This window comes from Tetrao urogallus, assembly GCF_951394365.1.
Source record: "Tetrao urogallus genome assembly, chromosome: 3".
Lineage (NCBI taxonomy): Eukaryota > Metazoa > Chordata > Aves > Galliformes > Phasianidae > Tetrao > Tetrao urogallus.
Genome location: NC_136815.1, coordinates 33,513,592 through 33,565,838, shown reverse-complemented (window position 1 = coordinate 33,565,838; position 52,247 = coordinate 33,513,592). Strand labels below are relative to the sequence as shown.

General features: G+C 44.0%; 1 protein-coding gene across 1 annotated transcript; it reads left to right on the top strand.

Moving 5' to 3' along the window:
* Nucleotides 1-13,436: 13,436 nt before the first annotated feature.
* DNAJC5B (DnaJ heat shock protein family (Hsp40) member C5 beta) lies at nt 13,437-47,069 on the top strand (the record flags this gene model as incomplete). Its single annotated transcript, XM_079534033.1, has 4 exons — nt 13,437-13,543; nt 37,375-37,588; nt 41,478-41,652; nt 46,975-47,069. 4 exons carry the CDS (start codon nt 13,437-13,439, stop codon nt 47,067-47,069), a joined length of 591 nt encoding a protein of 196 aa, XP_079390159.1.
* Nucleotides 47,070-52,247: the final 5,178 nt, after the last annotated feature.

Here is a 52,247-nt window from a genome sequence, read left to right as displayed (position 1 = left end):
ATTAATGACATTATCCCTCTGGTGTATGAAGCAAATCAGAAAAGAGAGTTAAAACAATTTGCACCATTTGCACATCTGATAACTCGGATGACTGCATGCAGGAACACAGTAGTCTTCTTACACTCACCTTCCTCCAGCAGTTTGACTTTTTTACCATTCATTCTTATTTTCGCATGCCATTTTGTGCTCTTAGTTCCTCATGAAAAGCGTTAGGTTGAGATAAATGTGATTAGAATTAACAAATACATTCAGAGGATCACGTTAGATGTAAAAAAAAGATGTATATTAATTAGTATTCTGATTAGTCGTCTTTCTATCTCAAGTAATTATTATTTTCTCTTTCTTCTCAAAAGATGGCGAAATGTACTGCTTTGGTTTCTCCATTAGTTTTGAGATTGCATTAAAAATTCATCAGGCATTCCATCTCATTATGCTTCCATTTCAGCTCTTTGATGGGACAGCGCTACCAAAACCCACAGAAGCAGAAGGTAACTCGATTCAGACGAGCAGAAGTCAGAGCATTCAGTATTTTCAGATTTTCCACTCGCAGCGTCCTGACATTGCCCTGAGAAGTAAAGAATGTGTCAGAGTTGGCTTCAGCCTGACTTCCCCCTGAAAGCCTGGAAAAACAGCTGTCATTCTTCTCGTCCCCCCATGGACTGCCTGAGTAAAAGCAGCGAGCACATTTCATTACTTTCAGGAGACTAGTTCTGGTTTTATTTAGTTTTATTCTTTATTAGACCTTTTGTATTTAACAATAGCAGAAAGGTACCTGGAATCCTGTCTGATTTTCAACTCACTAAATTCCTATGTGCTTAATCCAATTTAAACTGGAAGGAATGTTGCCAATATGTCAACAAAATGCAACAAAGAGAGGGGAGGGTTAGTTTACAGAAACTCCTGAATTCCTTTGTCTTGACCAAATGAAAGAAAATTGTTCTGGTAAGACAAGTGCATACTAAAAGGATTAACTCTGATAAAGTGACTTTTATGTTCAGATAAAAGCTACTCCAAGTGCTAGGAGTACATTTTTCAATCAATTTCTTAAAAGCAGCTTTGCATTTAATTAGAGTGTCTTGTTTAAAAGCTGGTGGAGGGGTTTTGAACACTGAAACGCAGAGGCTGGTGGTGCAGAGTGTACTGAAGTGTGGGTTTAACATAAGGTGTGCAGTACTCGGTGCTGATGTGAGGGCCAAAGTGCTGCATCCCACCTCCCCCATGCTGCTACATCACACACCTCCAGCTGTGTGCTCCTGCTGCTGCAATGTAGAGTGCTATGCTGGCAGAAAGTGAACCTTTCCCCCTTAAATACATAAATAAGCAAAGAGAGAGTGGGACCAGATGAGCAGCACAGCTGGAAAAGGTGCAGGTATGTAGCTAGGGACAGAGCGCACCTTTTGGTGTCAGCCCTCAGCTCCACCACATCTTCTGTGTCAGGGAAACCCACACAGACGCTCTCAGACAGGATTCCATAAGGGATTTCTCAGCTACTCAAAGAAGTAATTCATTTTAGAGAACCTAGCTTAAAACCCCACATACTCCTTGGGATGTGTGTATGATGTGTATGGTAAAAAAAAGGCATAGCAGAATTTGCAGTGAAAATCTGAGTTGACTGGGATGAAGTACTAGCGGTAGAAAGTATATGCCTAATGCTATGCATGTTCTTACATGCTTTGCTGAGTTGGAATTATGGAGAACACCCTCTAGTCATGTGTCAGAACATGGGTTGAATCTACATAAATCAATACCACGTCAGCATTTTTCTAGGTTAAATTACACAACTAGAAGTCTGCACACTACTAAAGTATAGGCCTAAGAGAATAAGTGACTTTTATAATATTTAATCTCACCTCAGACTCTAAATATTTAATATAATTTTATTAAGCAATTTAATTCTAAAATATATTAACTGAGTAATTATACTAATCCAAGTGTAGCAGAGGAGTATGTTTCACAGAATAACCAAAAACAGGGAAAGCCATGGTGTCTGCTCAGGCATATGCAGGTTTTACTTAGATGAAGAACTCACGATTACACAAAATTAGTAGAAAAAAACATACTCTGAAATACCTGTAATTGTTCTAAAAGGAAAAATAGTGTCTCTAAAGAAAGATCCCAGTGCTTCATTGCAAAGCACAAAGACTTAAGAACCAATAGATCCAAATAGCTTTATTTGCTAAAGCACTGGTTGTGTTAGTGCTGACCTTGAACTGGATGATCTGTGGGCAAGCTGTATATCATTGCATCTGTAGCTGAGATAATCAATTCTCAGACAGTGGGAGAATTGTCTTTAAAGAAGTCATAAGCAATACTAATACACTGCGAGTCAATATTATTTGCATTAGAAGGCAATTGTTTATTGCAAGGTATGAGAACAATCCATGGAGCGTGAAGTGCTGCTCCTAAATGTGACTTGCTTTGTAAGTCAGTTTTCAGATATATTTTTATTTTCTTGTCACTTCATCCTGTCCACATGCGTGAATGTCCATCTGAGGAAGTATTTTATGAAATACATCATTCTAAACACAACCAGGAAAAAAAACACATTTGTCATGCAAACTTATTGATAATCGCCACTTATCAAATGTGGAAATAAGCATTGTTTTGTGTGCAGTGTGTAATGATACATTAATTTAAATTGCTTGTTACTTTAAAATACTGTGCAGATAGGAAGAGTTAGTGAAATCCATTATTGCAAGTTGTATATTTTGAATTGTGAAGCAATTTATGAAGGAAAGCAACAAAGTTGGGTGTCTAGCACCAGCAGAGGAGATTGTGGCATGAAAAATCATGAAAAACAAAGACTGAGTATTATTACTATTAGCAGTACTCTTTTCATACACCATACATACTCTGCTCATACTCTTTCCACAAAGTCCTGGGCACTTTTTGACATAATAAATGTCTTTTAATTACTTTGCCTGAACTAAGTAATATGAGTTACGCTAAGGCCTGTGAATATTTACTGCCCAGGTTTGTTTTCTGGTAAAGCGTAATACTTCATTTATGGATAGCAATTACCATGGAGTTCTGCAGCCTGAATTGTCTATTGCCATCCATAGCCAAGTTGTGACATTGCAAAGAGCAGGATGTTCTAGAGCAGAGAACAAATGCCAGCATTCTGTACCTGCCTGGTTATGCTGACATTATGACAAGTAAGCCACCAGGCTGGGAAAGAAGTAACTGTGGTTCTGGCACTATTTTCTTGTCCCATGGGAGAGATGGGGGTGCCATGTGACCTCGCTGCATGGCCCATAGTGTGGTCCAGTAGTAGGATCCAGCAGTGAGACCCAGGTGTGCAACCTTACAGTAAGATCCAGCTGTTTGATCCAATGGTGTGACCCAGCTGTGGGACACCAGCATGGCCTAGCTGTGCAACATGGTGGTGGGATTCAGCTTTGGGACCCAGATGTGTGATCCAGTGGTGTGGCCCATCAGTGGGATCCGTGCTCTTGTCCAGCTGTGGGGACTCAGCTTTGGGACCCAGCTGCGTGATGCAGTGGTGTATCAGTGATGTGACACAGCTGTGGTCCTGCCAGCCCTATGCTCACAACTGCCCTGCAGCCGCAGCTGCTCGCCCCACTACACTCATCTTTTGTTTCTCAATCATAACCCAATTAAAACCAGCAGCTGCAAAATAATCGATGGGTTAATTTCATTAGCTTTTCTCTCTGTGAAATAAACAGGCAAATGAAATTCTCCTTGGTCTTAATTAGTTCGTATAAATGTTGGCAGGATAACAAAGACACTTGTACACTCCTTTATTTTTATAGAGACTTGCCTGAAAGAAAAACCTCATAATTTCCATTTTTTTTTTTTCCCTTGCCTGGCACTGTCAGTTGGAGGCCAACCCTGAACCTCCGAGGGCACAAAGGAAGGCGGTTTGGCAGCGCTGGGCACAGTGCTGCCCCACAGATCAGGGCACATCCCAGAGAGACTCCGCAGAGCAATAGGCTGCAGCCAGCATACACCTCCCTCCTGTGCAAGGAATTCACCTGCCCCAGCAGCCCCAGCTGAACGCTGCGGTTCCGCAATCATTACCGCTGGAGCTGTGCCATGCCACATCACCCAGCAGTACAAATTTGATCTGGATCAGGCGTGGGCACATGATTATGCTTTTGTCAAATTAGCAGAGCGCTCCGTGAAGGTTTCGAGCTGCCTGCGTGCTCTGCTGGCTGCAGAGGAAGCGGCAGTGCCTGCGCCATGACGGGTTAGAGCCGCGCGGGCAGAGGCATGTCCTCACAGCCATCCCTGTGCAGCCAAGCCACACAACTGAAGCTTCTTCTGGGCCAACTGAACCAATAGAAGGTGGTGGCAACCTAAACTTGGCAGCCCTGAAAATATCTCATACACAGTCAAACTTTGTCTTACACTAAAGCCACAAACACTGTCAAACATCTGCTATGGCCACAGGCTATAGTCAAATACTGACATATTTATAGCCACAAGAGTGTCCATCCTCTCAGCTTTTGCATGGCATCTACTTGTGCTTCATTCTTGTAAGGCATCCTGGCCTGTGTGTAAGTTTTATGGTGGAGTTTTGGGGTGAGCTGGAGACAACATAAAGCTCGACTGCTGCCGAAAGGAGTGAAGTCACCCCTTTTGTTGCATTAGCTCTAGCAGTGATGCCAGCCATGGAATAAACCAGATTAGAAAGAGAAAAAATAATAATAATTTAAAAAAAAAAATCAGTGCAATTTTGGACCATTCCTTTGTTGGCAGCTCAGGTTGACTTATGCCAGCTGTAAGCCCACAGCTTCAAACTCTTGAGTTTTGGGTCAGACTATTTTCCAGCTGAAGGGTGTCATAATGAGGACAAAAACTCGAAGAACAGTTATGATAAACTATTGACAATTATATTCCTGATTTACTGAAATGTGAGTTTGTGGGCATATTGCTTTTATTCTTTGCTTTTTTAACTCAACCACTGAAAAATCATTCTTTTCCGGATGCAGATAGCAGGATTTTAAGATAGTTACTCATCAGCACTTTAAAAATATATTTTTTTTTCCTCAGCTATGAGTTAAGTGAGTATTTCCATGACAGTGTAATAAATCCTCTGTATGGATTATTGAAGCTTCAGAATGATGACTACTGATTGCCATCTCCCCCACTGGATCCCCTCCTCCTGGGAACTATTTAGATGAGGAGCTGGCGTGGGGGAACTTGGGAGAGAGCAGAGAGCAGAGGCAGGGACAGAGCCAAGAACTATGCTAGGGATTTCAGGAAAGAATTTGTGTAAACATACTACAGAAGGTGTCAAAAGATGGTTCATTAAGAGAATTGTGTGAAGGATTAAGAAGTGGAGAGAACATAATTTGCAGCTTGGAAGGCTGATGGTATCCTGAGCTCCATCAGAAGAGGGGTGGCTAGCAGGGACAGGGAGGTGATTGTCTCTCTCTGCCCTCATGAGGCCCCATGTGGAATACTGCATCCAAGCCTGGGGTCCACAATACAGGAAACATGTGGAGCTATTAGAGAGAGTCTAGAGGAGAGCCATGAAGATGATCAGAGAGCTGGAGCCTACAAAGACAGGCTGAGGGAACTGGGCTTGTTCAGCCTGGAGAAGGCTGCTAGGAGACCTCATTGCAGCCTGCCAGTATAATTATTTAAGGGAGGGGAGTCAACTTGTTACTCAGGTAGATAGTGATAGGACAAAGGGGAATGGTTTTAAGCTCAAGGAAGGAATGTTTAGATTGGACGTCAGGGGGAAGTTCTTCACAGAAAGAATGTTGAGGTGCGGGAACAGGCTGCCTAGAGAGGTTGTGAATGCCCCATCACTGGAGGTGTTTAAGGCCAGGTTGGATCGGGGCCTGGGCAGCCTGGTCTAGTACCATATCTGGAGATTGGTGGCCCTGCCTGTGGCAAGGAGTTGGGTATCAGTACAGAAAGGGTTGTTAAGCACTGGAATAACATGCAATTATAACCACCCCAGGGAGGTGATTGAGTCACCATCCTTGGATGTGATGCTCAGGGACATGATTTATTGGAGGATTGTTAGAGTTAGGGTAGTATGGTTAGGTTGTGGTTGGACTCGATGATCTTTAAGGTCTTTTCCAATCTGAGTGATTCTATGATTCTATGATTCTAAGATGATCCTTGAGGTCCCTTCCAACACAGGCCATTCTATGATTCTATGATTGGGTACTGGAGAAAGGTTGTGCTTAGTGGAGAGGACTGAGAGCAGCTGTGGATTCTTAAGGAACAGGTACTGAGTTGTGTTCCTAGAGCTTCCTAATCAGTTCCTGGTAAAATAAGTTCAAAAGTAGGTCAAAGCACTCACTCACGCTGCTCAAGTTAATCTTCCTGATTCCTAGCTGTAGCTAATTAGGCTGTGCTAAAATGCATTCATTTTCCTTGTTACCAAACTGTGGGATTGTAAATTTACAGTACATAGTGATAGAATAATGCCTTGAATTGCTACAGTGAAGAAAAATAAATAAATTACTGAGACTCTGCCTAAAGACAGCAGTAGAAGACTCGTTTCACTTTTGCTTGAAGTCACAGATAAATCACCTCTGAGTTACCAAAGTTGTATAAACTAGGAACTTCCTGTCTTTGAGAAAGAAATTTAACTTCATGTTACACAGGTTTATATGACTTACATCTTATTTACTCATTTCTTTAGCAAAAAACGATAATGACTTTGATGGTTATGGCTACCAAGCTTTAAATGGGTTCAAATTTAGTCTCCTAAACTGCAGATAAAAATAAAATTTCTGGTGCTCCACTGAATATCTTATTGAAAATCTTAAATGTATTATCATTACTTAAAGCTTAATTGCCTATAATTTTATGAAAGAAGTGTTTATATATATGTCACTTAGGTAGTCCACCAAGCCTTCAAACTGGTTTTATTTGCATGAGCTAGGAAGTTACGGTTCTGGATTACTTCTCTGGGTCAAACTGACCAGGTAAAGGCATGAGCAATTTGCATATGCAACAGACTGTTCATTTGAGGTTTGTATTTCTTTGGTTTGCTACTTTTTCAAATAGTACAGTTGTTGAGAGATATTAAAAACCCAAAATACATTCAAATTGAGATACTCTATGTGAATAGTAACAGAAGGTCACAATATGTTCAGAGAATTCAAATATATGGTTGTTCTCTTATGAATACTCCTTGAATAGATGGAGTTACAGATGGCTAACCAGATGGAATACCTTACTTCCAATATAGCTATATGTATTTAAAAATGGGTGCAATGCAATCATATTATTTAAATCTGTTCTGTATTTCTTTTGAAACCATAATGACAGTGACTATTCAGTAACACAGGAATGTGACAAGAATGTAATTTATTGCCACAGAATTGTTGGGCTTGTCTGAGATCTTACAAGACTCACTCCTAAGAAAGGCACTTAAAACAATTCTCTCTTTTTTAGAAGATTTTTTGAATACCTATCAGGTAGAGCATGTGATTCAGAACTAACTGAGAAGAAACGATAAGAAGAACATTGGAGGAGGTAGCTGCCTCAGAAGCACTCTTTTCTTGCTAACAAAAATCAGTCCTCAGTCCTGAACCAGAGACCCAGCACATCTTGGCAGAAGCATCCTCTTCCACTTACTCAATCTGTTGCCCTTTGATTAGGTTGTTCAGTTGGGTACTATAAAAATTGACATCAACACAGCAAAATATTCAAATACAGAATGAAAGATAGATCATGCTCAACGACTGAAAAAATGGTACACATTACCACTGTAAATGCCCATTATTGGGATACATACTCTCCCTCATCTTATTAACCTATCATACTTCACTCACATCTTCATGCTTTACTTGTCCGGGGTCGTTTTTTCTAGTTGCCATTCATTTACCTGAGAAAAGTCATCAGCTAGCAAGAGTTCTTGTTTCAGACTCCTCATCTTCTTTCTTTATCTTCTCACTTCTTGTCAGTTTCCAATATAAATGCCAGTATCATGTTAATGTTCTTACCATTCTTTTGGCAGAGTAAGTCAGAGAAATGAGTTATAAAAGTAATCAGATTAGGAAAGTTTTGGTGAAAGGAAGCATTTACATGCTTGCATCAGGGCTGGAAACTAAGTAAGTGAAATCATTCTAGAAATTACTGATGACATAAAACTTTTATTGAATGCAATAAAACACCCAAATTAACATAATGGTTGAGAAAGGATGGGACCTCTGTGTCCATCTGGTCCAAACCCTTGGACACAAGTGGTCCAAGTAGGGACACCAGAGCAGAGTATCCAGGTCTTTGTCCAGATGGCTTCTGAAGAACTTGGAGGAGACTCCACATCCTCTGGGCAGCCTGTGCCAGTGGCTCCATCACCCACACAGCACAGAACTGCTTCCTGGTGTTCAGAGTGAACCACCATAGGGAATCATAGAATCATAGAATGGAGTGGATTGAAAAGGTCCTTAAAGATCATTTAGTTTCAATCCCCCTGCTGTGGGCAGGGTTGCCAACCACTAAACCAGGGAAACTCCAGTTTGTGCCTGCTGCCTCTTGTCCTGGCACTGGTCACCACTGAACAAAGCCTGGCTCCATTCTCTTTTCACTCTCCTTTTATACATGCTGATGAGATCCCCACTGAACCTCCCATCTTCTAGGCTCAGTGCTCCCAACTCTCTCATCTTTTCTTCATAGGAATGGTGCTTCATTTTCTTGGCCCTCTCATCAGTATTCCAAGGTGTCTCTTGTTCCAGGCAGCCCAGAACTGGACACAACACTCCAGGTGTGGCTTCACCAGCGCTCAGCAGATAGGAAGGAGCACCTTCCTTAACCTACTGACTATACTAAAGCAGATCAGTAACATAATATATTTCACTTTCCAAATTTCTCTGAGTAAAATCAGAGGTTTTCTTTCCTTGTTCACATTAGAATCAAGAATCAGTAGGTTCTTCTAAGAGGTTGGGAGTGACCTGTCTAATCACTTATATCTCTTACATGCTTTGGTGATGTCAATATTAACAACACCTGATTCAACAAACTAAAAAAAAAAAAAAAAAATCAGCTTTCAAAAATCATCTTTCCTTATCTTGGAAGCTGAAAATTCACACCATTGTTGAGCAATGATGCCAGTCCTTTCATGCAGGTGTGTGTACCTACTTGTCTTTCAGCTCCAGGCTCTTAGCTTCTGAACTTACTGTGAGCCAGGAAAAGGAGGGAACGGTGGGGGGAAGGACCGGAGTGACTCAGAGTTCTTCAACCCCTACCTCTGTGCAGCTGCAAGCTTCTGAAGAAACTCTGGACCTCCTTCTCATTCTGGGCCAACTTTCAAACTTTTATAGGCTGATACACAGCTCCGTGTTTCCAGACATGTTGAGATTTGTTTGTTTTGAAATGCTTGTAGCATACAAGTGGAACGTAAAACGTAGGTAAGACTTACTTAGGTATGAGGTCCTTTGGGCTAAGGAATGTCTTGGTTTTGCATTGACTGCTAAGGTGGGGTCGTGGTATACTATTAGGTAACTACGTGTTATGATCCAAAAAGCAAAAGTGAAAAAAGAGGGGATAAATATTAAGCAATATGTTTTGTTCTTCTAATCATACAGATGATTTGAAGAAAGAGTTAGGACAACTCACGAAAGTTTGAATCCTTTAAAGATTCATTGGAATGTACCTAGACTATATGATTCCCAACGGAAAAAAAAAACACCTAGGTGTGCAGATACAGCGTTCATTTTCTTCAAACAAACCAAGAACTCTTATGAAAAAACATTATAGGGTACAAAGCAATGTTAACACACCAGAGGGAGCTGTATTCACACAGAACGGCCCATGAGACAAGAATGCAGAATGCTGGTTTCTTTTTGCTAATAGGATGTACGTAAGTACAGAGAATTTGGGTAAAAGGTCATTTTATTTTCTTCTTTTTTTTTTTTTCTTTTTTTCCCCCTTTTTCAATAATGATAAAGTTATCTCAAAGTTTGAGGTCAGGCATGATGATTGAACAATCTGTTTTATTGTGTTCATTCAACATAATAAAATTAGCTGTGCTTACTCCATTTTTTATGTCCTGGAAACAAGCCCATCAACTATGCTGGTGGTACTGTGGGAAAAATGTTAAATAGTAAAATACTGTAAGTCAACGAGGACTGGCAGGGGAAAAAAAGTGAAAAACAGCCCTACAAACTCAGACTTCAGACAAAGCAGAGCAAGAGCCAGAGCAGGTGTTTTCCTGCAACCCATGGTGGACACCACAGTAGAAAAGAGATTTTCTCTCCTGCAGTACCCTTTGAGTACCACAGTGAAGAAGGCTTTTCCATTCAGCCTGTGAAGGGGACTGCACACAAGCAAATATCCACACTGTGGCCCATGGAAAGTCCCATTCCAGAGAAGGTGGATATTTCCTGAAGGAACTATGCCTTATGGAAAGGAACCTACAAAGAAGTGTGTTCTTCTGATAGAAACTGTGCACTAAGGAGGACTTACAATGCAGCCCACAGGAAGAATCCATGCTGGAGCAGGGGAGAAGTGTGAGGAGGAAGCAGAGAGGAGCTGTTATGAACTCATAACATCCTTCCCCATCCCTTCTGCACTACTTAGGAGTAAATGAACTGGTTTAGTTTCAAGGGTGAACTTGTTTGGTTGCAGAGATGTCATCCCAAGAGCTATCCTGTTAAGTCTCTGGCATTAACAGTCTTCTCAATTTCAAATGGAAAGAAATGGCTCTCTAGACTTTTCAGTGATATGTCAGAGGAAAAGCTATATTAGAATAAAAGAAGGCACCCCATAACTGCTTTGATATAAATATTACAAGAATTTAGGAGGAGTCTAAAGGATCTTCTTCACTTAGTCTTACTCCTGAAGAGACTGTGTAGTAAACTGAAGCCATTGCTGGTCTCAAAGAAGTGAAATTTAGAGCTGTTGTATCATTAAAAAAACACATTCACACTAAAAAAGAAAAAAAAAATTATAAATTCAAGATTCCATCAAGAGTAAAGCACAAATAAAGAACAGCTACCTAAATACATGTATGTGCTATACTTTTTTGTGTCAATAACTCTAAGATATACCAGCCTCTAGGTTCATGAATGTTTTATTCATTCTTTTATAGGTCTTCCTGAGAGATAACCAATCGGATACTGGACAAACGAACAAAAAGAGTAATCAGACTCCACTGACCTGTTTAACCTTGAATGTGAAGGATGAAAAGCAGCAGCTGTTTTCAGTGGAACGGGGCTTCTGCTGGCACTTACTTCTTTCCCTTTGGATTATATTTGCCTAGAGACACGAAGATAGCAAACTGATGATGTTGTGACTTTATACACACCAGACTGTTCCATCACTATTTGAAGCAGGTATGTTATTTGAATCACCTTGCCTTATTTTTCATTGCAAATCCAGATGAGTTAGGGTTGTGGTTAAAAAAAGAAAAGGGTTGTTATTAGAACCCTCGTGTAAGATACTTAATCCTGGATAGTATAAGATTTGCACAGAAAAAGTTTATGTTAGCTAATGTTACCATTCTCCCAGGGGATGTGGGATTGTTACTGGAATTTTATTTATTGTCAGTCAAGGAAGTAAACAGTATCTTCTTGTCACTTTTCTATTGGAACAAAAATACATAGCCTGAAAATAGGATTCCAACATAATTTTAGCTATCAGGAATCGTAACCATTTTATCTTCCTTAATTTACAGAGCATAACTTTTTCTAGAAAACTGTCATCTCCTCGTTCTTTTAGTATTTTATAGCACTGCTTTAAATAAGTAAGCAATAACTTTGAGTAGCTAGACCTTCAAGGCTATTAATCAGTAGAAGCCTGATTAAGCTAGTGAGTTTAAATTTCCATAGCTGACTGGCCATTAAAATTATTTTATGAGAAAGTACAAATTACAGTGTTCTTCAGAATAAAATCCATCATGACTTCAATTTTGTTTTATGTTCTGGGATTGCCATATAGATAATCATAATTATGTAATGGAATTTTTAAATGATCTTGTATAGCTGCGACTTTACATGGTTGCCAAGCATTGCCTTTTGCATTATCAGGTTCAGTGTGCTTTGCAAGATTCCTGTGTGACCAGGGTAGATCCCAAGATTATGTCAGATATATTATGTACATATTATCAACAAGTAGCATTGTAACTACTGCAGTTGATCAAGTAGTGTTTATAAGCTTGAACATAATTTCATTATTAATTTAAAAAATTTAAAATTAAAATTTTGTCTATTCAGTTGGTAGCTTATGTATGAAACTTAAACATAGGAAGGGTTTTTTCTCAGCTGCTCACAAGACCCTGAGTTGTATTAGATTAGTAGCAAAAGAAAACTTCCTTCAAAGTGAATACTGCTTAGTGTAAGTTGCTTAGTAAATCATATGCTGTGTACCAGTATTACTGGCTATATTATACATCTCTGTGTATTTACATGGTATTTGCTTTTCTTTTTAGTACTGAACAAAGCTGAGGAGCTTAAAAGTGTTACATGACTGATTCTGAACCAAAATGTGGACTAGTAAATAATATATGAATAACAGCAAGATAGTATTTCTAGCTCAGCAGTGAGAGGGGTGAAAGATCAGAGTGGGTAGTCTTACTGAACAGAGCAGGTTCTTAGAAGTTCTTCTTATATCTGGAGTTATAGCTCACCTTTAGACTTTTTCTGTCATCACTTGTCAACATTTAGAGAAAGGTGCAACATCCAAAGAAATGAAGAGGTTGCAGTGAGAGTTTTGCTGTAGCAAGTCTGCCAACAGAGAGTTGCAGCTTTCTCTTTATGAACCATAGTTTTCTACATCTGGTGTTTTAAATTATGTTATACATAATTTACATACATATTCAAGTTTCTTCATGTCATTACCTAGCATTAGCTAGGTTTGCTTTAAGAAATTTGGTTCCTCAAATCCAGAAGGATAAATTATGAACGGCAAGCAAGTAGTAGAGCCTATTTGGTGCAGAATCATTTGTTTGTCTGCTTCACCTCTGAGACACCTGAAGAAAGGAATGATAGATCTGAAGAGGACTAAATCTGTTGGCTTGTGCTAAGCTTTCACTTGCACTGTACATTAAGGTTACCATGGTAGATATATAAGCAGCTCATGAATTCTGACCAAATTCTTGTATTGTAAACCATACTTCAAATTGGATTGGATTCTAGTTGACTTCAGTATTTCCCATACATAAGATTGCAATAAATAAAACAATATACTCTGTAAAACTGAGATCACTCTCCTATGTGTCTAAATCCAGATTCACCTATCCTCAGGCACATAAGTTGGCACTGCAGTTATTCTGAGCATCCTGTAGAGGTATTCCCACCTGGGGAGGTATTCCCCATATGGGGAATACTTTGAAATCTCTTAAGGAATGGAGAGCAATTTAAAGGGAGTTTCATTTTAGTTTTACTATCCTGTAAATTGTATAAGTGATTTTAACTTTTTCTAAGAAATATTATCCATATATACTTGCAATCCCTGCTATTTTAAATTCTGTTCCTCATTAGCAGCTTTGGTAATGCACTGCTAATATGGCTGAACAAAGGCAACGTGCTTTGTCAACATCAGGGGAAGCATTGTATGGAATCCTGGCCCTAGAGAAGGGAGCAACACATGATGAGATTAAGAAGTCCTACAGGTATGCAAGATGTGTTTTGAAATGTGTCTAAAACACAAGCAACTTTTTTTGTTATGGCAATTGAGGCAGTGTTCTGCACACACTGGGAGTATTCTCCCATAGAAGTTACAGAGCTAAAACACTGAATGTTTTTGCTAACATTTTTATATTTAGCATCTTGTAGTGGAAAACAAAATTATTCTTAAGATGATGCTTTATTTCTTTTCTTACTGCTTATTTTACTTTGGATGCATACGTGTGTGTGTTCATGCTTCTTCCTGAAATTTTTCCTTTTTGAACTTAGCTTCTGCTTTTGTGGGATTTAATGCTTGCCATCCTTCAAAATGCTAAAATTATCAGCAGTTGAAAAGCTAATGTTGATTTTAATATGTCATCATTAAGTTGAGACTGAAGTTGCCAACCAATTAGAGCAATGGCAAACAGAAGTGCTTGCTTCTGAGTCATTGTCTGAAACTGCAAAATAAGAAATTATCCACACTCAGCAAAGTTCCTTCTTAAATTAATCCAACATACTCTTCAACACTGTATTGTTATACAAGTTATTACCATGGAGTAGTTCATTTTTACGAAGGAAGAAAAAAAAATACTGATGGTAGGAACCAGTACAACAATTTACATTTATTTGCCACAACGCTTGGCAAAGAAAGTTTATGCATCTGACACACGTATAATGGTAAACCCTTTTGAGTAACTTGCACTTCAGAATTTGTTGTTACAAGTTCCTTCTCCTCTGTGAGATTGAAAAGATTCAGAGGTGATTCTCTTTGAAGCCACCGATTTCCTCCCAAAATCAACCTGTGCACTTTATCTTAATTGTTTGAATCCAGACAAATGAGAGGTCAGACTGTTACTGTTGAAGAAAGCAAACCATATTTGTAAAGCACAACCCTAGAATAGCACATCCAGTTCTTGTGTTAACACCTTTTCCTGAAGTATGTTGAAAACTGAAGCCTATGTGCAAAAGTGTGTGATGATTCAAGGACAACACTAAAAGACAGAACAAGTACAATCAGTTTATCTCATCAGTAAGCAACAAATAAAAAAAAAAAAGCTGGTAACATATTTGATTACAGTAAAGACTTTGAAAAGGAATAATGTTAGGTGCAAGGGGCTTCTTCAGTTTAGAAGAGAGACATAACCAAAACCAGCTGGATGGACTCTAAAACCAATTAAGCAATAAACCAAAATGAGGTATTTGATTAAGTGAGTGTAACCAGCAGCCGAAAGAAACTGGCAAAAGAATTTCTCTTTTGAAAAAGAAGGGAGGACTTTAAATAAGTCTCACTCAAGCAGAAGTTATTGATATGATGAAATGTATTTTATTGCTGAAATTTAACAAGGCTTAGAAGTAAGTCCAGAAGATTTTATGGGTCTTTTTGCTCTTAAATCTGCTCTGCTGCTACTAAAAGAGAAAGAACATTAAATGTCATCAGTGAAATAGATGTTCTTGACATCAAAATATGCCAGACCTGTATTTAGAGGCTTAATAAATATAATAAAATGTCTATTATACCACTGTAAAGGACATTATTCGTTGCAGTGTATTAGTGACCCAGCTTCAACACACTGTCAAATGTAAGAATATATTTGAACTGAAAAAGAGGTTATGATATAGATCTTTTTGCTTTATTGTTTAGCTTGAATTTTGCTAGGACTCATTTTGAACAAATTGTATCTCTCTGTTTCCTAAAAAGCACGTGTTCAACAGGAGCAGGAACAGTAATGAACAGCCAAACTATGTGTACAGCGGAAACAAAACTATATCATGGTTCTGTTGTCTTGCTTAACTATACCACTAGGGGATAAACTTACTACAGTATCAAATTCACTCATGACTTGCACCTCCTGTGTCCCAGTAGTACAGCCTAGCTGCAGAAACCATCTTCTGTATCAAACTTTGTGCTTTCTCGTTGCTTTTCTCGTTTAATATTCTGGAAAGGAGGCCTTCTTTAGTCCCCAAAGAAGAGAGTTGTCATGGAAGAATGTAGAATGAAATTAACTTTGTTTCATGCTGAACATGAATACGAATGATTTACACAACGATGTGTGGTAAAACTGACAGTAGTGCTTTATCCATCTTTATTAGTAATTATAGCAAAAAAAGGACTGCTTCTCACTAAAGTGGAAATGTCAAAGGGATTCACTTTTAATGAAGTAGCTGTAAATATTTGCAAGATAAAATGATGAGTCAGTCTCACAGATTTGCTTTAATTATAGATTAATTTATGCTAATCCAAAAATCTGCTGCTGAACTGGTATTCTTTAGTATAAGGTATGAAACCAGCAATACCTGATTTTGAGTTTCTTGCCATTATTAATTAAGTCAGTATTAATCATACTACCACAGCCCAGGGCAAAATTTACTTTTTAATAAACATGACAGAATTACCTCTCTGTGCTTTTATTTGGAGTTTGGCACAATCTAATTTCTCAAGCAGATAATGCTAACGGGCTTTTAATCAGCAGAATTTTAAAGGAGATCTGTTTAAATTCAGTTCTCTACCAAAAAAAAATTAAAAAAAAAACTCTAGAAAAAAAAAAAAGGGCATAATAACTTAAACTGTCCATTGACTTCTGCTTTCCAGTCTGGCAGTGAAGCAGTATGCAGAAAGACGGTATTTCCTGTTTTCTTCAGAAGCTTGAAAAGACCCAGTTTTGAAAAGTGAAAGCATAAACTGATCACAAGTTCCACTCAAACAATAGGCACAGTACATATTGTTGAAGTAAAACTTTAGATATCACAGGTTTTTCTATTTTTAATAATCTTCAGGCAGTTTCCCAAAGTGACAAAAATTCTGCATTTGCAGGGAAGAAATGCAGAAATCCTAGACCTTTCTTACATAGCCAGAGTATTGAGAAAAATACATTATCTAATACTAAAGCACTCAAGATTTTTGTAATGTATGAAAAATTATAAAGTAATTTTTTTCCTACAAGATTAATATATCCATGTATAATACTATTAGAATAAATTAAAAAGGGAAGGATAAAATGAACACAATGCAAACTGAACTGCACTGAATATCACAAGAACTTTAAGACATAGAAAACTAAGCCTACAGAGTAGCTTAAAGATAGACGTATTCAAAATGTTGATAAAGAAAAATAAAATATATTACTATTAGTAAACAAAGCAAAAACTATTCAGAAATTAAATTAATTTCAATATTTCCAAGATAAGGACTTCTTGGATGAAGTAGTAATAGGAAAGAAGAAGGCAAAAAAAAAAAAAAAAGTGTGATTCATGTGCTATGACCACATAGCAAAAGGTTTTATTATTTTTGCTGCTACTAAACTCCAAAATAAAAACCACATAAAAACCTCCTTCTGTTGTTAAGCCACAAAAAATAGAATAACTATATCCCTTCAGTAATAATCATGCCCCATTCTATTTCATCTTCCTGCTAATCAGAACTCAATGGACTTGGAAATATCCTTTCTATAACCACCGTAAAATTAGAAGGGACCAGCACAAGGTAAGTCCCCAGACAACCCTCTCTTCAGACTGGAAAAGGACACACCCCTGATGAGATAAGTAGTACAAGTTCATCTTTCAAGCAGATATTATTACAAATTAATTATCTCTCACAAATAGATTCCATCATCAGGAAAGGTCAAGTCAAAGACTAGTATCACAGAACGCATACAATACAAAATCAAGAAAAAAGGGAGGTGCTTTTGGGCGCACCTGCCCTACTTCACTGAGGTGTACCACTCTTCCTACAATTAACAGACTAACAGTAATTTCATAATGGATAGAGAATGTTTCAATAAGTGGACTCAGGCAGGGATTCTCCTTTGCTCCACGCAAAACCTTTATATCTCCACATTCAGAAAATTTCTGCAGCCATTGAGGTTGTCTCTCAGGGGAAGGGCTACTACCCACATAAACATCATTCTGGCATGCTCCTCATCTTACTGCCCATCCTCATTGTCACTGTACAGTAATGCCAGAAAGTAGGCATAGTTGTCTTCCCACCATTGCACAAGTGATGAGGAATTGCAGCGAAACAATTGCTTTGTTACAGACCCCATTCTGTACTTCAACAAGATCCTTCCTCCATCTCTCTTGTTCTTCTGTAATCTAGACATGAAGAAGTCTCCCAGCAGCAAACCAGAGGCCAGCGTGTCCCCTTATGATAAGAGTGCAGGCAAGAGGATGAAAAGCATTGGAGAATGCGGGCATCGATCCCGCTGCCTCTCACATGCTAAGCGAGCGCTCTACCACTTGAGCTAATTCCCCAGCACACAGCCTGCACATCACCTCCCCTCAGCTCTCATACAGCAACCTCTCAGCCACATGGCCCTGCACACAACTCTTGACCACCCAGCACCCTTCTTCACAAACCCAACAACCACTCCCAATTTCCAGGTGCTGGTGCAGCTCCCTCCAAACACACAGGTGCTCAAGGCCAACACCACCTGCCCTGTCTTCTACAGAATCCACCACAGAGCAACGTCCTCCTCTCCACAGCCCGCCAGAGCTCCAGCTTCCGATCCCATCAAAAGCAAGATGCGTGGCCAGCATTCCAAAGGCACCAGTGCTGCAGACTCAGTCGGGGCAAGAGCCAAAAGAGCACTCCTTCGAGCCGGAGTTGAACCAGCGACCTAAGGATGGCCGTGCAAGGGAGCCTACAGTCCTCCGCTCTACCAGCTGAGCTATCGAAGGAATCACAGGGACCTGCCCTGCACCACACCCTTCACGCTCCCATCCGCATTATTCCTATGGCCATAACGCAGCACAACCACGCCTCTGCTCCCACTCCACACCCAGACACACTCATCTCCGACAGCACTGCACCTTCAACGGGAGTTCATGTACTCACTTCTCTAGTAGCACCAACCGAAAAACAGCACAGCCTTCCATTTCACTCTTCATGTTGCCAGAACCTCAGGAAACTCAGCCCCAAGAAACTATTCTCCACCCAATCACACTCCAATCACTTTTGACCTCTGCTCAGCCACCTCATCATCATTCATCCACTCACCTGCCTCCTCTGCGGTCGCAGAACTACTGCAACAATCCTGCACAAAATCCCCTTTTTTGCACGCTCCGCACTCCATGCTGTGCTGCGATCCTTGTATAGACAAACTCCACCTGTAAGAAGGTTTGGGTATCCAGGAGAGGGCTTTAGCTGCATTTGTAGCCGAAGTTGAAGCCAGCCAGCAAACAGAGAGTGCTCAGCCCCCTTGGACACATTTCTCCTACTTTGTTCTCTCAATGATAGAATCTGAATATCACCATTTCTTGTTAACAGCTCTATGCTCCAGCGAGGTTCGCAGTGGTTTCTTCCTCACACAAATTCCAGAGTAAAATCCAAAATACTATTTGCAGGAAACATTCCAGTCTGTGCTCACAATAAGGAGTTCTGGTTCTCTCTCAAAAAAAAAAAAACACAAAAGAAAACGACTGATATTTCCATGTCGTGGATAAGCCCACATTGATAGATCTGTCCTTGCACGTAAGTGCTACTGCCCCAAAAACATCCTGCTGGCATGCTTCCTCAACTTTCAAATCTAACAAGTCGTCTTTGTAAACGGAAGCCCCAAAGCGGGCATGGTGCTCTTGCTGACATTGCCCAAGTGATGAGATCATGCTGAGAAGCACTTTCTTCGCTCCAGACCCCATTACGTCCTTCAACAAGTTGCCTCCTGGACCTCTCTTTGTCTTCTGAAGTACGGGCACACAGATGTCTCAGGACAGAACCCCAGAGGCCAGCGTGTCCCCTCATGAGAAGAGCACAGGCAAGAGGATGAAAAGCATTGGAGAATGCGGGCATCGATCCCGCTGCCTCTCACATGCTAAGCGAGCGCTCTACCACTTGAGCTAATTCCCCAGCACACAGCCTGCACATCACCTCCCCTCAGCTCTCATACAGCAACCTCTCAGCCACATGGCCCTGCACACAACTCTTGACCACCCAGCACCCTTCTTCACAAACCCAACAACCACTCCCAATTTCCAGGTGCTGGTGCAGCTCCCTCCAAACACACAGGTGCTCAAGGCCAACACCACCTGCCCTGTCTTCTACAGAATCCACCACAGAGCAACGTCCTCTTCTCCACGGCCCGCCAGAGCTCCAGCTTCCGATCCCATCAAAAGCAAGATGCGTGGCCAGCGTTCCAAAGGCACCAGTGCTGCAGACTCAGTCGGGGCAAGAGCCAAAAGAGCACTCCTTCGAGCCGGAGTTGAACCAGCGACCTAAGGATGGCCGTGCAAGGGAGCCTACAGTCCTCCGCTCTACCAGCTGAGCTATCGAAGGAATCACAGGGACCTGCCCTGCACCACACCCTTCACGCTCCCATCCGCATTATTCCCACGGCCATAACACAGCACAACAATGCCACTGCTCCCACTCCACACCCAGACACGCTCACCTCCGACAGCACTGCACCTTTCTGAGTACTTCATGCACTCCCCTCACTAGCAGCACTTCCTGAAAACCAACACAGCCTTCCATTTCACTCTCCTCCTTGCCAGAAACACAGGACGCACATCCCTGAGATACTCCGCCCTGTTACACTCCACTCACTTTTGTCATCTGCTCAGGCACCTCATCATCATTCATCCACTCATCCGACTCCTCTACAGTCTCAGAACAACTGGAAACACCCTGCACAGTATCCCCATCCCCTTTTTTTCAAGCTCCATGCTACATGTTGTGCTGAGATCATTCTAAGACAGCCTCCACTTGTAAGAAGACTTGGCTATTACTTAGAGGTTTTCCAGGGCTTTTGCTGCCAAAGCTCAAGTCAGCCTGCAGACAGCCCTTCTAGACACAATTGCACTGGTCTATTCTCCTGAAAGAAGGAAGCCAGTTTCTCCTCAAATTTTTAGCAGCTCACTGCCTTAGTGAGGTTCATTGTTCCTTATTCTTCTCAGAAATTCAAGGGAAAAATGCAGAATCCTATTGGTCAGGAACAATTCCAGTCTGTGCTCGCAATAAGAGGCTGCTTTACTCCAGAGAAAAATCTCATGTTGCCATGCTGTGGATAAGCCCATACTGATGGATCCTTTCTTGCACGTGAGTGCTATTGCCTGATAAAAATCCTGCTAGCATGCTAGCGTTCTCCATTTTCAGAGCTACCAAGTTGGTTTTCAACACAAAGGCTCCAAATGGGCATGGTATTCCTGCCACCATTGCAGAAGCGATGAGGAACTGCAGGGAGACAATTACTTTGCTCCAGACCCCATTACGTCCTTCAACAAGTTGCTTTCAGGAGCTCTATCCTTCCTCTGTAGCCCAGCACACAGAGGTCTCCCGATACAGCTCCAGAGGCCAGCGTGTCAATTCTACCAAGAATGCAGGCATGGGGCTGAAAAGCATTGGAGAATGCGGGCATCGATCCCGCTGCCTCTCACATGCTAAGCGAGCGCTCTACCACTTGAGCTAATTCCCCAGCACACAGCCTGCACATCACCTCCCCTCAGCTCTCATACAGCAACCTCTCAGCCACATGGCCCTGCACACAGCTCTTGACCACCCAGCACCCCTCTTCACAAACCCAACAATCACTCCCAATTTCCAGGTGCTGGTGCAGCTCCCTCCAAACACACAGGTGCTCAAGGCCAACACCACCTGCCCTGTCTTCTACAGAAACCACCACAGAGCAACGTCCTCTTCTCCACGGCCCGCCAGAGCTCCAGCCTCTGATCCCTTCACATACAAGATGCTGGTTCAAGCCAGCCAGTAAATACAGAGGACACAGCACCCGCGCACACAATTCCACTGCTTTGTTACCCTAATGAGACAAAGTCAGTTTCTGCATATCTTTTTAACAGCTCAACGATTCAGTGACATCCACCATTCTTTCTTCTTCTCACAAATTCCAGAGTAAAGTGCAGAGTCCTGTTTGGCAGGAAACACGCTAGTGCGTGTTTGCAATAAGGGATTCTGCTTCTCTCCAGAAAAAAAGAACTCCTTTTGCCATGCCTTGGATAGTCCAATATTGAATGCTATTTCTTCCAGGGAAAGCGCGAGAGCCCCATAAACAGCCTGCTGGCCAGTTCCACTTCTCAGCTGTCTTACCTAACTAATTTTAATTGCACACTATGGCTCCAAATGGGCATGGTACCCTGGACAACACTGCCCAAGTAATGAGATGATGCTGAGAAGCAATTTCTTTGCTAAAGATCCCATTCTGTACTTCGTCAAGTGGCTTTCAGGAGCTCTTCCCTGCAGCGCAGCAGAGAGGTCTCCCGATACAGCTCCAGAGGCCAGCCTGTCCCCTTATGATAAGAGCGCAGGCAAGAGGATGAAAAGCATTGGAGAATGCGGGCATCGATCCCGCTGCCTCTCACATGCTAAGCGAGCGCTCTACCACTTGAGCTAATTCCCCAGCACACAGCCTGCACATCACCTCCCCTCAGCTCTCATACAGCAACCTCTCAGCAACATGGCCCTGCACACAGCTCTTGACCACCCAGCACCCCTCTTCACAAAGCCAACAACCACTCCCAATTTCCAGGTGCTGGTGCAGCTCCCTCCAAACACACAGGTGCTCAAGGCCAACACCACCTGCCCTGTCTTCTACAGAAACCACCACAGAGCAACGTCCTCTTCTCCACGGCCCGCCAGAGCTCCAGCTTCCGATCCCATCAAAAGCAAGATGCGTGGCCAGCGTTCCAAATGCACCAGAGCTGCAGACTCAGTCGGGGCAAGAGCCAAAAGAGCACTCCTTCGAGCCGGAGTTGAACCAGCGACCTAAGGATGGCCGTGCAAGGGAGCCTACAGTCCTCCGCTCTACCAGCTGAGCTATCGAAGGAATCACAGGGACCTGCCCTGCACCACACCCTTCACGCTCCCATCCGCATTATTCCTATGGCCATAACGCAGCACAACCACGCCTCTGCTCCCACTCCACACCCAGACACGCTCACCTCCGACTGCACTGCACCTTCAACGGGACTTCATATACTCACTTCTCTAGTAGCACCAACCGAAAAACAGCACAGCCTTCCATTTCACTCTTCATGTTGCCAGAACCTCAGGAAACTCAGCCCCAAGAAACTATTTTCCACCCAATCACATTCCAATCACTTTTGACCTCTGCTCAGCCACCTCATCATCATTCATCCACTCACCTGCCTCCTCTGCGGTCGCAGAACTACTGGAACAATCCTGCACAAAATCCCCTTTTTTGCACGCTCCGCACTCCATGCTGTGCTGCGATCCTTGTGTAGACAAACTCTACCTGTAAGAAGGTTTGGGTATCCAGGAGAGGGCTTTAGCTGCATTTGTAGCCGAAGTTGAAGCCAGCCAGCAAACAGAGAGTGCTCAGCCCCCTTGGACACATTTCTCCTACTTTGTTCTCTCAATGATAGAATCTTAATATCACCATTTCTTGTTAACAGCTCTACGCTCCAGCGAGGTTTACAGTGGTTTCTTCCTCACACAAATTCCAGAGTAAAATCCAAAATACTATTTGCAGGAAACATTCCAGTCTGTGCTCACAATAAGGAGTTCTGGTTCTCTCTCAAAAAAAAAAAAACACAAAAGAAAACGACTGATATTTCCATGTCGTGGATAAGCCCACATTGATAGATCTGTCCTTGCACATAAGTGCTACTGCCCCAAAAACATCCTGCTGGCATGCTTCCTCAACTTTCAAATCTAACAAGTCGTCTTTGTAAACGGAAGCCCCAAAGCGGGCATGGTGCTCTTGCTGACATTGCCCAAGTGATGAGATCATGCTGAGAAGCACTTTCTTCGCTCCAGACCCCATTACGTCCTTCAACAAGTTGCCTCCTGGACCTCTCTTTGTCTTCTGAAGTACGGGCACACAGATGTCTCAGGACAGAACCCCAGAGGCCAGCGTGTCCCCTCATGAAAAGAGCACAGGCAAGAGGATGAAAAGCATTGGAGAATGCGGGCATCGATCCCGCTGCCTCTCACATGCTAAGCGAGCGCTCTACCACTTGAGCTAATTCCCCAGCACACAGCCTGCACATCACCTCCCCTCAGCTCTCATACAGCAACCTCTCAGCCACATGGCCCTGCACACAACTCTTGACCACCCAGCACCCTTCTTCACAAACCCAACAACCACTCCCAATTTCCAGGTGCTGGTGCAGCTCCCTCCAAACACACAGGTGCTCAAGGTCAACACCACCTGCCCTGTCTTCTACAGAATCCACCACAGAGCAACGTCCTCTTCTCCACGGCCCGCCAGAGCTCCAGCTTCCGATCCCATCAAACGCAAGATGCGTGGCCAGCGTTCCAAATGCACCAGAGCTGCAGACTCAGTCGGGGCAAGAGCCAAAAGAGCACTCCTTCGAGCCGGAGTTGAACCAGCGACCTAAGGATGGCCGTGCAAGGGAGCCTACAGTCCTCCGCTCTACCAGCTGAGCTATCGAAGGAATCACAGGGACCTGCCCTGCACCACACCCTTCACGCTCCCATCTGCATTATTCCCACGGCCATAACACAGCACAACAATGCCACTGCTCCCACTCCACACCCAGACACGCTCACCTCCGACAGCACTGCACCTTTCTGAGTACTTCATGCACTCCCCTCACTAGCAGCACTTCCTGAAAACCAACACAGCCTTCCATTTCACTCTCCTCCTTGCCAGAAACACAGGACGCACATCCCTGAGATACTCCGCCCTGTTACACTCCACTCACTTTTGTCATCTGCTCAGGCACCTCATCATCATTCATCCACTCATCCGACTCCTCTACAGTCTCAGAACAACTGGAAACACCCTGCACAGTATCCCCATCCCCTTTTTTTCAAGCTCCATGCTACATGTTGTGCTGAGATCATTCTAAGACAGCCTCCACTTGTAAGAAGACTTGGCTATTACTTAGAGGTTTTCCAGGGCTTTTGCTGCCAAAGCTCAAGTCAGCCTGCAGACAGCCCTTCTAGACACAATTGCACTGGTCTATTCTCCTGAAAGAAGGAAGCCAGTTTCTCCTCAAATTTTTAGCAGCTCACTGCCTTAGTGAGGTTCATTGTTCCTTATTCTTCTCAGAAATTCAAGGGAAAAATGCAGAATCCTATTGGTCAGGAACAATTCCAGTCTGTGCTCGCAATAAGAGGCTGCTTTACTCCAGAGAAAAATCTCATGTTGCCATGCTGTGGATAAGCCCATACTGATGGATCCTTTCTTGCACGTGAGTGCTATTGCCTGATAAAAATCCTGCTAGCATGCTAGCGTTCTCCATTTTCAGAGCTACCAAGTTGGTTTTCAACACAAAGGCTCCAAATGGGCATGGTATTCCTGCCACCATTGCAGAAGCGATGAGGAACTGCAGGGAGACAATTACTTTGCTCCAGACCCCATTACGTCCTTCAACAAGTTGCTTTCAGGAGCTCTATCCTTCCTCTGTAGCCCAGCACACAGAGGTCTCCCGATACAGCTCCAGAGGCCATACTGTCAATTCTACCAAGAATGCAGGCATGGGGCTGAAAAGCATTGGAGAATGCGGGCATCGATCCCGCTGCCTCTCACATGCTAAGCGAGCGCTCTACCACTTGAGCTAATTCCCCAGCACACAGCCTGCACATCACCTCCCCTCAGCTCTCATACAGCAACCTCTCAGCCACATGGCCCTGCACACAGCTCTTGACCACCCAGCACCCTTCTTCACAAACCCAACAATCACTCCCAATTTCCAGGTGCTGGTGCAGCTCCCTCCAAACACACAGGTGCTCAAGGCCAACACCACCTGCCCTGTCTTCTACAGAAACCACCACAGAGCAACGTCCTCTTCTCCACGGCCCGCCAGAGCTCCAGCCTCTGATCCCTTCACATACAAGATGCTGGTTCAAGCCAGCCAGTAAATACAGAGGACACAGCACCCGCGCACACAATTCCACTGCTTTGTTACCCTAATGAGACAAAGTCAGTTTCTGCATATCTTTTTAACAGCTCAACGATTCAGTGACATCCACCATTCTTTCTTCTTCTCACAAATTCCAGAGTAAAGTGCAGAGTCCTGTTTGGCAGGAAACACGCTAGTGCGTGTTTGCAATAAGGGATTCTGCTTCTCTCCAGAAAAAAAGAACTCCTTTTGCCATGCCTTGGATAGTCCAATATTGAATGCTATTTCTTCCAGGGAAAGCGCGAGAGCCCCATAAACAGCCTGCTGGCCAGTTCCACTTCTCAGCTGTCTTACCTAACTAATTTTAATTGCACACTATGGCTCCAAATGGGCATGGTACCCTGGACAACACTGCCCAAGTAATGAGATGATGCTGAGAAGCAATTTCTTTGCTAAAGATCCCATTCTGTACTTCGTCAAGTGGCTTTCAGGAGCTCTTCCCTGCAGCGCAGCAGAGAGGTCTCCCGATACAGCTCCAGAGGCCAGCCTGTCCCCTTATGATAAGAGCGCAGGCAAGAGGATGAAAAGCATTGGAGAATGCGGGCATCGATCCCGCTGCCTCTCACATGCTAAGCGAGCGCTCTACCACTTGAGCTAATTCCCCAGCACACAGCCTGCACATCACCTCCCCTCAGCTCTCATACAGCAACCTCTCAGCCACATGGCCCTGCACACAACTCTTGACCACCCAGCACCCTTCTTCACAAACCCAACAACCACTCCCAATTTCCAGGTGCTGGTGCAGCTCCCTCCAAACACACAGGTGCTCAAGGCCAACACCACCTGCCCTGTCTTCTACAGAAACCACCACAGAGCAACGTCCTCTTCTCCACGGCCCGCCAGAGCTCCAGCTTCCGATCCCATCAAAAGCAAGATGCGTGGCCAGCGTTCCAAATGCACCAGAGCTGCAGACTCAGTCGGGGCAAGAGCCAAAAGAGCACTCCTTCGAGCCGGAGTTGAACCAGCGACCTAAGGATGGCCGTGCAAGGGAGCCTACAGTCCTCCGCTCTACCAGCTGAGCTATCGAAGGAATCACAGGGACCTGCCCTGCACCACACCCTTCACGCTCCCATCCGCATTATTCCTATGGCCATAACGCAGCACAACCACGCCTCTGCTCCCACTCCACACCCAGACACGCTCATCTCCGACAGCACTGCACCTTCAACGGGAGTTCATGTACTCACTTCTCTAGTAGCACCAACCGAAAAACAGCACAGCCTTCCATTTCACTCTTCATGTTGCCAGAACCTCAGGAAACTCAGCCCCAAGAAACTATTCTCCACCCAATCACACTCCAATCACTTTTGACCTCTGCTCAGCCACCTCATCATCATTCATCCACTCACCTGCCTCCTCTGCGGTCGCAGAACTACTGCAACAATCCTGCACAAAATCCCCTTTTTTGCACGCTCCGCACTCCATGCTGTGCTGCGATCCTTGTGTAGACAAACTCCACCTGTAAGAAGGTTTGGGTATCCAGGAGAGGGCTTTAGCTGCATTTGTAGCCGAAGTTGAAGCCAGCCAGCAAACAGAGAGTGCTCAGCCCCCTTGGACACATTTCTCCTACTTTGTTCTCTCAATGATAGAATCTGAATATCACCATTTCTTGTTAACAGCTCTACGCTCCAGCGAGGTTTACAGTGGTTTCTTCCTCACACAAATTCCAGAGTAAAATCCAAAATACTATTTGCAGGAAACATTCCAGTCTGTGCTCACAATAAGGAGTTCTGGTTCTCTCTCAAAAAAAAAAAAAAACAAAAGAAAACAACTGATATTTCCATGTCGTGGATAAGCCCACATTGATAGATCTGTCCTTGCACGTAAGTGCTACTGCCCCAAAAACATCCTGCTGGCATGCTTCCTCAACTTTCAAATCTAACAAGTCGTCTTTGTAAACGGAAGCCCCAAAGCGGGCATGGTGCTCTTGCTGACATTGCCCAAGTGATGAGATCATGCTGAGAAGCACTTTCTTCGCTCCAGACCCCATTACGTCCTTCAACAAGTTGCCTCCTGGACCTCTCTTTGTCTTCTGAAGTACGGGCACACAGATGTCTCAGGACAGAACCCCAGAGGCCAGCGTGTCCCCTCATGAAAAGAGCACAAGCAAGAGGATGAAAAGCATTGGAGAATGCGCGCATCGATCCCGCTGCCTCTCACATGCTAAGCGAGCGCTCTACCACTTGAGCTAATTCCCCAGCACACAGCCTGCACATCACCTCCCCTCAGCTCTCATACAGCAACCTCTCAGCCACATGGCCCTGCACACAGCTCTTGACCACCCAGCACCCCTCTTCACAAACCCAACAATCACTCCCAATTTCCAGGTGCTGGTGCAGCTCCCTCCAAACACACAGGTGCTCAAGGCCAACACCACCTGCCCTGTCTTCTACAGAAACCACCACAGAGCAACGTCCTCTTCTCCACGGCCCGCCAGAGCTCCAGCTTCCGATCCCATCAAAAGCAAGATGCGTGGCCAGCGTTCCAAATGCACCAGAGCTGCAGACTCAGTCGGGGCAAGAGCCAAAAGAGCACTCCTTCGAGCCGGAGTTGAACCAGCGACCTAAGGATGGCCGTGCAAGGGAGCCTACAGTCCTCCGCTCTACCAGCTGAGCTATCGAAGGAATCACAGGGACCTGCCCTGCACCACACCCTTCATGCTCCCATCTGCATTATTCCCACGGCCATAACACAGCACAACAATGCCACTGCTCCCACTCCACACCCAGACACGCTCACCTCCGACAGCACTGCACCTTTCTGAGTACTTCATGCACTCCCCTCACTAGCAGCACTTCCTGAAAACCAACACAGCCTTCCATTTCACTCTCCTCCTTGCCAGAAACACAGGACGCACATCCCTGAGATACTCCGCCCTGTTACACTCCACTCACTTTTGTCATCTGCTCAGGCACCTCATCATCATTCATCCACTCATCCGACTCCTCTACAGTCTCAGAACAACTGGAAACACCCTGCACAGTATCCCCATCCCCTTTTTTTCAAGCTCCATGCTACATGTTGTGCTGAGATCATTCTAAGACAGCCTCCACTTGTAAGAAGACTTGGCTATTACTTAGAGGTTTTCCAGGGCTTTTGCTGCCAAAGCTCAAGTCAGCCTGCAGACAGCCCTTCTAGACACAATTGCACTGGTCTATTCTCCTGAAAGAAGGAAGCCAGTTTCTCCTCAAATTTTTAGCAGCTCACTGCCTTAGTGAGGTTCATTGTTCCTTATTCTTCTCAGAAATTCAAGGGAAAAATGCAGAATCCTATTGGTCAGGAACAATTCCAGTCTGTGCTCGCAATAAGAGGCTGCTTTACTCCAGAGAAAAATCTCATGTTGCCATGCTGTGGATAAGCCCATACTGATGGATCCTTTCTTGCACGTGAGTGCTATTGCCTGATAAAAATCCTGCTAGCATGCTAGCGTTCTCCATTTTCAGAGCTACCAAGTTGGTTTTCAACACAAAGGCTCCAAATGGGCATGGTATTCCTGCCACCATTGCAGAAGCGATGAGGAACTGCAGGGAGACAATTACTTTGCTCCAGACCCCATTACGTCCTTCAACAAGTTGCTTTCAGGAGCTCTATCCTTCCTCTGTAGCCCAGCACACAGAGGTCTCCCGATACAGCTCCAGAGGCCATACTGTCAATTCTACCAAGAATGCAGGCATGGGGCTGAAAAGCATTGGAGAATGCGGGCATCGATCCCGCTGCCTCTCACATGCTAAGCGAGCGCTCTACCACTTGAGCTAATTCCCCAGCACACAGCCTGCACATCACCTCCCCTCAGCTCTCATACAGCAACCTCTCAGCCACATGGCCCTGCACACAGCTCTTGACCACCCAGCACCCTTCTTCACAAACCCAACAACCACTCCCAATTTCCAGGTGCTGGTGCAGCTCCCTTCAAACACACAGGTGCTCAAGGCCAACACCACCTGCCCTGTCTTCTACAGAAACCACCACAGAGCAACGTCCTCTTCTCCACGGCCCGCCAGAGCTCCAGCCTCTGATCCCTTCACATACAAGATGCTGGTTCAAGCCAGCCAGTAAATACAGAGGACACAGCACCCGCGCACACAATTCCACTGCTTTGTTACCCTAATGAGACAAAGTCAGTTTCTGCATATCTTTTTAACAGCTCAACGATTCAGTGACATCCACCATTCTTTCTTCTTCTCACAAATTCCAGAGTAAAGTGCAGAGTCCTGTTTGGCAGGAAACACGCTAGTGCGTGTTTGCAATAAGGGATTCTGCTTCTCTCCAGAAAAAAAGAACTCCTTTTGCCATGCCTTGGATAGTCCAATATTGAATGCTATTTCTTCCAGGGAAAGCGCGAGAGCCCCATAAACAGCCTGCTGGCCAGTTCCACTTCTCAGCTGTCTTACCTAACTAATTTTAATTGCACACTATGGCTCCAAATGGGCATGGTACCCTGGACAACACTGCCCAAGTAATGAGATGATGCTGAGAAGCAATTTCTTTGCTAAAGATCCCATTCTGTACTTCGTCAAGTGGCTTTCAGGAGCTCTTCCCTGCAGCGCAGCAGAGAGGTCTCCCGATACAGCTCCAGAGGCCAGCGTGTCCCCTTATGATAAGAGCGCAGGCAAGAGGATGAAAAGCATTGGAGAATGCGGGCATCGATCCCTCTGCCTCTCACATGCTAAGCGAGCGCTCTACCACTTGAGCTAATTCCCCAGCACACAGCCTGCACATCACCTCCCCTCAGCTCTCATACAGCAACCTCTCAGCCACATGGCCCTGCACACAACTCTTGACCACCCAGCACCCTTCTTCACAAACCCAACAACCACTCCCAATTTCCAGGTGCTGGTGCAGCTCCCTCCAAACACACAGGTGCTCAAGGCCAACACCACCTGCCCTGTCTTCTACAGAATCCACCACAGAGCAACGTCCTCTTCTCCACGGCCCGCCAGAGCTCCAGCTTCCGATCCCATCAAAAGCAAGATGCGTGGCCAGCGTTCCAAATGCACCAGAGCTGCAGACTCAGTCGGGGCAAGAGCCAAAAGAGCACTCCTTCGAGCCGGAGTTGAACCAGCGACCTAAGGATGGCCGTGCAAGGGAGCCTACAGTCCTCCGCTCTACCAGCTGAGCTATCGAAGGAATCACAGGGACCTGCCCTGCACCACACCCTTCATGCTCCCATCTGCATTATTCCCACGGCCATAACACAGCACAACAATGCCACTGCTCCCACTCCACACCCAGACACGCTCACCTCCGACAGCACTGCACCTTTCTGAGTACTTCATGCACTCCCCTCACTAGCAGCACTTCCTGAAAACCAACACAGCCTTCCATTTCACTCTCCTCCTTGCCAGAAACACAGGACGCACATCCCTGAGATACTCCGCCCTGTTACACTCCACTCACTTTTGTCATCTGCTCAGGCACCTCATCATCATTCATCCACTCATCCGACTCCTCTACAGTCTCAGAACAACTGGAAACACCCTGCACAGTATCCCCATCCCCTTTTTTTCAAGCTCCATGCTACATGTTGTGCTGAGATCATTCTAAGACAGCCTCCACTTGTAAGAAGACTTGGCTATTACTTAGAGGTTTTCCAGGGCTTTTGCTGCCAAAGCTCAAGTCAGCCTGCAGGCAGCCCTTCTAGACACAATTGCACTGGTCTATTCTCCTGAAAGAAGGAAGCCAGTTTCTCCTCAAATTTTTAGCAGCTCACTGCCTTAGTGAGGTTCATTGTTCCTTATTCTTCTCAGAAATTCAAGGGAAAAATGCAGAATCCTATTGGTCAGGAACAATTCCAGTCTGTGCTCGCAATAAGAGGCTGCTTTACTCCAGAGAAAAATCTCATGTTGCCATGCTGTGGATAAGCCCATACTGATGGATCCTTTCTTGCACGTGAGTGCTATTGCCTGATAAAAATCCTGCTAGCATGCTAGCGTTCTCCATTTTCAGAGCTACCAAGTTGGTTTTCAACACAAAGGCTCCAAATGGGCATGGTATTCCTGCCACCATTGCAGAAGCGATGAGGAACTGCAGGGAGACAATTACTTTGCTCCAGACCCCATTACGTCCTTCAACAAGTTGCTTTCAGGAGCTCTATCCTTCCTCTGTAGCCCAGCACACAGAGGTCTCCCGATACAGCTCCAGAGGCCATACTGTCAATTCTGCCAAGAATGCAGGCATGGGGCTGAAAAGCATTGGAGAATGCGGGCATCGATCCCGCTGCCTCTCACATGCTAAGCGAGCGCTCTACCACTTGAGCTAATTCCCCAGCACACAGCCTGCACATCACCTCCCCTCAGCTCTCATACAGCAACCTCTCAGCCACATGGCCCTGCACACAACTCTTGACCACCCAGCACCCTTCTTCACAAACCCAACAACCACTCCCAATTTCCAGGTGCTGGTGCAGCTCCCTTCAAACACACAGGTGCTCAAGGCCAACACCACCTGCCCTGTCTTCTACAGAATCCACCACAGAGCAACGTCCTCTTCTCCACGGCCCGCCAGAGCTCCAGCTTCCGATCCCATCAAAAGCAAGATGCGTGGCCAGCGTTCCAAATGCACCAGAGCTGCAGACTCAGTCGGGGCAAGAGCCAAAAGAGCACTCCTTCGAGCCGGAGTTGAACCAGCGACCTAAGGATGGCCGTGCAAGGGAGCCTACAGTCCTCCGCTCTACCAGCTGAGCTATCGAAGGAATCACAGGGACCTGCCCTGCACCACACCCTTCACGCTCCCATCCGCATTATTCCTATGGCCATAACGCAGCACAACCACGCCTCTGCTCCCACTCCACACCCAGACACGCTCATCTCCGACAGCACTGCACCTTCAACGGGAGTTCATGTACTCACTTCTCTAGTAGCACCAACCGAAAAACAGCACAGCCTTCCATTTCACTCTTCATGTTGCCAGAACCTCAGGAAACTCAGCCCCAAGAAACTATTCTCCACCCAATCACACTCCAATCACTTTTGACCTCTGCTCAGCCACCTCATCATCATTCATCCACTCACCTGCCTCCTCTGCGGTCGCAGAACTACTGCAACAATCCTGCACAAAATCCCCTTTTTTGCACGCTCCGCACTCCATGCTGTGCTGCGATCCTTGTATAGACAAACTCCACCTGTAAGAAGGTTTGGGTATCCAGGAGAGGGCTTTAGCTGCATTTGTAGCCGAAGTTGAAGCCAGCCAGCAAACAGAGAGTGCTCAGCCCCCTTGGACACATTTCTCCTACTTTGTTCTCTCAATGATAGAATCTGAATATCACCATTTCTTGTTAACAGCTCTATGCTCCAGCGAGGTTCGCAGTGGTTTCTTCCTCACACAAATTCCAGAGTAAAATCCAAAATACTATTTGCAGGAAACATTCCAGTCTGTGCTCACAATAAGGAGTTCTGGTTCTCTCTCAAAAAAAAAAAAAACACAAAAGAAAACGACTGATATTTCCATGTCGTGGATAAGCCCACATTGATAGATCTGTCCTTGCACGTAAGTGCTACTGCCCCAAAAACATCCTGCTGGCATGCTTCCTCAACTTTCAAATCTAACAAGTCGTCTTTGTAAACGGAAGCCCCAAAGCGGGCATGGTGCTCTTGCTGACATTGCCCAAGTGATGAGATCATGCTGAGAAGCACTTTCTTCGCTCCAGACCCCATTACGTCCTTCAACAAGTTGCCTCCTGGACCTCTCTTTGTCTTCTGAAGTACGGGCACACAGATGTCTCAGGACAGAACCCCAGAGGCCAGCGTGTCCCCTCATGAGAAGAGCACAGGCAAGAGGATGAAAAGCATTGGAGAATGCGGGCATCGATCCCGCTGCCTCTCACATGCTAAGCGAGCGCTCTACCACTTGAGCTAATTCCCCAGCACACAGCCTGCACATCACCTCCCCTCAGCTCTCATACAGCAACCTCTCAGCCACATGGCCCTGCACACAGCTCTTGACCACCCAGCACCCCTCTTCACAAACCCAACAATCACTCCCAATTTCCAGGTGCTGGTGCAGCTCCCTCCAAATACACAGGTGCTCAAGGCCAACACCACCTGCCCTGCCTTCTACAGAAACCACCACAGAGCAACGTCCTCTTCTCCACGGCCCGCCAGAGCTCCAGCTTCCGATCCCATCAAAAGCAAGATGCGTGGCCAGCGTTCCAAATGCAGCAGAGCTGCAGACTCAGTCGGGGCAAGAGCCAAAAGAGCACTCCTTCGAGCCGGAGTTGAACCAGCGACCTAAGGATGGCCGTGCAAGGGAGCCTACAGTCCTCCGCTCTACCAGCTGAGCTATCGAAGGAATCACAGGGACCTGCCCTGCACCACACCCTTCATGCTCCCATCTGCATTATTCCCACGGCCATAACACAGCACAACAATGCCACTGCTCCCACTCCACACCCAGACACGCTCACCTCCGACAGCACTGCACCTTTCTGAGTACTTCATGCACTCCCCTCACTAGCAGCACTTCCTGAAAACCAACACAGCCTTCCATTTCACTCTCCTCCTTGCCAGAAACACAGGACGCACATCCCTGAGATACTCCGCCCTGTTACACTCCACTCACTTTTGTCATCTGCTCAGGCACCTCATCATCATTCATCCACTCATCCGACTCCTCTACAGTCTCAGAACAACTGGAAACACCCTGCACAGTATCCCCATCCCCTTTTTTTCAAGCTCCATGCTACATGTTGTGCTGAGATCATTCTAAGACAGCCTCCACTTGTAAGAAGACTTGGCTATTACTTAGAGGTTTTCCAGGGCTTTTGCTGCCAAAGCTCAAGTCAGCCTGCAGACAGCCCTTCTAGACACAATTGCACTGGTCTATTCTCCTGAAAGAAGGAAGCCAGTTTCTCCTCAAATTTTTAGCAGCTCACTGCCTTAGTGAGGTTCATTGTTCCTTATTCTTCTCAGAAATTCAAGGGAAAAATGCAGAATCCTATTGGTCAGGAACAATTCCAGTCTGTGCTCGCAATAAGAGGCTGCTTTACTCCAGAGAAAAATCTCATGTTGCCATGCTGTGGATAAGCCCATACTGATGGATCCTTTCTTGCACGTGAGTGCTATTGCCTGATAAAAATCCTGCTAGCATGCTAGCGTTCTCCATTTTCAGAGCTACCAAGTTGGTTTTCAACACAAAGGCTCCAAATGGGCATGGTATTCCTGCCTCCATTGCAGAAGGAATGAGATGATGCTGAGAAGCACTTTCTTTGCTAAAGATCCCATTCAGTGCTTCATCAAATTGCTTTCAGGAGTTCTCTCCATTCTCTGTAGCCAGAGTTGTAGCTCACACAACATCACTTTTTTTTTCCAAGCTCTACACTCCTTGCTGTGCTGTGATCATTTTAAGACAACCTCCACCTGTATGAAGACGTGAGTATTACTTAGAAATTTTCCATGGCTTTTGCAGCTAATGTTCAAGTCCGCCTGCACACAGGCCCTGTGGACACAATTCCACTTCTTTGTTCTCTTGAGAGAACGTGAGGCTCTCCATACTCTATGCTTTTCTGACAATCACTATTCTTTCTTCTTCTCACAAATTCCCATGTAAAATGCAGAATCCCATTTGTCGGGAAACATTCCAGTGTGTTCGCAATAAGGGATTCTGCTTCTCTCCAGTAAAAAATAACTCATTTTGCCATTCCATGGACAGTCTCATTTTGATCAATCGTTGATCCTTGCTGTCCAACCAATTCCTTTTCCAGAAAATGGTCTTTCCATCAAATTTTGTTTCTCTGATTTGGAGGCTTAGATGTGGTGTGGGACACTGTCAGATGTTTTTCACAAGTCCAAGTAGATGATGTGAGTTTCTCCTCCCACATCCATCAGCACTGTAACCCTGTCATAGAAGACAATTCTGTCTTGTAGTTCTTGTCCTCACTCGTTTTTTGGGCTGAACTTAATGGAGTTCTTTCTCTCATTCATAAGAATTACACGTGCAGCATATAGATCTCTGTCCCACTACTAAATTATCACTGATTATTTTAGGTTATCTTCATGTGTGGAGAGTTGTTTCGTTATTGTAATATTTTTAGTGAGTTTTCCCAAAACTGAAGAATATGTCTCCTGTTTTATTAACAGCACTTTGTTGAATGCTGTTAACATTATAAAGCAGTCCTAAGCTATAGCAGCATGCAACTAGCATATTTTTCACTCTTTGAAATTACATAGAGTTCAAATTATTATTTTTATGAGATCTGAGGGGATATGAAGAGGGCAGAAGAGGTCTTTGGGTCTGTTAGTTTTTTGGAGAATGGCCAGAGATTGATTGTCTGATCCTTCTAGCCAATCATGAGTTTTGAGAGCAATGTTTCTCCTATTTTTCATTATAATTGCTAGGTTTTGTTTTCAGCTAAGAAAAGGAATAGATTGCATAAGCTACTTGAATACTTGGATGGTACATTATGTCATCAGTCATGCAAGAATTAACTTGTTTCTCCAGTTTTCCTATTTCATTTTTTATAACGTTTAAGGTACCGTATGCACAGTATATTAAATCTGGCTGAACATGAACTTATTTATTTTATTAGAGATATGTTTAAGGCATTGTTATGATCTATGAGAAGATTATTTGAGTTCAGTGTACAGAACTGGAAAGACTGTTGGCAGAGGCTAATCCCAGGTTTATATCAGTCCTGATATCGCCAAAATGTCTCTAAGACATGAACTTGCATCAAGAGCAAAGCAGTAGCATTTTACCAGGTGAATAATGTGTACTGAGACTTCAGTAGAAAGTCAAGCAGTACCCCTCTCAGAGGATAGATTTATTAAAGTAAATGTGGGCACACAGCCTTCGTATCACAATTTATTTACTTATTTACTTTCTCATTAATTCGTTGATTTGTTTGTTTGCTTTGGCATAATGGGCAGGAAGCACTCAGAAAGGACGTTCACAAAATATCCCATAACTGGGTTTAGGGGAGGATGGCGGAAGGGAACACACTACTCAATCGCTTTTAATGCCACTAGAGGTCAGCACTAGTCATTAAATAAAGGTCCTGGGAAAATCTTATTGCCACTGTTTCAAAGGGAGCGAGATTTTCGACGAGATACACGTCTGTGCTTGTTCTGCAGGTACATGTGAGCTCACACTGCTCCAGCGTGCTTGGAAGCCAACCTTCCTTTGTCCAAAGCTGCATGTCCCCAGTGTTATTTGTGAACCTGTGGTCCTGTGCTGCTGCTTACAAGTTGAAGCTGTACGTAGATGCCATAGCAATGAGAGCAGTCAGAGAAAAGTGACAGCACTGAGCTCTGTCCCAGCAAAGGCCTAAGCAGCACAGACAGCCCAAAGCAGTCAGCAGTCAGCTTCTGCTGTAATAAGACTGTTTCTGAAATGGGGCACTGGCAAATTAGGCCCAAAGGCAGGCATCAGAAATTGGGGCTAATTCACTATGCCTTTCCATCATGTACTTCAGAAAGATGCTCTTTCAACTCCTTCATTTGTTCTTCCTCATCACTGTCTAAGCTCCTGCAAACACAGATGTTGTTTACAAAATTTTAATATAGTTACTGTTGATAAACAATCAGACACTTACTATAAAGATAATTTTGATGGGATAAACAATGTTTTTTTAAAAAAAACTTTCACAAAATATTTACCTTTGTTGAAACCTGCTAATGGATGCAAATCACCAGATAAATGTAGTGCAGTGTAGCGCAACAAATGCTTGTGATTTATTATTATGCTAAAATCTATGCTTTCAGCATCTCTTCCTCAATGACCTTGGGAGCTGACTAAGTATCAAGGCACAACTGTCATGCTTAGTGTAAGCAGAACAATTCTTAAACAAATAAACAAAAAAACACCTTTCATTTGCAGTGGCATTTTCCTTTCACTGAATGCTCTGCATGCATTAGATCTGGAAATAAGAAGGCCCAGGGTGAACACCGTGTTCAAAATAATTGAGTCTATTTGCAATGCTTTATTTGTATCTTTGTAAATAAACATATATGTACACACTACAGATTTTTTTTTCCTTGTGTTTTTTTTTTTTCCCCTGTTTAAGAAAATTGGCCCTGAAATATCATCCTGACAAGAACCCTGACAATCCAGAGGCTGCCGAAAAATTTAAAGAGATTAACAATGCTCATGCAACACTGACTGATCTCTCCAAGAGAAACATATATGACAAGTATGGATCCTTGGGGCTCTACGTGGCAGAACAGTTCGGGGAGGAAAATGTTAACACATATTTCATGCTCTCTAGCTGGTGGGCAAAGGTAAGCTGCTATTTTCTGTTGAAAAGTACTGCTATGCACACAGGTGCTTACATATACAAGGAACCCTTTGAAAAACATGGTATTTGATAGAGTAGGATCAGGATTTAAAATGCTAATAAAAGTGTAATTAAGCAATAATAAATATTGGAAAATTAAGAGTGGCAGATATACCATCAATTCAGAAGAGAGCTAATATAAAATATCTTTTTCTTTCTAACTTGGTAAATAGTTGAATGCACATTTTGTAACACTTTCAGACATTAATTAGATTTGAATCTGGTGCTTCAGGATAACTTTGACTTTCTTTTCTGTAATGACTAAATGAAAGTGACTCATTGTTCAAAAATGAGAAGGCCCACTTATGTGACAACCAGTTAATAAGTTATTACAGTACAAATATAGCTGTGTTCTTTGCTATATATAGCAGTCGGCATAAGTAAGCAATAATAATACATAACACTGTGGGATTATGGTGCCATATATGTGCCCTGTCAGTCTGTGGTGAGGGGGTGAGAGAAGGGATGTGGAAGAAGTGAGAACTGAGGAATGGAATAAGAGATCAGGAAAAGAAGAGCATGATGCATCAAATGCTGATATATTGTTCAAGGGAAAACACATCACGGAGTGCTCTAGTGATAAGAGTTGCGTTTGTGTGCTCTATTATGTCACTGTTGTCCCCCAGTGTTTCTATATGTCAAATTCTGGTGTTTCAGCAGAAATGAGATGTTACAGAAATGTAACAAACCAGCATGCAAAATTCATGCTCTCCCTACCAGTTCCCAGAAACAAAACGACCAGAAAGCAAGGGCTCTGCTGGAACAAATGAAAAATGGTCTGAACTGCACGAAGCAAGCATGCTATGACAGCTCTGAGATCGGTGGAACACGCACTGTGTTCATGATGGATCAGGCCAGTGCTTCACCACTCTTTGCAACAGGGAGATCACTTTGCGCAGTTCTGTGGGTCTGGGAAGCCATAATTTGTACGTTGGATCATATGGAAATGTTTCAAATGCAAAAAATTCCCAACGTTGAAATGACAGCCATACAGCTGGAGTGGCCTCCTCAGAAGCTGCCTGGAGGCTGCCTACCTGCAGTTGCTGCAGCTAAATCCTTCTGCAGGCTGGACTCCCTCACTGCTGCTTTCTGTCACTGATGGATCCTTCCCTCTTCCCTTTGCTGTCCTTTCATACTCTTCTTCAACCTCTTTGTCACGGCTCTGGTGCCAGGAAGCATTCCCTCAGAGCTGAGAGAACAGCTGTATTGACTCCTCAAGCAGTCTTGATAAACAAGTTTTTCTTCACATCTAGATTTTATTTCCTCTTCTGCTTGCTGACTGTTAACAGATTTTATAAAGTGCAAGATCCTCTGTGGTTACCATATCAGGAACAGAAATAACTGCTTTGGCTTTGATTCATAAGAAGAGCAACAGAAACTGGAGAGAAACTAGTAAATCTCTAAGAGCTAAAGGAGTGTGTGGATAGATTGAAGGGAGCTATATCCTACAGATGAGAAGAGATACACTGAATATTCCAGAAAAATTTGTCATCGCTTCCTGGGTTTTAAGAATTCTGTGCAGAATACCCAGGAGAAATCCAAAATATGCAACACCTGAGAATTGTTACCAGCAGTCTCTCTGCCCCTCCTCCATCCCAAAAACTTGCCACCTCTAAAGCACAGACAGGTCACCAAATGTTTTTTTTTTCTTTTTTTTCCAAACTGAGGTCACTATTCCTCATCTCTTTTTTTCTCATGTACAAATGCTGGGTCAGTTTCAGATTTTTGTAAGATCTATCAGAATATTATTGAAGTCTGACTGTAGATGATTTCTGTACTTCTAATTTCTTCCATTCTGGTCTGAAGAAGGTAGAGGCAACATCTTTTGCTCCTTATCTTTTTCAACTACCAAAATTCCTGGTAAATCCTCTTCCCTATCACACTCACACTCAGAAAATCAGACAATCACAAGGAGGTGCATCATTAGAAGTAAAAAAAAATCAAATGAAAAGAGAAATGCAAAGTGAAAATTACTTTTTTGGAAGTGTCGGTCTTCTTAGCAGTCATATTAATCTTGGAACATACTAACATGAATAATGGGTACTTGAACTGCTCATCCACTGGCAGGCAAAGGAGTTGTTCATTGTGAAGACAGCTTATTGATCACATTAGAGTTCCTGATTTACCAACTATGATATTTTAAATTAAAAAAAAATTGAACATTTGAAGTACTGTTAATAAATTCAAGTATATATTTGGCTTTATACACATTCTTTTTTTCATTCTGTCAGTTGTGCTGATTTTTTTCTCCATTATGCCATAAATGATAAACAGGTGTTTAACTTCTGTCAGGGATTCTGAGATTTCTAACAGTTTCAGATGTCAGATGGAAGGAAAACATTTTAAAACAGTATGTCTGAGTCCTTCTTGTCTTTTAAAGACATCTTGACCACTCTTCGTATATCTGTGAATGGAATGGATTATCATTGGCCGTGAGCCTGCAAACATATTAATAGTAAATATTATGCATGTAATGATCTTACTACCTTCAAAGCCCAAGTTAATGCTGCCTGAGACATAACTGTTAGTTACACAGCTTCATTGTCAATACTCTGGAATCTGGGCTTTATTTCTTCTTCACCAGCATATTTATTTATGAACATAAGTGCAAGAGCATGTAAGTCAAACTGTATGTAGAAAAGGACAGCCTGGATACCTATAACACTAAAGCTCAGATATATCTTCAAGCTAACTCATGCATATCTGGTGTCCACAAAGGTGTTCTGTCTTTATACAAGCATATTCCACATATCAGCTGTAATTCCCCTTTCAGGAATGTCACTGGCTCTGCTTTTCTCTTATAATACTATGTCCATGAAGACATGTGGAGGCTTCCTCTTAACCACAAACACCTTGCTCAGGTCTGGGCACATGCATAAGAACACCAGAAGTCAGTGCCATCCTACAGACTCCCCTCCTGCAGCCCCTGTCCCACCATCACCATGTGGCACTCAGTGGAGTTGTGGAGCACAAGTATTTGTGGAATTGTGCTGGAAACCCAGACAGTGACCTGATCTGCAGGAAGAAAACTGGCTGAGAGGTCTGGCTGAGATCACTGCTCTCAGCTCTAGGAGCCATGCTGGCTCTGCTAAAGCCTTCACACTTTGTGCACCAGGGACAACAGTGATCCAGTCGATGCTGGTGAGAGCTTCTTGTTACCAAAGTTCCCAGATCAAGAACCCACAGCCCAAAAAGTCTAATTTAGGAGCTGTCACCTCTGCTCCTGCGCAGGCTAAATAGAAGAAAGAAATACCTCCAATGGGCAACTCAAGTCCTCCCAGGGCTGAATCACCCTCTGGAAGAGCTTTTAACTTTCCATCACCTAGGTGGGAAGCTCATGGAGACTACAGTCCTAATTTAGATGCCTTAGTTTAGTGCCTAAAGTTATGTGGGATGCATCTGGGTCTTTGCTTCTTTTTCTCTTGGCTTTGTTATTGACAAGAACCTGCCAGTAAATAAGCATTTGAGAAAAAGAGCTTGGGCAAATGAGTCATTTTTAAGATGGAAATGAGTCATTTTAAGGTGGGTGTGGTTTTGCATACTGCCTGGAGGTGTTTTCCGAGGGCCGCCAGCTGAAGACAGACTTTGAAGAGTTGGGCGTGCAGGGACCTGTTGGTTGGTGGTAGATGTGATCCTGAGCATCATATAGGAGCTGGTGGGTGAGGAGGGCTCTGGAAGGTCTGGTCCTTACTTAGGCCCCTGTCCAGCCTGCACTACTCTGAGTACCAAGCATGTGGGAGCCTGAGTTCCTTCGATGAGCCTCTTTGCAGAGGCTGCCACAAGTTTCAGGAAGGTCATTGCTCATGGAGTTTTCCTTTCTGTCCTTAACCCAGGGTCTGTTTGCAGTCTGTGGCCTCCTGACGGGCTGCTACCTCTGCTGCTGCCTCTGCTGCTGCTTCAACTGCTGCTGTGGAAAGTGCAAACCCAAAGCACCCGAAGGGGAAGAACAGGAGTTCTTCGTGTCTCCAGAAGACTTGGAAGAGCAAATTAAGAACGACATGGAAAGAGGTGTGTGGCTTACTGTGCAACAAAGCTGTTCAGAACCTGTAGGCCAGATGTTCTGCTTGTGATGTTCAGGCTGGCTCCAGACCTGGATGGAGATATGCCAGTTCTCTCCAGCTAACACCATGACCAGATGAACTTCTCAAGTTGCGTGTTCATGAAAACCTAAATGTGGCACCAATAACTAAATATATCCTTTAACTCCCATTAGACACAAACATTATAAGTCTCAGGGCTCATCTGAAGAGTTGTTCACCCTCTAACCCACATACCCCTGTTGTTTCATATCCTAGATCCTGCATGTATGCATCAGGCTCTGCCTGGGCGAGTGCTTGCCACATCTCACCTGCCTGAATTAGCACATCCACTTTTCATTCAGGTAAAATCCACTGCTTACTGACATGGGCCAACCCATTCAAGAAAAGGCTAAAGAAAAGAAGCAGAGCTTCCATCAGTGAGGTTGTGCAGCAGCCTAAGAATGGCTGAATGGGAACTGCCCCCTCTACCCCAAGCTGCTCTCTGTTTTCTGCACTGGTAGTAGCAATTATGCTGTCACCAAGAGCCAAATCTTGGATACAATCCAGATAAAAACTAATCCTCTCTAAGAAGTGTGTTGCTCTCACCAATTTAACTCCCTGCTATGCCTGACACTAACAAAAACTCCAAAGCACGGGCTTGAGGCAGCAGGACGCCTTCACTGCTTGTAGCTCTCTTTGCTTGGCTTCGATGCACACCCCAATCTACACCTGCAGGTTTTGGCTTTACCAAAAAATGGTGATGGTGATTTCCTATTTGGCACTAGTCATGTATTTTGATCCAAGAGCCCTATTCTCATCTGTTGAAACAAGACAGAGTTTTGTCTGGCCAGTTTTTCCTTTGCTCAGTTGCAAACTTATATTAAGTATGATTAATGTTTTGTTTTGTTTTGTTTTGTTTTGTTTTGTTTTGTTTTGTTTTGTTTTGTTTTGAGGAAAGACCTAAGCAGTCAGCTCATCCTTGTTTGCTTCCGTTGTTGTGGAAGGCCTTATGCTGTTATATTCTTACGTTTATTATGCTTAAATTAGCACAGTGCAACTGCAAATGTCGCATTTCCTTAACAGGAAGAGTTTTTTCCTCCCTTTTCACACTAATTTACCCTTCTATAAATATGTCACAAAACCCTTATTGAAACAAATGCTATTTATATAGCCAATATGACAGTGAATATTGTTTTTAGATTGGTTTTGCCTACAGGCATATCACAATAAATATAGTCAGCTTAAAAATTGATCATACTTGGCCACTCACTGCAAAGGCCCCCTAGAAAATGAGTGGAACATTTATAAACACAATGCATTACTTTAAATAAATATAATATACTGTAAGACATTAAGAGAGACACATTCAAAGCCAGGCTGGATGGGGCTCTGAGCAACCTTATTTAGCTGTAGATGCCCCTGTTCATTGCATGGAAGTTGGACTAGATGACCATTAAAGATCCCTTCTAACCCAAACAATTCTGTGATTTTGTGATCTCACCTGAGAACTGCAAACATAAACTTAGCCTTGATACTTGTGAATCTATTATGAATCTATGACACCATAATCAAGTCTGAAATAAGAAGGTAAAACTTGTAAGGATAACATTTTTTAGTTCTGCATGCCTCTCTCTTTTTTATTTTTATTTTTTTTAAAATTTGGCAGGCATTTTGATGGCCCCCAAAAATCCAAAAATCCAGGACCAATTTCCCCAGAGTCAGGAAAAAACGTTGTCTTTCCTTTTGGTACTGGTGATGTCTATTGACACAAGTTCTGCAATCTTAGGCCATCATCCTATCCCTTTACTCCCACCAAGTCTCATCAAAATAGCAATTTAAAAAAAAAAAGAGTGTATGTTTAGCAAAGTGCCAGTATGTATTAAGTACTTTGAAGACAATATTAAGTGTATAGGTAGGGCCTGAAGAAATTGAGTTATTTCTGTCTTTCCTAGACTTCTCTTCAGTCTTGCTGTATTTTCTTGCCCATCAAAACCAGCTTGCTTAATTAGAGTAGAATTCTACGCATTTTAGAGTTAGATAAAAAATAAAACAACAAATCAAGAATAAAAGTTAAAACTTCATGACAGAGGATGATGTGAGCATCTTTTCTGCAACCGATAGGAAAATAGATGGGGAGAACTCATTGTGGCCTTCTAATATTTGAAAGGAGCATATAAACAGCAGGGGGTACATCTGTTTACTAGTGTGTATAGTGATAGGACAAGGGGGAATGGTTTTAAAACTGAGACAGGGGAGGTTTAGGTTAGATATTAGAAGGAAGTTTTTCACACAGGGGGTAGTGACACACTGGAACGGGTTGCCCAAGGAGGCTGTGGATGCCCCATCCCTGGAGGCATTCAAGGCCAGGCTGGATGTGGCTCTGGGCAGCCTGGGCTGGTGGTTGGTGACCCTGCACATAGCAGGGGGTTAAAACTCGATGATCATTGTGGTCCTTTTCAACTCAGGCCAATCTAAGATAATATGATTCTGTGATCTAGAAAGATGAAGGATAATCAGTTTTAACTGGCTTTAACTGCACTTCCTTTCTCTCTTCCCCCAGCCAGAACTTAGGGATTCTGGTCAAAAGGATTCAGGTGACTTAGAATGGTGCACATTGGGCTTTTTCAGTAGACATCTTCAAATTTAGAGCCAGAGAAATGAATACATCTTTTATGTAATGATTAGAAATGTTCCCATAGGTAACTGAGAAGCAAATGTAATCAGTCCTGCAGCAGATTTCATTTTGGAGGAGGAAACGATACAAGAATCCAAATTCTTCACATGCCCTCTGCCCACAGACTGAACACTCTGGCTAGTGATTAATTTGCTTCCCGCTGTACCCAGTGTACATATTATCACTAGCCAGAACTTTTCTTACTGAGGTCAAAATGTGGATTCTGAAACTAAGGCTATACTTTGTTACATCCAAATATTTGATAGTCATTCTTTGCTTTTCTGAGGAACGCAACAGAAGTAAGACATCACAATTCCTGATTCTAAAATCCTCTGAGAGCAACTCCACCAGTTCTTGTTGTGCTCAGTGGGAGCTGCTTGGAGCTGGCTATTCTGCTCAGAAAAAGCAGTATGCATGTTCTGGGAGTGGAGGTTTAGACATGACATTAAAAAAGCATTAAATGCAGTAATCTGTATCACACCACAGTTTTACAGATGACCCGAGACCCTCTGACACTGGCACGGGGAAGCATCATGCACATGTCTGCAGTGTGGGCGTGTGATGTTTATTTATTTTCAGATGCACGCACACACTGCAGGTTGCCAGATTTTGCTCCTGTTGAAGGCAACCCTTTTGCTGATTTTTGTGGCCCCAAGTGAGAGGATGTTTGAATTTGGATTGCCTTGGTGCTTCAATGATGCACTCAAACGGTTTGTCAGCTTTGCTGTCTTCTCTTGTTTTGTTATCACCACACAACATTTCTAGACCAACTTTCACTTTACAGAAAATGAAATCCAAAAGAAAAGAAGAAAAAAGGAAAAAGAACTTGAGTAACAAAATAATTTCACAACTCAGAAGCAATCAGTTTTTAGCACTTCATTGTCTCCTCCGCACTCCATATGATACCAATGTAGGCGAACAGTGAGCAAGAGCTATCTATAGAAAGCAGTTTAAACTGTGAATTCTGTTGCACCTCCACTCTGCAGCTCTCCATTAACAAGCTATATTTGTTCAGTTTATTATGCCAGAGGTCCCTGCTCTGATAAAAAGCACCATACATCTTAGAAAGGTCCTGGCAGCAAAATATTTATGGAAGGTGTCAGCTCAGGACTGTCCATGGAGCAGCTGGAAGCAACACAACATATTTGCAAAGGGTTCTGTTCCCTTGTTGCACATCTGGGTATTACAGCAACTGCTGGTCCCAGCCCTCCATAAATGATCTTCCAAGAAATGAACAACTTGGAGGCAGCGGAGGGTGGGAGTGAATGCTGCTCAGAAGACTGGAAAATACATAGCAACTTAAAAATGGATTGGAACTGCCGAACTAACGATAACCCGCACTGAGCTCTAAGAATTAATTACTCATGTACTTTTAGAAGTTATGAAACATGTCTGTCTTTGTCCTTGTGTCTAAATTAGGAATTGCCCATACAGAGAAGCTGCTCAGCATTTAATCATCCTTGCCTTTCACATTGTAGGAGTCAAAGCAGTTCTGCCCGCACTGAGGGGAAGCCGTATGGCATGCCATTAGGCTCCTGCTCGGGGTTAAGTTACTTCTGTACGTTACATCTTCTGCCCATGATTCATCCCACCAACTGCCATGTAAACAAGAGGAAATGTCAGATTATGATTTTTTTCCTAAGCACTCCATCATATGGGGAAAAAAGGTCATAATGTGTATTCAATTACTCTAAATGCTGTGTTAATTTCAAGAGAGAGATAGCTCAAAGATTTTCATATGAAAGCACCGTCATCAAAATTGCTGAATCCTTAAGAGGCACTCTCTGAGACCCAAGCACCCTCTGTCCCCCAAAAAAGGTGGCTTGGAAAGAAGCCCAACAGAAAGGCACATAAATGTTATTCATCATCAGAGTGAACAAACAGCCATTGGGGAACTTTGCAAGGGTTGAGCTTCTCTCCACTGCAACAAATGTATTTTTTTACAGATATATTGGGAAACCAAGTGCATAACTGAATAGAATGAGAAAGCAAAATACTAAGTCATATAGTGATCATATGAGTTTTTGGCAGTTCCAGACTCATCAAAACAATAGTTCTCAAAATCTTATTGAAAATATATTACATAGGACTTCAGAATGCAATTTAACATTTTTATATAGCTTGATGGCTTTCAGGATGTCTGATTTCTTCACCCTCAAGCACATTACTGCTCACACTTTTTTTTCCTTTTAACTCTCTTTTTACTTCACTTTTAACTTGGTCTTCCTCCAGACTCATTCCTGGCCCACTCCTGCACACGCTGCCAAGGTCAGTGCTTGCTGAGTCACAGCAGCGCTGTGCGTTCCGACATTTGCAGGAACAAGCACTTGTTACTGGAACAGGCAGAGACCCTTACCTGCCAACCTCCACAAAGCACCACGTAAAATAATGCCCAGTTTAATAACAATAGCAATAGCCACTCTAAAATCTGCTGTTATGCCTGGACAAGGTGTAAGAGCATCTGTGGACGCGGTGTGAACATCACTGTCTCTTCAGCAGGCACACAGCAGTCTCTGAAGCCAAGATTAAGCCGTAAGCCAGGACAGCAGATGAAATGTTGTGGTGCCAAAAAGAAGTCTGACTTTGACAGCAAGTGAAGGATTCTTCAAGTAATTTTTGTCTCCTTCCTCTGTTTAGATGGAGAAACTCCTATTGTGCTTCAGCCGACAAATGCAACTGAAAAGACGCAGCTCATAGGGGACAGCCATCGGAGCTACCGCACAGACTCCTAGAGCCGGCACACACAGCCTGGTGGTGCTTCCCAGAGAGTGTCACAGCAAGGAAAAACGTGTGACAAGCTCTGCAGCCTGTTCCTGTAACTAACCAAGAGTAACCTCAGAGTAATTTCCTGTCAAGTCAGAATCTCCCTCTAGGCCACTGCAAGTAGTTTCTGGTCTACTCTCTGCAAAGAGATGCCTACAGCCAGTGCAGAGATCTCACTGGTTCAGACTGCTCTTTTGGCACCATCTTCCCTCTGCAATGCTCACTTCGGTGCAACTGCTTTTCTCCCCAGCCCTCAGCTGGTGTTTCACCTCCCAGACATGGTCTGGAGCCCTCTCCAGACACACCAGTGTCATCTCTCTATGCCCTGGGGAAGATTTCCCTCAAAGGAAAATCAGTGGCAAGGCTGGTGGGGCTTCTGCAAAGTGGAAGCACTCTCTGGAAAGCAGGCAACACCTTAGTGATATCAGCCCAATTCTGGCAACTGGAAATCTGAGCCAAGGTGATGTGCTCCAGGGTCATTTAGGTGGTGGTAACACAGCAGATGACTCCAAACCCAGAAGCATCAACCAGAATGATACGCATGTAGGCTCCGTGTTCTCCTGCACATGTGCAGACCATGCCTGTACAAGCTGCAAACACCCCAGGGAGAGAGTTGCTGGCCCTGGGCTCTCATATCCCCACCACCATCACAAAGCTTTCCCATTCCTGCATGGATAGGTCTGCTGCTCATGCCATGCAGCCTCAGCTTTTCCATTTGCAGCTGCAGTGTGCTGGAAGTTGATACTCAGCCAAGAGCTTTTTGCGGCCTTGCTCACTGCACGGTGCCCTGGCCACTGTCCACACCACCCTGCTGGCATTGGGATGGCATCCATGCCACGTGTGCTGCCTTGTGGGACAGTGAGGACTTGGAAGGGCAGAGGAGCAAGCATCCTCCTCGCAGTGCTTGTCCTTAGGTGAGCCTGGGTCCTCCTCTCCGCCCCAGCACAGGGGCTTTAAGAACATATTGCATGGCTTTAAATAAAGAAGTAGGGATGAGAAGCACACTGACAGTGATATCCTTGAGTACACAAAACACTCAGTTTTGAGCAAAAATGTGATGCCTGTGCTTTTCTGAAGAATGAATCAGGTGTATACCACTATGCAAATCAGTGGAGTTACATGTGGGTACAGCTAAAGCAAGCATAGAGAAATGAGACCCCTAATTTGTAAGAGATAAAGAAGAAACTCTGAGATCTTAAACTTAGAACTTCGCTCATTTAACACAGTAGTTTAAGGCTTAGACAGATGAATTTCATTTTATTGATCATGTTACATCAATCACTGTCAGTTCTCTACATTTGCTATTTTTGTTCCTCTAATCACAGTGCTGTGGCCCAAAGGGGGAAGTAATGTACCACTAAATATAGAGACCAGTCAACGTACAGCTAGTCAAAAATCTTATTCTATTCTTTAAAATTGGATTCTGTGGTTGTGAAACATTATTGTCTTCCTTCTATTCTCACCTTTCACATCAAATGTCATTTAGTGGCAGCTAAATTTATGAGAAAAGAGTGTGTTTCATAGCACTAGCAATCATTCCAAGTCAAGAAGCACTACTTTCAACATTTCTTTAAAATTCCCACAATGCATGGATATTTAAAAATCCATCAACTCCAGTTCAGAGTACATGTCTGTTGTCCAGGCACGGGCACTGGGGCCACCTGATGCTCACATTGTCCTCAAGGAAATCTTCTACCTGTGAAGTCCCTCGTCCTGCTCCCATGGAAGCAGCCTTGGTTTCACCAACAGCCACAGATCAGGCCTGAAGCCAAGAAAAGAGGGGTAAATCCCAGATTAGTAAAAGCATTTTGACAATTTTATTCACACACAACACCCTTGATGACCCTCAGGACCCCAGTGTATGTGCCAGATCCCAAGTTTACTGAAATCAAGGAAATGATTTCCATGGGCTGGAGAAGTACCGTAAGTCATGTGATTCTCATTCACTCTTTCTATGTAAGAGATTTTGCTTAGGAAAGATTTATGACTCTAACTTGCAGAGTGATGCAAATACAAGCGAGCTGCTGCATGTTTGCAAAGCCCTTTTACTGACATGAGGATCTGAACAGAAGAACCACAAAATGTATTTTCTAAGACAGCCAAAAACCCCAAACAAACCATTGGCTGAGCCTCTGCGTTGGTTCCTCTGGATTTATAGCTTGAAAACCTGAACCCACTGTTTGGCTTCAAAAAGACAAGGTGGATTTCAGGGTAGCAGAGCGTTTGCCACTCTCCCTGCTGTTGGGATCGGCCGTTTTGAGGACATGTGGAGAAAGGATGAATAAGGATTTCAGGATTCAGCTGTTCCATGTGGGTTCACTTGTTTTGCTTTTCAAAAAAGCTGCTAAAGGGAACACAGCTGTGCTTACATGACCTGTTTCTATGTAAAATTCAGTCACACACCCATTAATTTTCTCAAAATGTACAGTTCCTCAATTTTTTTGTTCTATTGTGCTGCTTTTCTTTGGATGTAAAGTGCAATGTATTCCAACCTACCTTTCCTGTCAAAGCCTCTGACTAATAAAGTTTGCACATACAAATTGCAGCACTCCTTTACTTTTCCAAACCATCAACCACTTCACTGCAGTAACTGATGAAGCAACCTTTGAGTCTGCTGTCCGAAAGGAAGGCCTTGCAACCTGACAAGCTGCAGCTCAGGATTTCCCTGAAAAGGAACAGGGTCTTGAGTCTTGGATTGCAGCAGATCTATGTAACGCAGCCAGGGGTGTAACCACACACTGCAAAAGCGTCCTTTACACAATGCAGGATGCTTGTCTAAAAGTTCAGCAGGGGGTTGAAGTGATGCAATGCAACAGCTGTGCTGGCATAAGGGCCCATCTGGAAAGATTACCACCAGCACAGGGTCCATGCTGCTGCTTGAGACTGTGGCAGAGCTCCTGTAGCTCCCTGGGGCTGGGAGCTCAACTGGGGATTCTGCATCTGTCCAAGAACCAGCACAGAGTGACAGATAACCTGGGCCTGAAACAGGACAGGAGCGCTTCCCACTAATATGGTATCCAGCCTCTGTGACCACAGAAGCTCAAGCATTTGAAAAATAGATGAGGAGCAGCAGCTTTGTTTGGAGGTATTCTATAAGATCTCATCCTTTTGAGTGCTTGAGTATTAACGCATACCCAGATTCACTCAAAATGCAGAATGGAAGAAATCTTAGCGGGTTTAGGACTAACATCAACAAAATGTAATAGAATACTGGCAGGAAGGTTAAACTTCTACTGCCTGACCACAAACATCCGCCTCTAATGTTGTGGGCCATTTCTTTCAGAGCAGTCCTTGTGCAGTAAACCCCTCTGCTTAATCTAAGACACATCAAACATTAGTGCATTCCATTTCATTTCATCACTTTCATTGCTTTTTTTTTTCCTTCCCTAAGGATTAGTACCTACAATATGGGGATGATTTCAGTTTTTTTTTTTTTTTTAATTGCATTTTTGCTTTTTTTTTTTTTTAATAAATAAAATCATTTTTAAAAATATATGGAGATGTGCAGAACTTAGGAAATGCTGTCCCTGGTCAGGCACCACGTGCAGCCACACCAGTGGCTGTTTGCAGGACATGTCCAGAGAGGGGCACTGAAGGTATCTGCAGCACAAGTTTTATGGGGAACAATTAAGGGAGCTGGGATTGTTCATTCTGGAGAAGGGGAGGCTTAGAGGAGACCTCATTGCTCTCTACAAGTGCCTGGAAGGAGACTGGGGAGATGGCAGGTCAGCCTCTTCTTCCACATAACAGCATTAGGATGAGAGGTAACGGCCTTCAGTTGCATCTGGGGAGGTTCAGGTTGGATATTAGTAACAAATCATTCTCAGAAAGTGGCAGTGTATTGGCACAGGCTGCCCATGGGACTGGTGGCATCACTGTCCCTGGAGGTGCTCAAGAGACACATAGATGTGGCACTGAGGGACATGCTTAGAGTGTATGGTGGGGATGGGCTGATGGTTGGACTAGATGATCTTAAGGTCTTTTCCAACTTTAACGGCTCTGAGAGGTGGGCAGGGTGTCACCGTGCACTGGGGGGCACCTAACTGAATATGGAACCAATGTCTTACTGCATGGAAACACCAAGGTTCCACACAGTCAGAATGTTTGGGGCAGAGTAGGTTCTGAGAAAACTTCCACTTCAGCGTCCACTTGAACATCGTGATTAACTGGGACAATGCCAACAGGTGTTCTCAGAGCAAGCCATTACTTGCCTTGGGAGTGTTTGTGGTCAACTGGAGCAAGCACACCTCTCGTTTCCCAGTGCTGCCAGAGCGTCACAGCAAGCCTTCGGGAGGCTGGGTTTACAGTGCGGGCGGGTCTGTCAGAGAAAAACAAAGAACCGGCAGTAGCTTAAAGAGTAACTAGAAGCACTTTTTCGGGTGAGCCGACAACCGTGGTGTAGGAGGAACAGCGCCCGGCCTCACATACTGTGAGGGAAGAAAAAAATGTTGCCGTCTCCTTCGAGCCGGAATCGAACCAGCGACCTAAGGATTTCCGCAGGGAGCGCCACTACAGTCCTCCGCTCTACCAGCTGAGCTATCGAAGGGACTTGCTGCCTGCCGCTCCAGCACAATGTATCAACGTACTAAACGGCGGCCCAGCGGCGCATGCGTAGCGTCCCAAGATTCTGTTGAGGGAACTGGCTGCACCCTGCGCTCGTGGTGCGGTGGGGCAGGAGCTGGCGGGAGCGCGAGGAGATGCGGCGCGTGCCGAGGCTACACAGAGGAGGTCGTGAAGAAGGAAGGCGGCGGCCCAAGCGTCCGGGGTTGGTGGGCTCTAGGATGCGGTGGGGAAGAGCCCACAACATGTCGGGCCAGTGGCGCAATGGATAACGCGTCTGACTACGGATCAGAAGATTGTAGGTTCGACTCCTGCCTGGCTCGTTTCTTTTTTTTTTTTCCCCTCCCCGACTTGCACGTATAGTAGAGTTGGTTTCTTTTATCACGAACTCTTTGCTTAGTACCGGTGCGCGCCCAGCGGAGAACTGTCTCCCGGACCCTCTAGCGCAGCCACCGGCAGCCGCGTTCTGGTACTTCCCAATTTGGGAGTTGTGTCTTTAAGTGGAAAAAAATAGGTTCTTTTTTGTGTCTTTTTTATTGTGTCAAACGGCGCTGTGCTCCCAACACCACACAAGCAAGGAAGGTTTT